Genomic DNA, 72089 nt, shown 5'->3' with positions numbered 1-72089 from the left:
ATATATTTATACGCGTATTATACGTACATAGTTTTATACTTTTACTATACTTAAACTTTACCTTTACTTTATTTTTACTTTACTTTAACTTTAATAATTCACTTTAATAATTCATACTTTAATAATTCACTTTAATAATTCATACTTTAATAATTCACTTTAATAATTCATACTTTAATAATTCACTTTAATAATTCAAAAATCTATTATAAATAGAATTCAATAGGTTTCATTATTTCATAAGAAACTTGAAAATATTTTTCTCTAAACTCTCTCAATCGATTTACATATATATATTTACTCCGTATTATTTCAAGATATTATTAGTATACATAAAATATTACGTCAGAGTGCTGTCCGAGTGATTTCGAAATTGTTTTTCGAGTGGGATTGGATTAAGGAAATTATGGGTTATAGCTATGAAGGTGATTGGGTATGGTTCATGGGTATGATCGTGAGATCAATATAGTGTTTATCATCTCCGTTGCGTCTACGTACCTTTCCTGCAATATTGAATCTCAATATTGATACGTGAGTACTCATAATTTAACTTTTACATACTAATAGTGTATCCCTGACTAGTGCTCGAGTATATAGGATTATGCATGTTTGTACGTTTGATATTGCCTTTAGTTAGGTTATGTTGAATCCTGAATTAGTTATATATGCGACTGAGATAAGGTATAAGATATGCATGTCGTTGGAAAGCTAGCGAAAAATTAAGAACTTTTCATTTAGATATCGAATGATTTCTGTCATAACCCGTCCTTAACCATAAGAACGCGTTAGATAACGTATGATTTCATTGCGAGGTATTGACCTCTATATGAGACATTTTTGAAAGAAAACTGCATATATTATACATTACAAACCATAACCATTATTTTTGTTACAAGCTTAAGACAACAAAAAGAAGATTAACGTTTAGCGATAATCTTCGACTTACAAACTTTACAAATGATGACAACAACACGGTTTCTAGCATATTTTACAGTACAACATCTTGGATATGCAGTTTTATTTTTGACACAAACATGCGTACGCAAGATCCTAGTTAGATCCAACATGATGCAGCGGAAGCTTTAGAAATCACCTGAGAATAGACATGTTTTAAAAAGGTCAACATAAAGTTGGTGAGATATAGGTTTAATGCCGGCAGCAATATATATATAGACCACAAGATTTCGTATATAAACAGTTTAATAAAAGTATTCTAAGTGGTTGAGCACTTGGTAACCATACTTAACATTTTCACGTCGCATATTCCCTTTAATATGAAATCTTACTACACCGTACCAAGTGTAGTCACAAAAACGAAGTACTGTGCAACCGTTGAATACTGGTCGTCCAGTCCGGTTGGGGTTGTCAGGCCCGATAGATCTATCAACAGGATTCGCGTTTACAATACCGCTGTAAATATTAGTTACCAAGCTACAGGGAAGTATGCCAGTGGTACAACTCAACGTAGAACATATTTTTCAGTTACTTGTGTCCATATCGTAAAACATAAAATACATGTATTCTCATCCCGAAATATTTAGAGTTTAAAAGTGGGACTATATACTCACTCTTGTCTTGATGATATATATATTTTGACTCGGTCTTCCGGTTGATATCACGAACCTATCCATATATAATATATCAATATGTTTTCATTTTAAAACAAACGTTATATATATATATACTTGTTATACTTTTAATATTTTGAATATTTCCTTAGTCCGTAGTTAGCATTTCGATGTTAGTAATTCAATTTTAATGGTTCATTTTTAGATGTTTAATATACCCGCAATAAACAAAACCCCCAACGAAATAAATAAAACCCCATCGTATATGTATTGGTCGAGATTAATCTTGACCCATGGTACCGGTGTTGTCAAATGACGTGTTGCGTACATAAAGTACCGGTGTTGTCAAATGACGTGTTGCGTACAATCATGGGATCTTATGATTAATCTTCTCGTGTTGTTTACGGGTGATCCTGAACCATATAAAATTGAATTATAAGTACATATATATAAAATATCATGTTAACTTAGAAGTATGTGATTTTATGTAAATTTTTCCAATGAATCCCGAAGTTGAAAATGTCTAGGATAGCCAATTTTGTTTCGGTCATAGTTTCTTCGTTACAAGTCCGTTTTCGTTGATTCAAATTGCCATCTTCTTGGATCGAGTTCTTCTTTAAGACTATGAACTGTAAATACCTTGGTTTGTATTCAAAATCATACGGCATAAGTGAAAGTTTAGTGAAACATATGAAGTTAAACATTTTGTTACAACAAAATCATTTAATGACCATTTTTCCAAAAATACTTATACTTTGAAAAACCAAGTTTTACCTTGTTAAATTAACATATAAATAAGTTATGTTACATGTCTTGAAGTATTTTAAAAGTTAAGTTAGAAGGATCTATTTAATTTGCAAACAAGTTTGAAAACATTCAAACTATGTTCTTGTTGTTAAACTTTTGTACCACAGAATAAAATAGCTATATATATATGAATCGAATAAGGTTATGAACATAGATTCTACCTCAAGTTCCTTGGATGAAGTTGCTGTAAGAGAGAAGTAAGAAGCTAGAATCACAAGGGTGATAGAAGTGGATGAAAGATTGGAAGTAAGTTGGTGTTCTTGGAGGGTTTTCTTGAAGTGTTTTTGTATGGTTTTCTTATGGTGTTTTAGTATGGTTTTTGAAGCTAGATCTTCTTGGAAACTTTACTGAATTGATTAAGGGTTTTAAGGCTTCAAAGTATGTGTATGTTTTGCTAGAGAATTTGAGATAAAATGAATCAAAATGATGGAGTACTCATACTCCTTAAAAACGTGGGAATGGGGGGACAAGGACAAAAATTTCAAGTTATGATTTCATGTATCTAGCCTTATTTGTGTCCAAGTTCAATTACCTAGCTCTAAGGGCAGTAACAAGAGTAGGTTTGGTGGTGATTTGATGTGTATTTACTATTAGTAAATACGTATAGAAGCTTGGTATGATACGAGTACAAATACTCTAGGTATACGTATAGAAATTTTGTGAAAAATGGAATGAGGATTCAAATATAGCTATCTTTTGTGAATACACTTATATGGTTTTATGTATTTAAGTCTTTAAAAGTGATTAAATACATTACTTATACGATATATGTATAAACATTATATGTCTTAAGTATTTATGTCAAATAACGTTACGTATAGTTATTGTTTTGAAAACTTAAGTTAGTAGTTTCAAAATATACTTATAACTTGTTGTTATTAATACAAAATGAGATATTAAAACATTTATTAATCATGTTAAATATGTATATATACCTATATATACACAAACGTATAAATATCATATATTGTATAGTTCGTGATATCATCGGTCAAACTAGACGGTCAAACGTTGTGTAAAACTCTTTTCGGAAATATAAATCTTAACAATTTGGATTGCTTAACATGTTGGCAAGGTTTAATTTATGTAAATATTAATCTTATAAGTATAGAATGATCGAAAAAGTGCGGGTCGTTACATTACCTCCCCGTTAAATAAATTTCGTCCCGAAATTTTAAAATTGTACCTATTTTGCGTCATCGAGAAACAAGTGCGGATACTTTCGTTTCATCTGATCCTCGCGTTCCCAAGTAAACTCGGGACCTCTTCTAGCATTCCAACGAACCTTAACAATCGGTATATTACTCTGTTTGAGCTGTTTAACTTCACGGTCCATGATTTCGATTGGTTCTTCGACGAATTGTAGTTTCTCGTCGACATGGATTTCTTCAAGAGGAATGGTGAGGTCTTCCTTTGCAAGACACTTCTTAAGGTTTGAGACGTGAAAGGTATTATGTACTCCGGCGAGTTGTTGTGGTAACTTGAGTCGATAAGCTACCGGTCCAATGCGTTCGATGATCTTAAACGGGCCTACGTATCTTGGGTTCAGTTTACCCCTTTTGCCGAAACGTATTACACCTTTCCAAGGTGACACCTTTAGCATAACCATGTCCCCGACCTGAAACTCTAATGGTTTCCTTCGGACATCGACGTAGCTCTTTTGGCGACTACGGGCTGTTTTCAATCTCTCCTTGATTTGCACTATCTTCTCCGTCGTTTCATGTATGATCTCGGGACCAGTTAAATGTCGATCTCCTACTTCATTCCAACAGACAGGAGATCTACACTTCCTTCCGTACAATGCTTCGAATGGCGCAGCTCCAATGCTCGCATGATAACTATTATTATACGAGAATTCTGCTAACGGTAGATATTTATCCCATCCGTTTCCAAAATCGATCACACATGCCCTGAGCATGTCTTCGAGAGTCTGAATCGTTCTTTCACTCTGTCCATCGGTTTGTGGATGATATGCGGTACTCATATCCAACCGAGTTCCTAGTGCCTCCTGTAGTGATTGCCAAAATTTTGAAGTAAATCTACTATCACGATCGGATATAATGGAAATAGGTATTCCATGCCTTGAAACTACTTCCTTTATATATAATCGTAATAATTTCTCCATTCTATCTGTTTCCTTTATAGGCAAGAAATGTGCAGATTTGGTAAGACGATCAACAATTACCCAAATGGTGTCGTATCCCCAGGCAGTCTTTGGTAACTTCGTGATGAAATCCATGGTAATACCGTCCCATTTCCATTCTGGAATTTCTGGTTGTTGAAGTAACCCTGACGGCTTCTGGTGTTCTGCTTTGACTTTGGAACAAGTTAAACATTCCCCAACATATGTTGCAACGTCTGTCTTCAAATTAGGCCACCAATAATGCGTCTTAAGATCTTGGTACATCTTTCCAACTCCAGGATGTATCGAATATCTTGTCTTATGTGCCTCGTTCAATATCAACTTCCTTAATCCACCCAACTTCGGTACCCAAATACGATTTGCAAAATATCGAATTCCATCTTCCCGCATAACGAGTTGCTTCTCATACTTCTTCATTATTTCATTTCCTATATTTTCTTTAGTAAGTGCTTCTCGTTGAACTTCTTTGATTTGTGAGTTGAGATTCATGCGAATTTTTATGTTCATCGCTCGTACTCGAATTGGTTCTCGTTCCTTTCTGCTTAGAGCATCGGCCACCACGTTCGCCTTCCCGGGATGATAACGAATTTCACAATCATAGTCGTTTATCAGCTCGACCCACCTACGTTGCCTCATGTTCAGCTGTTTTTGATCGAAAATATGTTGAAGGCTTTTATGATCAGTAAACACAGTGAATTTAACCCCATACAAGTAGTGTCTCCACATCTTCAATGCAAACACGACTGCTCCCAATTCTAGATCATGCGTCGTATAATTCCGCTCGTGAATCTTCAATTGTCGGGATGCAAATGCAATTACTTTCTTTCGTTGCATAAGAACACAACCAAAACCTTGTCGCGAAGCGTCACAATATATTTCAAAATCATCGTTCCCTTCTGGTAACGATAAAATAGGCGCCGTAGTTAACTTCTTTTTCAGTATTTGAAATGCGTTCTCCTGCTCCGAGGTCCATTCATATTTCTTCCCTTTTTGCGTTAACGCTGTCAACGGCTTAGCTATTCGGGAAAAATCTTGAATAAACCTTCTATAATAACCGGCTAAACCCAAAAATTGACGTATCTGCGTTGGTGTCTTAGGAGTCTCCCATTTTTCAATAGCTTCAGTTTTTGCTGGATCAACCTGAATTCCTTCGCTATTAACAACGTGACCAAGAAATTGCACTTCTTTCAACCAGAAAGCACACTTAGAAAATTTAGCATAAAGTTGTTCTTTTCTTAACAACTCCAGTATCAACCTTAAATGCTCTTCATGCTCTTGCTCACTCTTGGAATAGATAAGAATATCATCAATGAAAACGATAACAAACTTATCTAAATACGGACTACAAACTCGATTCATGAGGTCCATGAATACAGCTGGCGCATTCGTCAATCCAAACGGCATAACCAAAAATTCATAATGACCATAACGTGTCCGAAAAGCAGTTTTCGGAATGTCCTCTTCTTTGACGCGTAGTTGATGATAGCCCGATCTTAAGTCGATTTTTGAATAAACACATGATCCTTGCAATTGATCAAATAAGTCATCAATTCTCGGTAGTGGATACCGATTCTTGATAGTTAACTTATTTAATTCACGATAGTCTATACACATCCTAAAAGATCCATCTTTCTTTTTAACAAATAGAATCGGAGCTCCCCACGGTGAAGTACTCGGTCGTATGAATCCATGATCCAGTAATTCTTTTAACTGACTTTGAAGTTCTTTTAACTCGGACGGTGCAAGTCTATATGGAGCACGAGCCACTGGTGCAGCTCCTGGTACTAAATCTATTTGAAATTCTACCGATCTAAATGGAGGTAATCCCGGCAATTCTTCCGGAAAAACTTCAGGAAAATCTCTTGCCACAGGCACGTCGTTGATGCACTTTTCTTTCTTTTCGACTTTATTAACATGTGCTAAAATAGCGTAACATCCCTTTTCTAAACACTTCTTGGCTTTCAAACAGCTAATGAGTTTTAGCTTTGAATTACCCTTCTCTCCATAAATCATCACCGGTATTTTATCCTTACCAGGAATACGAATTGCCTTCTTGGCACAAACAACTTCCGCTCCTACTTTGGACATCCAGTCCATGCCGACTATTACATCAAAACCTCCTAATTCTACGGGTATTAAGTCGATTTTAAACGTTTCTCCGGCTAGATTTATTTCACAATCACGACAAATTTTATCGGCTTTAATTAGTTTACCATTAGCTAACTCAATCAAGTACTTAGCATCTAGAGGTAATGATGAACAATTCAATTTAGTGTAAAAATTTATACACACGTAACTTCTATCGGCGCCAGTATCAAATAAAATAGATGCTGATAAGTTATTAATGGTAAACGTACCCGTAACAAGCTCCGGGTCTTCTCGTGCCTCTCTAGCATTAATAACAAACGCTCTTCCACGTGCAGGTCCGCCATTCTGATTCGGGCACTGGCTCTTATAGTGACCTTGTTTTCCACACCCAAAACAATTAATGTTAGCCAAAGCAGTTCTATTTGCGTTGGTGGCAGGAGTCTTGGTACCATTTGTATTTGTAACGAGAGCCCTACAATCTTCAGCAAGATGACCCTTTCGATTACATTTGTTGCATACCACATTACAGTAGCCAGAGTGATGTTTGTGGCATCGGTTACATAAAGGATTTTGTCCTTTATAACCAAAGCTTAAACCACTACCCGCACCTTGCGTGTTTTCTTGTTTCTTAAAAGATTGTTGTTGGTTACCTCGATCATAATTTCCATTCCACTTTCTTTTGTTACCTGATACCTTCACATCAGTATTGGATACTTTCTTATCCATGATGACCTGATCCATTAGCTCGTTTGCCATGGTTATAGCTTCATGAATTGTCTTAGGTTTCGATGCTGTAACATTTGCCTTGACCTTTTTGGGCAAACCAGCTTTGTACATTTCAATCTTCCGTTCTTCGGTTGGAACCAATTCAGGACATAGCAAAACTAATTCCATGAATCGCTGGTTGTAGTTGGTGATTTCAGTACCAACCACCTTTAAACTTCGTAACTCATCTTCTAACTTAATAACCTCATTCCTTGGACAATACTCGGTGATTATCATTGCTTTGAATTCTTCCCATGGAGTATCATAAGCTACATCTCCTCCTACCGCCTTCACATAATTCTTCCACCATGTGAGTGCACTATCTTGTAAAGTGCACGATGCAAACTTGGTCATGTCTTTTTCATCACAACCGCTGATTTTGAACACCGTCTCCATCTTTTCTATCCATCGGGTTAAACCGATAGGTCCTTCCGTTCCACTGAATGATGAAGGTTTGCAAGCTTGAAACGTCTTGTAGGAGCATCCTACACGAGGATTTGGATTAACTGCAGTAGCTCTTGCAGCTTCGACCCATAGCATTCTATCGTTGACTCGCTGGTTGATGAAGTTCTCGACTTCTTGTTCCGTCATTCGGTTCAATCGCGCCATTTCCTAATGAAAGAAAATAATTATTCACATGGAATATTATAGATGTAGTGTGTATTTATAGTACATTATAGCTTGTTAATAATATGAACCAGGTATTATTATAAAAGCCTTTTCTTCTTATTAGCGTTTTATAATTATATCTAGGGTAGTACCTACCCGTTAATGTTCATACTTAATAGCTTAGTACAGAACCAATTACTACAATCTAAATAATACTTAACCATGGAAAATTATTGCATTTCATACTTCGCTATTTTACATATGCTTATCTTACATCGAACATTAAACAAACCACACTAATAATATTATACAAAACATTATTTGATTCCATGGTTTAATTTGGCAGCGCATCGTTTGGTCTATTTCCCAAAACATTTATGTCCAGGGAATCCCCCAACGCGAATCCTAGCTGTCTCCCTACGTTTTGGCTGAGGTGCCGAAGAACTAGATGCGGGGATAGCACTAATAGGAATAGCGGGGATAGGGGTGGTAGTGTTGAGTGGAATTGGTGCCACATCATTCTCATTAAACTCGGGATTTGGATTTTCTAATTCATTAGCCTTTCGTTTCTTTCCTAGTTCGAACTCTTCTTTTGTAATTTCCTGTATTTCTTCCTCGGGTTCACTTTCCTCCTCGGGTTCACTTTCCTCCTCGGGTTCACTTTCCTCTTCGGGTTCACTTTCCTCCTCGGGTTCACTTTCCGATATTTCAATAGTTGGTTCATCCGGAAATTGTGAGTCTTCCCCAAAAATACCACTTTCGTCATCGGATATGTTAATGACTGAAACACAATCTGAAGGTTCTGATTCGGAGTCGCTGAATGTGATAATAAGTTTCGAGCCCGACATCTAACACATAACAACTAACCCATTAGTACTTACATAATATTTACATATAAATTTTTAACCAACAGTGATAAGCAATGGTTTTTAAAATCAGACCCGGTCAAAGTCCAGACTTTACTAATGTATCCTAACGACTTCTCGGTTAGACACACTAATGCAAACCTGGTTCGCTAAGACCAACGCTCTGATACCACATGTCATAACCCGTCCTTAACCATAAGAACGCGTTAGATAACGTATGATTTCATTGCGAGGTATTGACCTCTATATGAGACATTTTTGAAAGAAAACTGCATATATTATACATTACAAACCATAACCATTATTTTTGTTACAAGCTTAAGACAATAAAAAGAAGATTAACGTTTAGCGATAATCTTCGACTTACAAACTTTACAAATGATGACAACAACACGGTTTCTAGCATATTTTACAGTACAACATCTTGGATATGCAGTTTTATTTTTGACACAAACATGCGTACGCAAGATCCTAGTTAGATCCAACATGATGCAGCGGAAGCTTTAGAAATCACCTGAGAATAGACATGTTTTAAAAAGGTCAACATAAAGTTGGTGAGATATAGGTTTAATGCCGGCAGCAATATATATATAGACCACAAGATTTCGTATATAAACAGTTTAATAAAAGTATTCTAAGTGGTTGAGCACTTGGTAACCATACTTAACATTTTCACGTCGCATATTCCCTTTAATATGAAATCTTACTACACCGTACCAAGTGTAGTCACAAAAACGAAGTACTGTGCAACCGTTGAATACTGGTCGTCCAGTCCGGTTGGGGTTGTCAGGCCCGATAGATCTATCAACAGGATTCGCGTTTACAATACCGCTGTAAATATTAGTTACCAAGCTACAGGGAAGTATGCCAGTGGTACAACTCAACGTAGAACATATTTTTCAGTTACTTGTGTCCATATCGTAAAACATAAAATACATGTATTCTCATCCCGAAATATTTAGAGTTTAAAAGTGGGACTATATACTCACTCTTGTCTTGATGATATATATATTTTGACTCGGTCTTCCGGTTGATATCACGAACCTATCCATATATAATATATCAATATGTTTTCATTTTAAAACAAACGTTATATATATATATACTTGTTATACTTTTAATATTTTGAATATTTCCTTAGTCCGTAGTTAGCATTTCGATGTTAGTAATTCAATTTTAATGGTTCATTTTTAGATGTTTAATATACCCGCAATAAACAAAACCCCCAACAAAATAAATAAAACCCCATCGTATATGTATTGGTCGAGATTAATCTTGACCCATGGTACCGGTGTTGTCAAATGACGTGTTGCGTACATAAAGTACCGGTGTTGTCAAATGACGTGTTGCGTACAATCATGGGATCTTATGATTAATCTTCTCGTGTTGTTTACGGGTGATCCTGAACCATATAAAATTGAATTATAAGTACATATATATAAAATATCATGTTAACTTAGAAGTATGTGATTTTATGTAAATTTTTCCAATGAATCCCGAAGTTGAAAATGTCTAGGATAGCCAATTTTGTTTCGGTCATAGTTTCTTCGTTACAAGTCCGTTTTCGTTGATTCAAATTGCCATCTTCTTGGATCGAGTTCTTCTTTAAGACTATGAACTGTAAATACCTTGGTTTGTATTCAAAATCATACGGCATAAGTGAAAGTTTAGTGAAACATATGAAGTTAAACATTTTGTTACAACAAAATCATTTAATGACCATTTTTCCAAAAATACTTATACTTTGAAAAACCAAGTTTTACCTTGTTAAATTAACATATAAATAAGCTATGTTACATGTCTTGAAGTATTTTAAAAGTTAAGTTAGAAGGATCTATTTAATTTGCAAACAAGTTTGAAAACATTCAAACTATGTTCTTGTTGTTAAACTTTTGTACCACAAAATAAAATAGCTATATATATATGAATCGAATAAGGTTATGAACATAGATTCTACCTCAAGTTCCTTGGATGAAGTTGCTGTAAGAGAGAAGTAAGAAGCTAGAATCACAAGGGTGATAGAAGTGGATGAAAGATTGGAAGTAAGTTGGTGTTCTTGGAGGGTTTTCTTGAAGTGTTTTTGTATGGTTTTCTTATGGTGTTTTAGTATGGTTTTTGAAGCTAGATCTTCTTGGAAACTTTACTGAATTGATTAAGGGTTTTAAGGCTTCAAAGTATGTGTGTGTTTTGCTAGAGAATTTGAGATAAAATGAATCAAAATGATGGAGTACTCATACTCCTTAAAAACGTGGGAATGGGGGGACAAGGACAAAAATTTCAAGTTATGATTTCATGTATCTAGCCTTATTTGTGTCCAAGTTCAATTACCTAGCTCTAAGGGCAGTAACAAGAGTAGGTTTGGTGGTGATTTGATGTGTATTTACTATTAGTAAATACGTATAGAAGCTTGGTATGATACGAGTACAAATACTCTAGGTATACGTATAGAAATTTTGTGAAAAATGGAATGAGGATTCAAATATAGCTATCTTTTGTGAATACACTTATATGGTTTTATGTATTTAAGTCTTTAAAAGTGATTAAATACATTACTTATACGATATATGTATAAACATTATATGTCTTAAGTATTTATGTCAAATAACGTTACGTATAGTTATTGTTTTGAAAACTTAAGTTAGTAGTTTCAAAATATACTTATAACTTGTTGTTATTAATACAAAATGAGATATTAAAACATTTATTAATCATGTTAAATATGTATATATACCTATATATACACAAACGTATAAATATCATATATTGTATAGTTCGTGATATCATCGGTCAAACTAGACGGTCAAACGTTGTGTAAAACTCTTTTCGGAAATATAAATCTTAACAATTTGGATTGCTTAACATGTTGGCAAGGTTTAATTTATGTAAATATTAATCTTATAAGTATAGAATGATCGAAAAAGTGCGGGTCGTTACAATTTCGATGAACAGATTTGAAGTTATAGTCCATCGAATTTTTGTATTATTATTAAAAATGATTATTATTATTATCGTTGTTATTATCGTCGTTCTAGTTTTATGTTATTATTATTATTATTATTATCTTTATCAATAAAAGGATTTATCATTAAAAATTGTTATTTTTTTATTATTACTATCGTTATTATCGTTAAAGTTATAATTAGTATTATTATTATTATCCAATTATTATTATTATTATTATTATTATTGGTATTATTATTATTATTATCATTATTAATATATATATCATTATTTAAAAATGGTTACTGTTATTGTTATTATTATTATTACTATATTATCATTAAGATAATTATTAGTATTATCATTAATAATGTTATAGTAACTATCATTATTAATATTAGTGTAATTAAAACAAATATCTGTAACACCTAATTATTTTAATTACTATTATTATCATTATTACGAACACGATATAAAAGACGGTTAAAAGCTATTAAACGAAACGATTAGGAAATAATGGGTAAGAGTATCATGATGAAATTAAAATATTATAAGATATTGATTTAGATAAAATTATCGTTCTTATTATTTTTATCATTACTATTATTATTAAAATTATCGCTAGTATTAAAACTATCATTTTAACAAAAATTATCATTTTAATAGAAATATCATTGTTACTATAAAATATCATTCATATTATTATTATTTTAAATAGAATTATTATTTTAAAGATAAAATTAAAAATTATCGTAAATATTAAAGTTATCATAATTAGAATTATCGTTTTATCATAATGTCATCTTAGTAATTATAAATATTGATATTTTTATAATAATAATTATTATTACAAAATAATACAACTTTTACTTACTATCATTATAGATATTATTTTATCAAATAAATATTTGATACAAACATATTTTACTACGTGTAATAACTTACTTTAATAATACATATCATATTATCTTTATAATATTAAATGAACCCTATAAATTTTATTACTTAATATATATAAAAGTATATTTTATTATATAAATATAATATAAAATTTTATTTATTAATAAATAAATTATATTATTTACTCTAATAAATCTTTTAAAAATATAAAACGACGATATTTAAACTATATATTAATCATGTATAGATTTTTGGAAATTATTTTGAGTCAAATTTACTTTTGTTGACTTTTGCATATTAGTCTCGAGCATTAGGATTGTGGTACACTATGACTTGACCTAATTTGTTAGACAAATATTGACCAACACATAAATATATATAATTAATTTAGGTTCGTGAATCCGAGACCAACCTTGCACTTGTTCAATGACGTTATATGTATTTTTACTACGAAATACAGTATGGTGAGTTTCATTTACCTTTTTACCCTTTATATTTTTGGGACTGAGAATACATGCGCTTTTATAAATGTTTGACGAAATAGACACAAGTAATTGAAACTACATTCTATGGTTGAATTATCGAAATTGAATATGCCCTTTTTTATTAAAGTCTGGTAATCTAAGAATTAGGGAACAGACACCCTAATTGACGCGAATCCTAAAGATAGATCTATTGGGCCTAACAAACCCCATCCAAAGTACTGGATGCTTTAGTACTTCGAAATTATATCATGTCCGAAGGAGGATCCCGGAATGATAGGGGATATTCTTATATGTATCTAGTTAATGTCGGTTACCAGGTGTTCACCATATGAATGATTATTTTTTGTCTCTATGCATGGGACGTATATTTATGAGAACTGGAAATGAAATTCTTGTGGTCTATTAAAATGATGGAAATAAATGATTATGATAAACTAATGAACTCACCAACCTTTTGGTTGACACTTTAAAGCATGTTTATTCTCAGGTGTTAAAGAAATCTTCCGCTGTGCATTTGCTCATTTTAAAGATATTACTTGGAGTCTTTCATAGCATATTTCGAAGAACGTTGCATTCGAGTCATTGAGTTCATCAAAGATTATTATTAAATCAATTTATAGTTGGATAGTGGATATTATGAAATGGTATGCATGCCTGTCAATTTTTGATGTAAAGAAAGATTGTCTTTTAAAAACGAATGCAATGTTTGTAAAATGTATCATATAGAGGTCAAATACCTCGCAATGTAATCAACTATTGTGAATCGTTTATAATGTATATGAACGGGTCCTTTCATTTTCGTTGTTGGTTTGGTAGCAAAACAATAATAATAGTATTCACAAGTGTGGTCTTGGGTCTAGTCGACAATGGTTGTTATAAGGTGGTGATCGGAATAGTAAGTAGTAGCAAGAAATCAAATAGTTCAAAGGTGATTAAGAAGTTGATGGTTGCCGGTGTTCTTTGAAGAAGGAGAAGGAAAACAGAGAGATTGGTTGTGGTCTCCCTTTTGACATCAAAGTAACTAATGTATATATAAAATATATTATGCATGTAATGGTGTGGAGGAATGCACATAAATAATTTCAAAGATCAATCAAAAATAGTATATTCAATTAATTATCCAAATTAAGTCAAAGATCAAACAAAAATAGTATTTTGATTGAATTCACGAATCCAATTGAGGATATAAATATATATATAATAATATTATTAATAATATAATAATAATCAAAGTAATATAAACGTGTAGAATTGTTTGCCGTCGTCTTTCACGGACTGAAATTTCATACTTCGTTGTTAATTAGTGGTGAATAAAATTCTTCGAAAAAATCCCATATTTTTAAATTAAATGTCTTTATTTATTTCGGTCATTATGGAATAAAATTCGATCCTTAACTATTAAACAAAAATTAACTCACTGTCCACTCCCCATCCTGGATAAAATATAAAAAAATTTTGAAATTAATTAACTAGCTCCTGAATATATTTTTAATAAGCCTAAAACTTATCTAACTCATTTTCGGATCGCCGTTTATTTTATAATCACATAAGTTCGAATTTAACTTGCTTAATAACTATCAAGATGACAAACAAGTGCTACAAGCGTTTATTAAATAAATTCTAAATCATATATATTTGTATACATTCAATATACTTTTCATATATATAGATTTATAGTAATAACCTATATTATTTTATTTACACAGGTGAATTAAATCATATAAGTTTCTATTTCAAATTAATATATATATTTAGATATATAAGTATTTATTTACAGATAGTGGTTCGTGAATCGTCGGGAATAGTCGAAGGTCAATTGAATATATGAAAACAGTTCAAAATTTTTGAGACTCCACCTAACAGACTTTGCTTATCGTGTCAAAGATATAATATCGTATCGAGAGTTTGATTTAAAATTAGTCGAAATTTTCCGGGTCGTGACATTGATCTATTCCAGTCATACTGCTTACGGAACTTGAGTGGGATTCCATATCGGAATTCGAGGGACTTGAACTAATGACGGATTCCATTTCGTACAATTGAATAAAGGATTTTTTTTTCGATATGAAATGATTTTCGGCTATTGGATGATATTCTAATTACACAGAATATCTATATATATAGTGTAAAAGATTTCGTAGATTACGGAGGAATTTACGAAATATGTCAGGCAAAGTTTACAGTAACAAATACGCTAAGATATGAATTAGCAGATACTCTAAGATATAAATTTTCTCTATACACTATTCATGCAATCAATGCAATAAGATGTGTCTAGACTAAGAATGATAAGTAGGTAATTTCCGACAAAAATGATAAGCAAAACTTTTGACATGCAGACACGGTCGAAGTCCAGACTCATTAATGCATCCTAACGACTTATCAGTTAGACACACTAATGCAGACCTGGTTCGCTAAGACCACCGCTATGATACCAACTGAAATGACCCGTTCATATACATTATAAACGATTCACAATAGTTGATTACATCGCGAGGTATTTGACCTCTATATGATACATTTTACAAACATTGCATTCGTTTTTAAAAGATAAACTTTCTTTACATCTAAAGTTGACGGTATGCATACCATTTCATAATACATCCAACTATAATTGACTTAATAATAATCTTGATGAACTCAATGACTCGAATGTAACGTCTTTCGAAATATGCCATGAAAGACTCCAAGTAATATCTTTAAAATGAGCTAATGCATAGCCGAAGATTTATTTAATACCTGAGAATAAACATGCTTTAAAGTGTCAACCAAAAGGTTGGTGAGTTCATTAGTTTATCATAATCCATCAATTCCATAATTTTAATAGACCACAGGATTTCATTTTTCATAAACAACCTTACACTCGCAAGTGTATAAAAATCCATTCGTATGATGAACACCTGGTAACCGACATTAACATAATGCATATAGAATATCCCCTGCATACTCGCAAGTATGCCATAAATATTGGCAATCACAATCACCATTTAAATCGAAGTACTAAAGCATTCCAAATTCCAGAATGGGGTTTGTTAGGCCCATAGATCTATCTTTAGGATTCTCGTCAATTAGGGGTCATTTCCCTAATTCTTAGGTTACCAGACTTGAAGGGGCAATATTCGGTATAGTAATCCAACCATAGAATGTAGTTTCAATTACTTGTGTCTATTTTGTAAAACAGTTATAAAAGCAGCGCATGTATTCTCTGTCCCAAAAATATATATTGCAAAAACATTTAAAAAAGGAGCAAATGAAACTCACAATACTGTATTTTGTAGTAAAAATACATATGACGTCATTGAACAAGTGCAAGGTTGGGCTTGGATTCACGAACCTATATTAATTATATATATTTATATGTTTGATCAATATATGTCTAACAATTTAGGTCAAGTCGTAGTGTATCACAATCCTAATGCTCGAGACTAAATATGCAAAAATCAACAAAAGTCATATTGACCAAAATGTCTTCCAAAATTTATACATGATTATTATATAGTTTAAATATAGTCGTTTTATATATTTAAATATTTTTAACAGATTTTATTAAAGTAAATAATATAGTTCTTTTATTAATAAATAAAATTTTATATTAAAATTTATATAATAAAAATATACTTTTATATATCTTAAGTAATAAAATTTATAAAGTTCATTTAATATCATAAAAATAATATGATAGGTATTATTAATGTAATTATATTATACGTAGTAAAATATCTTTGTATCACATATTTATTTGATAAAATAATATTGATAATAATAATAATAAGTAAAAGTTGTATTATTTTGTAATAATTATTATTATTCTACTAATAAAAATAACAATAATTATATTTTCTAAAAATGATAAAATGATAATTTTTATTAATAATAGTACTAAAATGATAATAATAATGATGTTTCATATTAACAATGATATTTTTATTAAAAATAATAATTTTAGTAAAAATGATAGTTTTAATATTAATAATACTTTTAATAATAATAATAGTAAAATAATGAAAACGATATTTTTTCTTTAAATCAATATCTTACAATATCTTAATTTCATCATGATACTCATACTCATTATTTCCTAATCGCTTCGTTTAATAGCTTTTAGTCGTCTTTTATATCGCGTTCATATTAATAATAATAATAATAGTAATCATAATAATTAGATGTTACTAATATTAGTTTTAATTATAATAATACTAATAATAATAATATTAATGATAATACTAATAACTAATAACTATTTGAATGATAATAATAATAATAATCTTAACGATAATAACGATAATAATAATAATAAAAATAACAATAATATCTTTTATTAATAACGACAATGATAATAATAATAATAATAATAATAATAATAATAATAATAATAATAATAATAATAATAATAATAATAATAATAATAATAATAATAATAATAATAATAAGATTATAACGACGATAATAACGACGATAATAATAATCATTTTTACAAAAATTCAATTGACTATAACTTCTAAACCGTTCATCGAAACCATTCGATATCTAAATGAAAAGTTCTCAATTTTTCGCTAGCTTTCCAAGGACATGCATATCATATAACTTATCTTAATAGCATATGTATTTAATTCAAGATTCGACATAACCTATCTAACGATAATAACGAACGTATAAGTATGCATAATCTTATATACTCGAGCATTAGTCAGGGATGTGATGACCCGGAAATTTTCGATCAAATTTAAACTTTAATCTTTATATGTTCCCGACACGATGAGCAAAAATATGTAATGTTGAGTCTCGAAAGTTTTGAAAACTATATTCATATAATCAATTACCCTTTGACCATGCCTAGCGATTCACGAACAATTGTATGTACATAAACATATGTGTGTTTATTAAATTGTGATATATTATATAAAACATCGAACAGATTAGTGGATATGATTATAAGCTATGAGATCTATTTTATGAACCTGGAAGTACTATCAAGGTATTGAATAGATAATACTTTACATGAATGTATTTGCTCGATGTAAGTTTATCGACGAGATTAAAAGATAATATCAAATGATTGAATTATCAGATACATTGAATTATGATTAAGAGTATCTGTTAGGAGGTCCACTTTGAATTAGGTAACCCTTATTATTAACCGTATTCGGAAAATGGTAAAGTGAGTTATAAGTAAAGACAAATGTGTCAATTAACGGGAACTAGCCAAATGTTAGTGGAGTTTTCTGTTCGACTTTCTATATAAACGTTAACTAGTTAACCTTCCTATTATTTAGAGTGAAAGTGAAACTTTGGGAATATAGTTATATTAATTAGAAAGTTTAAGGAAAACAAACTAAACGTTGACGCATAAGGAAATTATATTTTTTTAGTATAAACGTTATAGGATATAATATTATAAACGATCTTCAATTATACTTTGAAATATAATTAAAATCTAAATATTTTATTAAAGTATTTCAAACCTATATATTATAAATATATTTTAATTTAGTCAAAAGATGTTTTGGTTTAAGTTAATGTTATTAAATATACTTCGATAACTAACGAGGGTATGAATTATAAAAGTAAATGACCAAAACACTCAAAGGATTAAGTTACACTCTGAGTGGGTTAGTTTTTAATTAATTTAAATCTAGTTATTAATAATGGTACATGTCACAAAACGTTTAATTTAAAATAAAATATTTTGACAAACAACGAGACTTGGATTTATAGAAGGAAATGACCACAACGCTCAACTTTATAAGTTATATTTTTATGAAGGTAATTTATTGTTATGTAAGTCTAATTTTTGTAAAAGGTATACGTCACGTAATATAAAGGGCTAGTTTTCTAAACGTACGAAAGTGCGCCCGAAAAACGGAAAGTGGTACATGAGTCGTGAGACCACGACCGTGTCATTTTTGTAAAAATTATATTTTTACCATAAGCGTAAATATAATATAATATTTAATTAATTATAAAGATTTAATAATAAAAAAAGAACATTATATAAAACGTTTTTTTTTTGCCAACTTAAGAACTTCCCATTTACTTTAACCCCACCATATTCATTATTATAGTTATGAGCTGTGATCAATTTAAAAACGTTATGAGCCATGTATCAAGATATGAGCTGGAATCAATTTTGCCATAAATTACGGAGATTAAAGGGAAGAAATGTCGCAATAGTTGAGGTGTGGAGCCCAGAAAGTTCCTTTAAAGCTCGAACGCGTACTGATCCAATTCATTTAACTTTCTATTTCTCAATCTATCTATTCTATCAAATACTTCATAAATATTTATTTAACTATTATTATTATTAATATTATTATTATGTTAAGAGTAGTATTATTATTAATCACATTAATATTAGTAGTATTATTATTATTATTATACATAAAATATTACGACGAGGTCATGAGCAAGTCATTTCAAAATAAGTTTCTCGAGTAGGATAGGGCTAAGGAAAGTATGGGTTATAGCTAAGGAAATTATGGGTATGGATCATGGGTATGCTCGTGAAGTCAAACTAGTGTTTGTCATCTCCGTTGCGTCTACGTACCTTTCCTGCAATATTGAATCTCAATATTGATACGTGAGTACTCATAATTTAATTTTTACATACTAATAGTGTATCCCTGACTAGTGCTCGAGAAAATAGGATTATGCATGCTTGTACATTTGATATTGCCCTTAGATAGGTTATGTTGAATCTTAAAGGTTGTTATACTAGGGATGAAATAAGGTATAAGATATGTATGTCATTGGAAAGCTAGCGAAAAATTAAGAACTTTTCATTTAGATATCGAATGGATTCGATGAACGGTTAGAAAGTTATGAATTAAACAATTAATTTCGTAATTAAGATTGCTAATGATAATTAGTGAACTAATTTTCTGGGTAATAAAAAGTGGTTATTTGGATTCTACTCGTCGAGTAGATTAATTTTCATATAAAGCACGTCTCGTTTCGTTGAACGGTTGTCAAGTTATGGATAAAAGAAGTTTTGTAAATTTTGATGAAACGTCGATACGGAAACTGAAATTCTCGCTGATCTGCGTTGTTTCAGATTAAAACAAAAATACCGCTAAATTCTTTGCTGTAAGGTCTAACAAACGACTCTGGCCGTTTGTCAATTCGAGTCTCGACGATTTTTCTAAAAATCGTCAAAGTTGACTGTTTGGTCACATTTTAAAATTCTAAAAAGAACTGAAACTTTTTTATTAAAAATGTCAGTTTTGTATCAGTTGCCATGGTCGGCCTGATGTGTGTTTACTTTTGCCAAAAATCATGTTATATCTTTGTGGTAACGAGAATTTGAAGGCTTTGACCGTTTGTCAATCCGAGTTTCGAGGAATTTTCTAAAAATCTCCAAAGTAGGCTACTCGAACACTTTTGTAAATTTATTAAAGCTGAAAAATTAACTTTGAAACGCCGAAACCGCGTTGGCAACTACGAGTTGTCTAGGTTTAGTTTACTTCTGTAAAATTTATGTTTAATCTTTTTGGTAATGTGTAACTTTTATCTTTGGCCGTTTATCAATCGGAGTTCCGATAATTTTTCTAAAAATCGATGAAGTGGTCGTTTAGTCATGTTTGACCGAAAAATCATTTTTGTATAAGTTATTGTATTTTTTGCATGCGACCTCGTTTGTACTTTAACCTTTGACTTTTGACTTTAACATTTGACTTTTGATCTTGAACTTTGACTTTTCCCGTTAACTTTTCAGTTAATTTTTTTCGTGTTGACTTTCTCTAAATACTAAAATACTATTTTATGATTATGAAACCATTTGTGTTACGTTGTTTTACACGTCACCTTTTACTAGAATTTTAACTGAGCATGGGTAATATAACATGTTACTATACTGTTGAGTCAGACTCGAGCATTAGGATTGTGGTACACTATGACTTAACCTAATTTGTTAGACAAATATTGATCAACATAAATATATATATAATTAATATAGGTTCGTGAATCCGAGGCCAATCCTACACATATTCAATGATGATATATGTATTTTTACTACAAAATACAGTATGGTGAGTTTCATTTACCTTTTTACCCTTTATATTTTTGGGCTGAGAATACATGCGCAATTTTTATAACTGTTTTACGAAATAGACACAAGTAATTGAAACTACATTATATGGTTGAATGATCGAAATCGAATATGCCCCTTTTTATTAAGTCTGGTAATCTAAGAATTAGGGAACAGACACCCTAATTGACGCGAACTCTAAAGATAGATCTATCGGGCCCAACAAGCCCCATCCAAAGTACCGGATGCTTTAGTACTTCGAAAGTTATATCATGTCCGAAGGAGGATCCCGGAATGATGGGGATATTCTTATATGCATATTGTGAATGTCGGTTACCAGGTGTTCAATCCATATGAATGATATTTTTGTCTCTATGCATGGGACGTATGTTTATGAGAAATGGAAATATGAAATCTTGTGGTCTATTAAAATTATGAAATGATTATTTATGTTAAACTAATGAACTCACCAACCTTTTGGTTGACACTTTAAAGCATGTTTATTCTCAGGTGTTAAAGAAATCTTCCGCTGTGCATTTGCTCATTTTAAAGATATTACTTGGAGTCTTTCATAGCATATTTCGAAGAACGTTGCATTCGAGTCATTAAGTTCATCAAAGATTGTTATTAAATCAATTTATAGTTGGATAGTGGATATTATGAAATGGTATGCATGCCTGCCAATTTTCGATGTAAAGAAATATTGTCTTTTAAAAACGAATGCAATGTTTGTAAAATGTATCATATAGAGGTCAAATACCTCGCAATGTAATCAACTATTGTGAATCGTTTATAATGTATATGAACGGGTCCTTTCAGTTGGTATCAGAGCGGTGGTCTTAGCGAACCAGGCCTGCATTAGTGTGTCTAACAGATAAGTCGATAGGGTGCATTAGTGAGTCTGGACTTCGACCGTTTCTGCACGTCAATAGTTTTGCTTATCATTTTGTGTCAAAAATTAACTACTTATCATCCTCAGGAAATTACCTGCTTATCATTTTTAGTCTAAGACAAGTCTTGCTGCATTGATTGCATTAATAGTGTATAGAAAAAAAAAATTCATATCTTAGCGTATCTGCTAAATCATATCTTATCGTATCTATTACTGTAAACGTTGCCTGATATATCCCGTAAATTCCTCCGTAATTTACGAAATCTTTTGTTCTATATATATGGATATTCTATGTAATTAGAATACCATCCGATAACCGAAAATCATTTCATATCGGAAAAAAAAAAAATCCTTATTCAATCGTACGAAATGGAATTCATCATTAATTCAAGTTCCTCGGATTTCGAAATGGAATCCCACTCCAGCTCCGAAAGCAGTGTGACCGGAATAGATCAACCAATCAGTCATCACCTATTCTGGATGAATTGGGGATGGGTTCGTAGCCTCCTCAATCATTGGAGACAAGAAGAAGGTAATCCCTTCCATCCACCACATTGCCCTCTTGATGAAGAACCTGAAGCACTTACCGGCGAACCTGTTCGAAACACCATTTTCTCGCTCATTTCCATAGTATCTCGTCACGATTATATACTACACCAAATTCTAGATTATATCTATCCGCTCGTCCGAACTGCTGACCATCCCGGTGTGATAGAAGAAGTCAACGAGCTTCGTGCTCGGGTGGTGGCTTTGGAAAATACAGTGCGAAGGTTAAAACATCATCAGCAGCACCAGCAGCATAACCGGTACAGCCAGTAACATCCACATCGCAAGCCTCAAAACCATAAGCTCCAGCAGCATCACCGGCATCAACAGCACCACCATCAACAACAGGATCATTACCACCACCAACAATCACATCCGCATCACACACCTCAATATTCCAATCTGTATATCGGATATCAACGTCACACGCACCAAAGATACCAAGGAGTACCAACAACAACAAACGATGAAGTATTGATTCATAACTTCATCGGAGAAACATTCTGTGGTGATTATGTAATCTCTAAAGTTTTAGAGATTATCCATCTCAGCCTTAACCAAAAAACTAGATGAGTGGACAGAGATGATAGAAAGAAGAACCGAAACCCTAACAAGACTAGTGCGTAAGGTACAAGCTAGACTTGTTTTACCAACAGCATCAGCAGTACCAATAGCCTCACCAACACAGTCAATGCTGTCAACATTGTTAGAATCGTCAGCACCTCCAACCTCACAAGTCTAGCCAGTTTAAGAATCACTGTGGAAACCATTACGAATTAATAACGAGTATATTGTATCAACGAGTTATGAAGTATTAACTCAGTCTTTCCAAAGAATTTATATGTATATTATATATATATATATATATATATATATATATATATATATATATATATATATATATATATATATATAATTTTTAACCATAATAAATCTTTCTATACTAAGCTATTAGGTATGGAACTTAACTATCTGGTTAATTCATATTACTAATTTGCTTTGATGTACATTCTTCGTTAACAATTTAATCATTGCTAACTACAATCTCTGCTTCAACTCAATGAATTTTATTTCATAATAAACCAAGTGTATCATTCAATAACATGTTTGATTATACATTTTCATCTTCGATATACCCGAAATTTACGGGAAAACAATATTCGAATCTTGCGAAGTTAGCAAGAGTTCTATGAGCATCAGCATGATTCACTAAGGAAATACCTATAAATATTGAAGCACTGATTACATTAGTGAAATACTCCGCAAAGATTATGTAATCTCTAATGTTTTAGAGAAAATTCATTTCTAATCCAAGCCGAAAATCAAATGAGTTTAATGTGATTTTAAACTCATTAAATCTATATTACATCTGAAGGAAATATACTCACATATATTTCATAAAGACTGAAATGAAAATTCTTGTTCAAAATATTAATTGTGAAATTTTTTTTTAACGGGTAGGTAATACCCGAGGGATATTTAAATTCACAATTAATATGTTACATTCTTTGAATCTGATTCAGTGATCACCAACTGTATTCACTACTCTCTCAACAATATACATTCTTTTGTAAAAATCAAAATAACTATTCTCATCCAAATTTGATTATATATTCTAATTTTGACAAATCAAGATCCAAGTCAAGAGTTAACAGAAGACATCACTCTTAGAATTCCTACATCTATCAAAGCTATATTTTGACTTTAAAACTGTGATAGAACATCACTTTTAATCATAACACTCAGATGAATATGAAAATCATTCAGGAGTCAGGACAAATTCACCATTTGGATATTGACTATGACAATCTGCATTTAAAACCTTTCGAAATTCCTAAAGACACTTCAAATAATGAACAACCGAGATGATGATCCAACCACACATTACCTGAAGTTTTGTACCTGAAAAACTCTCGAAACCAAAGTTATAGTTTAACACGTACCGCGTCGAATTCTTTAGCATTTATTAGCAAAAACAACATTTCGATTCTTTTTCAAAGTAGCCAATTTTATCACAGCTTCAACAAGTCAACTTCGACTTTTCAGTCGAACCAGTCTTATTATAACCCCGATAGATACGTTTCCATTTCGCCATTGTTACTGGGAAACTTTTCATATTCCACCATATTACCACCAGCGTTTAATCATCTAAAAACACGATTCTTCTGAACCTACCTTGGATTGATAGCCAGTGATTCAGATATTATAGCATTAGATACAGAGGAAACATAAAAATGGTAGATGGTCTAAACGGTCAAAAGTTTGATGATAGAAGATAGTGAGTTGGTAAAGCTCAGAAAAAGAGAAGATTTGGAACTGGAAAACGGATTGAGCGAAGCATGAAAGAGGCTGTGGATAAATCACAAGGACTGAACCTGCTTTCAAAGGATCCAAATGATTCAGTGCCTGCTGAACTCGTTAGCAAACACGTTACTTCTTATTCTAAACCTTCACAGACAGATATTATTCATCATCATCTTATCTTAAATATTATAAGATATCTTCGTATCTCCCATTATACATATTCTCCATATTTCTGGAGATATTATCATAACTATTCTTATCTAAGATCATTTGTCTCTCCGTAATATTTGCAACATAAAAGAAACTGTGTTAGTTTCTAAATTATGAAAAATTCGAATATGAATGTTTTTGAAGTAGTGTTGGGAACTGATGCATGGATTAGTATAATATAATGACACTTGATCAACGTCATTATATTACAGTAATTCATGCTAAATTTCTAATGGACGTGATGACTCACAGAACATACCGTCATCATGTGTCATTTACACGACTCTTACATTCTACCTAATCTCTAAATATATCAAGAAAATATTTCTTGATGATTCGGTCTTTTCTAGGGTATTCTGGTAATTTGACAAATCAAGATTGTACCCTTTCAAATTCCTTCTTAGAATATTAACAATGTTCATTCCGAAATCCATAGTTGGGAATTCCGGACCATTACAAGAGTTATTTAATCGCAAGAAGAAGAAACGAAAGGACAAAGCTCCGAAATAGAAATTTGGGGTATAAACCGCAGCAAATAGAAGAGAGCATTAACTATGTATGACGATGACTATAGAAGACAGAAGCAAGGACATCGAAATATAAAGGAGAGTGTAAAATCTAACAACAACCAGGAAATTACAACCCGTATATATCGATGCATATAACAACGTAAAGACACGGGAGAACTAAAAACACTATAAACCCTAGGGTATAGTAAAAGTAAATAGATTCTTCTGGTGGCAGATTAAAAAGAAGAATGACGGATATGAACGTTAAGAGGATATCAAGGATCAGGATGGGATGGAGCATATTAACGAATGTTTTAAAGTATGAATTGAGGAAGAAAGAATAGAGAGTATGAGTCGTAAGGAAATGAAGAAGGCGGATTTATAGGGAAATATCCGACAGAACAATCGAAGCAGATTATCGCGTTCAACCAAAGAAGATCTAAATCTCCTTAATTACCGAAGAATCAAATCTTATTATGAAGATTTCTTCTAAATTCCTTAAATTCCGGAAAGCAATCTTGAACACGCCGCCGGTTAAGTCAAACCTACATTTATTCATTTTTCACTCTTTTGCGATAGCTTCACTTATACTCTTCGCATAATCAAATTGGGTTATCTATATTACTCAATGATGATAAAACTCTATGTATCAGTTTACATTCGTCATAATAACATTCTTACTGTTAGCCATGACGACCTCTATCAAATTTTGGGACGAAATTTCTTTTAACGGGTAGGTACTGTGATGACCCGGAAATTTCCGATCAAATTTAAACTTTAATCTTTATATGTTCCCGACACGATGAGCAAAAATATGTAATGTTGAGTCTCGAAAGTTTTGAAAACTATATTCATATAATCAATTACCCTTTGACCATGCCTAGCGATTCACGAACAATTGTATGTACATAAACATATGTGTGTTTATTAAATTGTGATATATTATATAAAACATCGAACAGATTAGTGGATATGATTATAAGCTATGAGATCTATTTTATGAACCTGGAAGTACTATCAAGGTATTGAATAGATAATACTTTACATGAATGTATTTGCTCGATGTAAGTTTATCGACGAGATTAAAAGATAATATCAAATTATTGAATTATCAGATACATTGAATTATGATTAAGAGTATCTGTTAGGAGGTCCACTTTGAATTAGGTAACCCTTATTATTAACCGTATTCGGAAAATGGTAAAGTGAGTTATAAGTAAAGACAAATGTGTCAATTAACGGGAACTAGCCAAATGTTAGTGGAGTTTTCTGTTCGACTTTCTATATAAACGTTAACTAGTTAACCTTCCTATTATTTAGAGTGAAAGTGAAACTTTGGGAATATAGTTATATTAATTAGAAAGTTTAAGGAAAACAAACTAAACGTTGACGCATAAGGAAATTATATTTTTTTTAGTATAAACGTTATAGGATATAATATTATAAACGATCTTCAATTATACTTTGAAATATAATTAAAATCTAAATATTTTATTAAAGTATTTCAAACCTATATATTATAAATATATTTTAATTTAGTCAAAAGATGTTTTGGTTTAAGTTAATGTTATTAAATATACTTCGATAACTAACGAGGGTATGAATTATAAAAGTAAATGACCAAAACACTCAAAGGATTAAGTTACACTCTGAGTGGGTTAGTTTTTAATTAATTTAAATCTAGTTATTAATAATGGTACATGTCACAAAACGTTTAATTTAAAATAAAATATTTTGACAAACAACGAGACTTGGATTTATAGAAGGAAATGACCACAACGCTCAACTTTATAAGTTATATTTTTATAAAGGTAATTTATTGTTATGTAAGTCTAATTTTTGTAAAAGGTATACGTCACGTAATATAAAGGGCTAGTTTTCTAAACGTACGAAAGTGCGCCCGAAAAACGGAAAGTGGTACATGAGTCGTGAGACCACGACCGTGTCATTTTTGTAAAAATTATATTTTTACCATAAGCGTAAATATAATATAATATTTAATTAATTATAAAGATTTAATAATAAAAAAAAAGAACATTATATAAAACGTTTTTTTTTGCCAACTTAAGAACTTCCCATTTACTTTAACCCCACCATATTCATTATTATAGTTATGAGCTGTGATCAATTTAAAAACGTTATGAGCCATGTATCAAGATATGAGCTGGAATCAATTTTGCCATAAATTACGGAGATTAAAGGGAAGAAATGTCGCAATAGTTGAGGTGTGGAGCCCAGAAAGTTCCTTTAAAGCTCGAACGCGTACTGATCCAATTCATTTAACTTTCTATTTCTCAATCTATCTATTCTATCAAATACTTCGTAAATATTTATTTAACTATTATTATTATTAATATTATTATTATGTTAAGAGTAGTATTATTATTAATCACATTAATATTAGTAGTATTATTATTATTATACATAAAATATTACGACGAGGTCATGAGCAAGTCATTTCAAAATAAGTTTCTCGAGTAGGATAGGGCTAAGGAAAGTATGGGTTATAGCTAAGGAAATTATGGGTATGGATCATGGGTATGCTCGTGAAGTCAAACTAGTGTTTGTCATCTCCGTTGCGTCTACGTACCTTTCCTGCAATATTGAATCTCAATATTGATACGTGAGTACTCATAATTTAATTTTTACATACTAATAGTGTATCCCTGACTAGTGCTCGAGAAAATAGGATTATGCATGCTTGTACATTTGATATTGCCCTTAGATAGGTTATGTTGAATCTTAAAGGTTGTTATACTAGGGATGAAATAAGGTATAAGATATGCATGTCATTGGAAAGCTAGCGAAAAATTAAGAACTTTTCATTTAGATATCGAATGGATTCGATGAACGGTTAGAAAGTTATGAATTAAACAATTAATTTCGTAATTAAGATTGCTAATGATAATTAGTGAACTAATTTTCTGGGTAATAAAAAGTGGTTATTTGGATTCTACTCGTTGAGTAGATTAATTTTCATATAAAGCACGTCTCGTTTCGTTGAACGGTTGTCAAGTTATGGATAAAAGAAGTTTTGTAAATTTTGATGAAACGTCGATACGGAAACTGAAATTCTCGCTGATCTGCGTTGTTTCAGATTAAAACAAAAATACCGCTAAATTCTTTGCTGTAAGGTCTAACAAACGACTCTGGCCGTTTGTCAATTCGAGTCTCGACGATTTTTCTAAAAATCGTCAAAGTTGACTGTTTGGTCACATTTTAAAATTCTAAAAAGAACTGAAACTTTTTTATTAAAAATGTCAGTTTTGTATCAGTTGCCATGGTCGGCCTGATGTGTGTTTACTTTTGCCAAAAATCATGTTATATCTTTGTGGTAACGAGAATTTGAAGGCTTTGACCGTTTGTCAATCCGAGTTTCGAGGAATTTTCTAAAAATCTCCAAAGTAGGCTACTCGAACACTTTTGTAAATTTATTAAAGCTGAAAAATTAACTTTGAAACGCCGAAACCGCGTTGGCAACTACGAGTTGTCTAGGTTTAGTTTACTTCTGTAAAATTTATGTTTAATCTTTTTGGTAATGTGTAACTTTTATCTTTGGCCGTTTATCAATCGGAGTTCCGATAATTTTTCTAAAAATCGATGAAGTGGTCGTTTAGTCATGTTTGACCGAAAAATCATTTTTGTATAAGTTATTGTATTTTTTGCATGCGACCTCGTTTGTACTTTAACTTTTGACTTTTGACTTTAACATTTGACTTTTGATCTTGAACTTTGACTTTTCCCGTTAACTTTTCAGTTAATTTTTTTCGTGTTGACTTTCTCTAAATACTAAAATACTATTTTATGATTATGAAACCATTTGTGTTACGTTGTTTTACACGTCACCTTTTACTAGAATTTTAACTGAGCATGGGTAATATAACATGTTACTATACTGTTGAGTCAGACTCGAGCATTAGGATTGTGGTACACTATGACTTAACCTAATTTGTTAGACAAATATTGATCAACATAAATATATATATAATTAATATAGGTTCGTGAATCCGAGGCCAATCCTACACATATTCAATGATGATATATGTATTTTTACTACAAAATACAGTATGGTGAGTTTCATTTACCTTTTTACCCTTTATATTTTTGGGCTGAGAATACATGCGCAATTTTTATAACTGTTTTACGAAATAGACACAAGTAATTGAAACTACATTATATGGTTGAATGATCGAAATCGAATATGCTCCTTTTTATTAAGTCTGGTAATCTAAGAATTAGGGAACAGACACCCTAATTGACGCGAACTCTAAAGATAGATCTATCGGGCCCAACAAGCCCCATCCAAAGTACCGGATGCTTTAGTACTTCGAAAGTTATATCATGTCCGAAGGAGGATCCCGGAATGATGGGGATATTCTTATATGCATATTGTGAATGTCGGTTACCAGGTGTTCAATCCATATGAATGATATTTTTGTCTCTATGCATGGGACGTATGTTTATGAGAAATGGAAATATGAAATCTTGTGGTCTATTAAAATTATGAAATGATTATTTATGTTAAACTAATGAACTCATCAACCTTTTGGTTGACACTTTAAAGCATGTTTATTCTCAGGTGTTAAAGAAATCTTCCGTTGTGCATTTGCTCATTTTAAAGATATTACTTGGAGTCTTTCATAGCATATTTCGAAGAACGTTGCATTCGAGTCATTAAGTTCATCAAAGATTGTTATTAAATCAATTTATAGTTGGATAGTGGATATTATGAAATGGTATGCATGCCTGTCAATTTTCGATGTAAAGAAATATTGTCTTTTAAAAACGAATGCAATGTTTGTAAAATGTATCATATAGAGGTCAAATACCTCGCAATGTAATCAACTATTGTGAATCGTTTATAATGTATATGAATGGGTCCTTTCAAGGGATACACTAATAATATATAAAAGTTAAGTTATGAGGGCTCACGTATCAATATTGAGATTCAATATTGCAGGAAAAGTACGTAGACGCAACGGGGATGATAAACACTAGTTTGACTCACGAGCAATACTCCCGAACCATACCCATAACCTCCATAGCTATAACCCATAATTTTCTTAGCTCTAACCCGCTCGAAAAACAATTTCGAAATCACTCGGACAGCACTCCGTCGTAATATTTTATGTATACTAATAATATCTTGAAATAATACGGAGTAAATATATATATGTAAATCGATTGAGAGAGTTTAGAGAAAAAATATTTTCAAGTGTCTATGAAATAATGAAACCTATTGAATTCTATTTATAATAAATTTTTGAATTATTAAAGTGAATTATTAAAGTATGAATTATTAAAGTAAATTATTAAAGTATGAATTATTAAAGTGAATTATTAAAGTATGAATTATTAAAGTGAATTATTAAAGTATGAATTATTAAAGTGAATTATTAAAGTATGAATTATTAAAGTGAATTATTAAAGTTAAAGTAAAGTAAAAATAAAGTAAAGGTAAAGTTTAAGTATAGTAAAAGTATAAAACTATGTACGTATAATACGCGTATAAATATATATAATATTAATTTAAATCGTTATATATATTTAATAAAATAAAATATAAATATCGTTATCTTTATCATACTGGTTAAGTAATGAGTTGTCAAAAGTGGTTCTAGATATTTATAAAAATTATATACGTTTTAATAATAAAGTTCTTTTTAAACTGAAAACGTTTTTGTACGTTTGAAACTAAATCAAATAAATATGATAATTTTGTTTTCCAAAACTAAATATATTTAAGAATCATTTTGTTTAAAGGTTAAAATAAAGGAAATCGTTATATCATAAAACGTTTTAGAAAAGTAGAATCATATATATTCATAATAGGTTTCAAGTTTTTAAATTACAGTCTGTTAGTGAAGCATGGGATAAAGTCCAAAGGTTAAATAAACGTATGAAATCATCTTAATGAAAAATGTCGAGTTACTTAACTTGTTGTAAGTTATTTACACTTCACGTTCTTACTTATAAATCACTTTACCATTTTCCGAATGTTGTCAAAAAGAATAGATTTCTTAAATCACAATGGACCCGTAATCATATCACAATGTATCAGATAAATCAATCATTTGATATTATCTTCTAATTCCATCGATAAACATATTGAAACAAATACGTTCGTGTAAAGTATTATACGTTTAATACTTTATTAATATTCTCAAGTTATAATATATATATATATATATATATATATATATATATATATATATATACATATATATACATATCTATTTATATATAACGGTTCGTGAATCGTCGGAATTTGGTCGAGGTTATAATGAATGTATGAACACAGTTTAAAATTCTTGAGATTTAACTTAACAAACTTCTTTGCTTATCGTGTCGGAATAATATAAAGATAAAGTTTAAATTTGGTTGGAAATTTCCAAGTTGTCACATATGCGCGCCGCGCAAATGGCCAGGATCATGTACCTGGTGCCAGTCTCAAGTTCTGGAATGATTTTGCGCGTTAGCGCGCGCCGCGCATATTGTCAGGCAAGAAACTATTGTTGTTTTTTAAAAAAAAAACGTGTTTCTCGTGTTGCGTTTTGGGGTCGTTACATGTTGACTATGTGAGGTCATAACAAAATTTAGCCGATCACTTGATCAAAGGATTAGCAAGGGACTTAGAGCATAAGTGTGCTAGTGGTGTGGGATTGAAGTCCATCTAGCTCTTCCATAGTGAGATACCCAATTCTCTTCTAGTACAACGCTAGAAGCTTGAATTCAATATGGAAAGCCTACTATTTGAATATTGGAACACATGTAAATATGACCCCAAGGTATGTGTTCGGACCTACAAGATAAAGTGAGGTTAAACTATAACACTTCTTAATAGTTTTCTTGATAAATTTTATTCTGGAAGCAAGATTGAAGAAAACTACCTATGTGGACATGAAGTTTTGCAGCTTCAAGAAAGCGTGGACTTGGCTTTTGATATGTTCATGGGAGGATTGAGACACATGGCTTGTAAAGAATCGGGTCTAATTGTAGAAAGTACGAAATTGATGTGTATATTATCTTCCAGTTTTCAAATGATTTGATGGGTTCACACGTTACGGGCATCCTGATTTTCAAATACTTGATATGTGTAATATACTAGCTGGTAATTCAATTCATAGAACATTTCCATTGAAGCATTGGTTTGACTGTTTGTTTACATTTTATTAAATCAAGGATAACACTAATATGGGGGGATTTATCGGTGATTTTAGTATGATCCAATGAATCATTTTAGTGTATTAGATTTACTAGGTTGAAAGTGAAGCAGTCTCTAATACTCTAGAACGAATTTGGAGAGTGTAGGGTACACGTCTGTCAAAGAGTTAAAGAGCTAGCTTGAATTGGGTTGAAGTTTGTTGAAGAAACTAACTTAAATGGTTGTCCAGGTTTAAGGAGCGCTGCACCAGGATTTCTGGTGCGCCGCACCTAGTGATATGGTGTGTCGCTCTTGATATTTGAAAAGCGTCGCTCCTCATAATTAAAATGGGTCCATATATATCACGAAGCAAAAGGTGATTTTGGTAGTTCTAAGGAGCGCTGCTCCTGTGTGCTCGTACTGCAGAAAAGTGGCAACTTTTGCCCAAACGTTTTGCAACGTTTCACAAAGATTAGTTATTAATTCTGGACGTTTTGGGACTTGTTTAAAGGCTTTATTAGGGTCTTAATACACCCTTTAAAACAAGTGCATTGCCTAGAGTTGTGATTCTTGATCATAACTAATTTTGAAAGATTGCAACATTTCATTGCACCTTTTGACCAAATGCAAATACAAGGCCTCTTTCACTAAGGAAAGGTTCCAGAAATTTGACATTTCTAATATACTTTTAATCTTCCAGATTAGACTTTCATCAATTGCAAGGAACGATTTTTTTTTGGTCAAAAAAATTGTTCATACTAGTTATATTATAATAGTGATTTTGTGTAACCCGTTAACAAGTAGGTCAAAATACTTTATTAAAAAAGTGTTCACACGATTCTAGTATCAATTCGGTTCCAGATTCTCAACCCACTAATCCACCTTTCTAATAGAATCTATGGAAGATTTGCAGATGGTAAACAAATAATATTAATTGCAAACTCAACAAACAAAAGTTGTGTAACCGTTGACTTACAAGGTTGTGGTACAAGAAGAGATAAATAAGTCTTGCTGTAACATAAGAAAAAAATGGACTCTATATAAACAAAAACACAGCACAAGCGCTGTGAAGCCAAATGCACCTTCACATCAAGCCATGATCTCTTGAAAGGGCCACTTGATGCAGGTTACAAGCCCCAATTCTCACAGTACAAGTAATAATTGTAACGCGTCAAGCCAGAAAATAAAGCGAGTCAGCCCATGTTCTCCATGAAGGTTTCAGTTAAGGTGTTACCATTGATGATCTTTGTTGTCCCTATGATAATGTCATATGCCATTCCTTCCTACACGTAACAAGATAAACCCAGATTCAATATATATACTAATATAAATGTATATATATTATATAAAAATACATCGGCACAATAATCCAACTCATGAAGAATACCTGAGAGCTGAGAAAGCGGAGTGCAGAAATTTCGGCAAAAGTTACCCCTCCAACAAAGACGACTAGAACAAGAGAACGCCTCCCATCTTGAGGTCTGATTAACATTCAACGGTAGCTAAATACATGCTCAAATATTCTTATGTAATACAATTACTTGGTGTGAGTTATTTAATAAACAAGGATTAGGTGTTACAGAAAACATACTTGTCCATGCGTAAACCCCCTGGCAATATATCAAATGATGGACTGTTTGCAAACGCACTCTGAAGCATGGAGTAAATTTAGTCACATGGTTATTATAATGTCGTAAACAGGAGATGATGGAAAACAAAATAAGGGAACATACATATTCAAAGAGTTTCAACAACATAGAAAAGACAGACATGTTAAACTAGTACTAACCCTCTTCGACTCTGTATGTGTGCCAGGTAACAGCTTCAGTATTTCTTCAAGGGGACGCCTGATTAACCAAATAACAATGCATAGAGAGATAATTATTTTAAAAAAATAAATAAATAAAAGGAAAAAAAAAAAATGAAATGGGAGGTTAGACTGAAGTAAAGTTGTGCTACATTATCTGATGATTAGAAATCTGCCAATCAGATTTGCTACCACTTATAGTATCAGGTGGAAACTCCGATACATTTACTTATGCACGGGTCAATTTGGCCCGTGTTTAATTTCAGACATGTCAAATAAGGTGCCAAATCAAAGTCTTTGTTGACAGCATAAAATTTCATAGATCAATTTTATTTGAGGATATGTTATTAGAGATTTGTTCATAAATTCCAAAATTTTAAACTACGTATTTGAAGGGCAACCTACAACCTGGCCTAGTTCAATTCAGCACGTACTAAAAATCACATGCTTCAAACTGGACCCGTTTGACCTGTTACCAACCCGCCAGACATGATCAGAGCTAGGAAATTCAACTAGATGGGGCATAATTTTTGAAACTACATTGATCCCCTTAACATTTCCTTGAGGGGGCAGCTACCCCCCTCTACCTCCCTTGTAGATCCGCCTCGCCTGCTGATCTTACCACCTTTATCTTTAAATAAGAAATAAGAGGCAGATATTAAATTAAGCTCACCATCCAGATCGAATAGCATGTTGAATCAGGCGAATACTCAGAGGAGCATATCCAGAGAAAACATACGAAATATCTTTAGGACTGCCACAAAATAATATAGAAATAATAAAAATAAGCCAACAAATATCAACCGTAAAAAAACTAGAACACGAAGAACAAAATCATCAAAAAATATATCATCCTCACAAATATAACACTGTTTCTAGACATGATGACTTATAAAAGTGAGTAGTAATTAAAATTTGGTGGTGGTTGTATGAATACATTACTTGGTTGTGTCGGTATCCTCAACCACGAGTTGAAGAGCACGTTTGATCGTCAACCAGTTGTTTTTTCCCTCCTGAAAACAAAAACGGAACCGAACTCATTTTTTCTATTTATATTTGAAAAATAAAAAAACAATTAGAATAGGCTAACAGAAAGTGCAATATTAGGAACCTGCTTCCTGAACAACCCAGCTTTTTCCAAATTGTTAAGGGTAGCTATGTGCTCAAATCCATAACTGTGAAGAATCTCTCTCCTAAATCAGGATAGCAACAACCATAAAATAAGTTCATTGTTTCTTTACATATAAATAGTAACCGATAATAAAAATAATATAATATATTATCCTTACCTAAGATAGTCAAAGTTCCTTTTTGGTAACCCAGCATTGGTAACTGAAAGTAAGATAAGAAGACGGAGGACGCTAACGAGAGGCTCCTGTTTATGAATCATCTCTTCAATGTACTCAAAGCAACTGTAAACAAAAATCGATAAAAGCTCAGTAATTAAATTTTTCTACATCTGACAAAAGAAGTTATTCGAGCTTACATATCATAGCTTTCAGCCTCGATGATGGTGTGTTCCATGTCAAGTTTCCCAAGAAACGAAGGTTTTGAAGTGAGCGTAGATAAATGCTGAGCGAGATTTATGTGTCTCTAAATAACAACAAACGGCATTTCAAATTTAGAATATTTCTTATGAAGTGAAATGAGACGGAATACGTTGGAAAAGGCACATACAGTCATTTCTGGCAATGAGTTGAGCTTTTTGACAAAGTCCTTTAATTCAGAGACTGTTTGATTCTGTAATCAGACAGAAATTAATTTAATTGTCAAAATAAATGAATAATAATGACACCTATTAAATTACATTAAAACATTATCGAAACTTACAGTAGTTGTCATATCTGTGTAGTCCTGCTTCATGGATGTTGCTTTTTGACGTAGAACCTGCAATCATACTGTGTATGGCAACTAAGGGTGTGTTTGGTTGGGGTTTTAAAGGGTGGTGCATATATTACTAGAGTGGAGAAGAACGTGTTATCTAAATAATAAACGTGCACATACATGCATACACAAATACTTTTTTTTTTTTTTAATGAATGACATTAGTAAAGTAGTTATAATAGTTGAACCTGGACAACAACTTCAAAGTTAAGATCTCGGGTCTCCCTGAATAACTTGTCACTAGAAAAAAATATCAAAGTATCAAGAAAACATAATCACAATTGAACACATACATACAAAGTGATTCGTAAACACAAGATTTGAGTGCATACGTTGAATTAAGAGGAACCTTTGTTTTTTTCCCATCTTGTTGGTTTGCACCCATGATTGATGCATCTATCTCCACAGCACCATTATTGATGTGTAAAAACTGCAAAAAATTAGATATGATTTATATAGAACAGCAAGAAGATGCACCTTTCAATTGCACTTCTGAATGGGATGTACATGGTGCTTTATAATCAATTCAAAATGAGCCGAAAAACCATACTCAAATCATCAATTGTAACAGGGTTACAACAATTTAAAATAGACAGACATAAAACAGTTTGGGATTGATACATTATCACACTGGAAAACAATGTGAAGCCCCGATTTGTGAAAGGTCAAGTTTGGTGTAAGATATATTTTTATCATGGTACTTCAACAAGGACAATATATTATTGTCTTTACCTCGTCCATAAGCCCTTCATATGTCAATTGAGAACACATTGGAGTAACCATATCCAACTGCAATGAAACAACAATAATGCAGGTTTAATCACAAAGCTATAAAGAGTATTAATCAACACTACTAGATGACGTACCTCTCTGTCCAGAATAATAAGGGTATTTATCTCAGGTGCGCCCGTCTACAGTTTCAGGAAGAAGAGTAAGAGTGGTTTCTATTTACATATATTAGACAGCATATAATTATAATTATAATAATTATTATTAATATATTACTAGTTATTAATACTAGAAAGAGTGAGTCACCATTTAAATGTATCACTTGTATAAAACGGACTTACATCAGTTGAGTTGACAGGCTCTTCAGCTTGCATACGGTTAAGCATGTCAGCAACACGTACAGATGATTTCCCTTTTGCCCTAACATTAGGTATCAGACCATAAGAGAACTGCAGAATAAATCAAACTAAATTAATCTATATCTATAGCATCAATAAAAAGAGATGTTTATTGTATAAATAAGTAAACTAAACCTCAAGTTTGTGTATGGCTTTGGCAATATGCCAAAGAGAGGTTGAGTCACCATCAGTAAGACATTCCTGTTAAGAGAAAAACGAGGCACAGGGATTTAATAGAAACAGAGACAACACAGCTAAATATTCTAGATTTGTGGAATTTTAGTCTTAACATCTTGATAATGTAACGATACATACTTTAAAAGATAAGTCGAGTTCAAATGATATTATATCCTCATCCAGTGGAACAGCATATAACGGGAACTCCCCAATAGTTATTAAATTATGAACTTTTTCATCCTCGAGAATCTGCAAATCAAATATTGTTTGTGAATATCGAGTAATATCGTCATCCAATCATTTGCTAGAGTAGACAAACTTTGTATAATGTGTAAAGGTACAACTGTACAGGATAACTTACTTTCTCACATGCAACAGCCCGGCGGGGGACAAAATAGAGAAAATATTCTCTCTGAAGCCCTTTAGAGTTGTCGTTGTGAATATGTGAAGAAATATATTTCATCAAATCAAGCTGGGTTTGTACAAGGTACACCACTTTTGTACAGGTACTCTCGATTGGATCTGCATTAAGATGATGCAGTTCAGCCCCATGTTCCTGTTTGTGCATTTTAATTTGCATTGTCAGTCAGAGAACCCAATATATGGCACCGCATAGAAGTTCTAATATTGGGATTTATTGGGTAATTGGGAATTTTGTTATCATTATTGGTAACATGCAACGAAAATTACTTTTCTCCTATTGCTTTAGCAGAAGTTGTCAAATAGGTGCCTAGTATGTTTAAATTTGAACCCTATGAAACTGCTTAGCCGTGATCAGACCCTCAGGGTTCTATAACGGTGATTTACTTTCTTTATTCTGTTACAAGTTTGTTATTTTGTTGATCGGTGTCTCATAAAATATCCATATCCATGTAATTAAATTATGGTTCTTCATAGTTACTGTAAGATGCAAACACAGATGTGTTATGATATAATGTTGTACATTACACCTCTAATGATCTTGCTTCAGTGGTAAGTGCAAGTTCAAATTCTTGATCTATCTAGGGCAACTAACAAGCATAATCTAGTTCTAAATGAGATTGTGATAGGCAAACAGATATTTAACTTTGGCATTTTAGTCACACTAAACCTAAACTCGTACCAAACTACAATTGCAGCCCCAACTTTTATACATATTTACAGAGTCATGTTCTATATAGTTATTACAGAATTTATCAGCTGTTACAGAACTTCATATCTCATATTAATTCAAAAACCTAATGTGTCTAATTCTAATTACTCCTAACAAATATGAGATAATTAAAAGTTGCATACAATAAAGAAAAGTTACAGACTGACCTTAAGAACTGAAGTCTGAACAATTAACGACAGCGTACCGCCCAGCTTCGGATCGATTACCAGACATTTTTTCCCTCGAATCTATATATTAAAATAATCATATCAGTTACTCTGTACTTATTCAATTTAATTTTAATACTAGGAGCAATAAACAGTACCTAATACATGAAAATCACACAGTTATAATCAGGAAATCGAGCTTACATTTTTCAGAATTGTTATGAGCTCTTTCTGAGACTGATCTCTGTAAATCAAATCAAAAGTCATAATTTAAAAATAAAGATAACCTAAAATTAAAGCAGATGAACTGATACGTATTATAGGTATAGGTATGTAGATAAAAGCAACTGAAACTAATTAACTAACTAACCTTATAGGAGCGAAATTGATAGGTCCGTTTTGTAAATTGGGAATTTGAGCCATTAATTGTTGATCCTTTTACCTACGATCGTTTTTTTTTTTTTTTTTTTTTTTGTCTGTGTAATGACACTCGGATGGGATGGAATTACAAACGAAAATACGGATTTAGGGTTTTAAACTTATGTCATAGAAAATAGAAAATTTGGATATGAAAAGCATCGGATGAGTTAGATCTCGAACATTATACGCGTGATTTTGAGTTCTGAAATGTCTAAATTTTGTGTTAGCTTTATACGTGAGCTTATTTTCGGTTTCAACGAGGAAGGTTATAGTACTAGACATATGTTCTTTTCTTCCCAAAAAATCAGAAATTCAATTAATTAATTAAATTATATAAGTATGTAGATAAAAGCAACTGAAACTAACTAACTAACTAACTAACCTTATAGGAGCGAAATTGATAGGTCCGTTTTGTAAATTGGGAATTTGAGCCATTAATTATTGATCCTTTTACCTACGATCGTTTTTAATTTTTTTCTGTGTAATGACACTCGGATGGAATGGAATTACAAACGAAAATACGGATTTAGGGCTATTAAACTTATCTCAAAAATTTGGATATGAAAAGCATCGGATGAGTTAGATCTCGAACATTATACGCGTGATTTTGAGTTCTGGAATGTCTAAATTTTGTGTTAGCTTTATACGTGAGCTTATTTTCGGTTTCAACGAGGAAGGTTATGGTACTAGACATATTTTCTTTTCTTCCCAAAAAATCAGAAATTCAATTAATTAATTAAATTATATAAGTATGTAGATAAAAGCAACTGAAACTAACTAACTAACTAACTAACCTTATAGGAGCGAAATTGATAGGTCCGTTTTGTAAATTGGGAATCTGAGCCATTAATTATTGATCCTTTTACCTACGATCGTTTTTAATTTTTTTCTGTGTAATGACACTCGGATGGAATGGAATTACAAACGAAAATACGGATTTAGGGCTATTAAACTTATCTCAAAAATTTGGATATGAAAAGCATCGGATGAGTTAGATCTCGAACATTATACGCGTGATTTTGAGTTCTGGAATGTCTAAATTTTGTGTTAGCTTTATACGTGAGCTTATTTTCGGTTTCAACGAGGAAGGTTATGGTACTAGACATATTTTCTTTTCTTCCCAAAAAATCAGAAATTCAATTAATTAATTAAATTATATAAGTATGTAGATAAAAGCAACTGAAACTAACTAACTAACTAACTAACCTTATAGGAGCGAAATTGATAGGTCCGTTTTGTAAATTGGGAATTTGAGCCATTAATTATTGATCCTTTTACCTACGATCGTTTTTAATTTTTTTCTGTGTAATGACACTCGGATGGAATGGAATTACAAACGAAAATACGGATTTAGGGCTATTAAACTTATCTCAAAAATTTGGATATGAAAAGCATCGGATGAGTTAGATCTCGAACATTATACGCGTGATTTTGAGTTCTGGAATGTCTAAATTTTGTGTTAGCTTTATACGTGAGCTTATTTTCGGTTTCAACGAGGAAGGTTATGGTACTAGACATATTTTCTTTTCTTCCCAAAAAAAAAAAAAAAAAACCGAAATTTAATTAATTAATTAAACATATTATTGTATATTACTCCTCCATATTAATTAATAATAATGTGTTAAGCCGGATTTGTGGCTGACTAGTGATGTACTTTAGATACTTTTCGATTGTAGCAAACATTACATTACATATCTCTTTTATCTATAATAAGAAAAAAATTATGATGTTATTTTTTATTAAAAAACCTACGTGTCTAAATTCTAGCCTTTAGATGAAATCTTAACTTTCAATCCTAGCCATTTAAATGCATAAATAAAGACATCATTTAAGATTCTAATGACCTTAATTTGAATTGAATAATTACGTAGTTTTCATATAAATAAATTGATAAATTGACTTGGACTTCTTATAGGCAGTTACCAGTACAGTTTTCATATAATGAACGTACCTTCACATTTCTTCTTCACACATACAGTTTTCTCACACACACATGTTCATTATTTCGCACTTCAACAATTGTTCAACATCGATCGATTAATTCAATCGGGAAACAATAATTAGGGTTCGTCGATTCGTCAGGGTTTGCACTTGAACAATCGTGGCTTCCAAATCAGGAATCATAGATTCACTCTCACTGTAAGTACCTATTTCCCCTTTTGGAGATTTTAGACCCATATACTTTGATATTTGATTAATTCTTCTTGACTATTTTAAGGAAAATCTTAATACTTTTGTGTCTAGATATAGTCAACTAGAAAAAGTAATGAATTGAATTTTTTATATGTGACAATCTTGATGGCAATTTGGCCACATGTATAAATTTTAAGTTGTTTTAAAGTTTGTGGCTGTTGATGTGTCTTGACTGGAAATTGGTGCTATTTGGTGAGAATTTTGGTGTTGGTGGCATGACAAGTTTTTTTTAGGAGTTTAGGTCAGACAGTAGGCTGTTGTTAATGCCATGGGCTAATGGGTCGTTTGCAATTCCATTTATATGTATGCTTTTGTTTCTTGCACTTGCTTCATATGAATAAGAGAACTTTTTGGCTTGAATTGTTTTTTTTTTAGTTGTGTAGTTGATCGAAAGCAGGGGTTAAATTACTCTATGCTTTAGTTTGGTATTAAAAATGTGCTTCTTACTTCCGAGAAGAATACAGTGTTATAATTTTATGATTGATAATTGCATGACAAATGTTCAGAAACTTGCTATGCAACTTACTTATGTATAGACATTCTTTTGGGTGCTGCAGAATGCCAGAATGGACCAACAAACAAAAGTGTCACCAATCTCGACTCTGCAACCAGGAGACTGGCTCAAAACAATCGAAGCAGTGGTATATAGGCGTTGGATAGCCAAAAGACCAAATACTCAAAATCCAAATGGATACAGCTGCATTCTCCTCGACACATATGTAAGTAAAATTACATATGAAAATACTCAGGTTACCAAAATACAGTAAATATTAACTATGGCGTATTTGTACAACTTCGGTTAATAGGTTTAATGTTTTGTTAACAAGTCTAGAAATAAAATTGGTTTTTGTATGTTGTTTTATGATGCTTGTATATGCCAGGGAAATAATTTGAAAATTTGATCTAAGTTTATGTTAGATAAATCATCATTGTTTTATTTTACTTATACTTTATTAACATGCTGATATTCTCTTATAAGTTTATAACTGATTGTTTTTTAACGCTATTATATATGGCTAACATATACCATAAAAAAAGAGCTGTTATAAACAAACATGAAAATGAGTAGTATGGTTTTTTAATAAATTCGTCAACAAATTACAGGGAAACGCTATCCAAGACAACACCAACTACAAGGACAAAGACCATTTTGAAAGAATGTTGCAGCCAAGCATACAGAATTTCAAACTTCATATGCAAACCCGCAAAAAAATGGGACGAAACTATCTCAACTCAACGTCTCTGATATTCGAGTTGCAAACAGAATTCGAAAGCATACCAGCAAAAGGATACCTACAACACTACTTCGAATTCGAATCCTTCAACCAAGTGAAAGCCTACTCAATAACAGGTAACGCTATAACTATCTAGATACTGCACATCTCAGTAAAATAATTAGACAATATGACTTTTTGCGATCTTCCAAAAAATCCACAGTTGACTACCTTTTACATGCCTCCATATATGTTTAGCAGATATTACAAAAACATATTTCCCATTTGCAGTGTCTTTATTACCATAATGATAAATTATATAGCTACTTGCTCTTTTCCATTTGTTGCGGGACTTGATTAGCTTTGTTATGTCAGATAAGCAAAGAGGCATGTATTTCGAATCAATTTCCATTCTTAAAGATTAATGAGTTGTTATGTATGTTAATGTATTATTATGATTTTGATGAAACATGTTTTGATTAGTTCAAGCTCTGATTTTGCAAGAAGTTTTGTTAAGATCTTATTCCCTCATAATTCATTTCTTAAGCCTCATATTTAAATAAACATTATTTATGTATGTTTTCTGATGTTGCTTTTCTACATATGTTTCAGATACTTGATAATCCTAGATTGAAGATGGAGGTCAGTGCATTTTATTAAAATATTCTTTCTACCTCATAATTTTCATATGTTTTAGAAAAGAAATAAAATAACAAATTATTTTTTCTGATTCATTGTTTACACTGGAAGTAGAAAGAGCAATTTTATAGAACATATAATGACGTACTGCTCCTGGAAAATCAGTTCAGATCATGGGGGATGTTATTTCAACCTAAGGTACATAGCTCAAGCTGCTACATAAAATTTAATGCTTTTATATATTTGACAATAAAACTTAAATAGTTATCCAATTTTCAAATGTTGGTCGTTTTGGTGTCAAATTGGGTAATGGTTGGTTTATACATGCTTATTATGTTGTACTAAGTGTGTTGGCAAATTCTGGTGTCTTAAAAAGGATTTTTAGATGTATTTTCGTTAAGGATTGATTTTGACGCGTTTGTGTAATTTTGAGAATTTGACGTTACCATCACATTTAGAATCTGATTTCGGAACTGTGGGATGATGTTCGGTCACTCGGGTCTGCTGATGATCTGGTTCCAATTTATGCTCCATCTATGGATTTGTTTTCCGTTCTCTAGCAGTACTGGTAGCTTATTTTGTTTGTTTCCGTTCCCATCAGTATTTATGTGATTGTTGATCCGCGATTTAGTTTAATGTAATGAAGTGTTTTTTTGCTTAGAAAAATGACTTTTCCATATTGCTCTTTATTTTTCAATATTGCACATATGTCGACTCAAACAGGTTAGTGAAATGCGTTAGACCAATAGAGGTGCAAATTTGGTTAGCAAAACTATTTTTGATGTGGTGAGAATGAGGTTGTGTCAATTAAAAATCAATATAACAGTGCAGCCACAGTCATCAGCTTGTATATGGCAATTTGGGATGCTAAAGGTCAGCCCTAATCCTTCATTATCCCTTGCTCATTTGATTATTTACATTATAATATAACCTGCTATCTATGTATCAATAGTAGGTTAAAATATTATTAAGTATCTATGTATAAGTTGATTATGTTTAAAGTCATTTTGAGAGAAGACTCTTTTCATCCAGTCATAATTTTGACTTTTTATGGTCAAAATGCATTTTTTGGGCAGTGTTTGACTTTTGGGTTTTGGTACACTTTTACGCTACTTCAGGGTCTGTTTAATGTCATGCAAAATACCTCATTAGTTGATTTAAGTATTATGGGTCAAAGTTAATATTTTGACATTTATAATTTTAGTGATAATGTATCACTTATAGTAGCTTGGTGTCCTTAATTGCCCAAGTGCATTATGGTTGAAAGGTCACTCAAGGGTTAAAGAACATGATATGATTTTGTGCATGGGATGTACAGTACAATTTCATCTTTCTGATTGATTTAAGTTTTTTGAGTTGATCGAATGCTTACAATTAATGCTTCAAGATGAATTCTAGAGATGATGATCAGGATTTGGCTAAATATTCCCAGTAGGTTGCTTCATTTGTAAATTACTGTTTCTTTCTGGTGAATCATCTATTTCTTATTTGATGTTTTTTAGTGGTCAATGCAGGAACCAAACTCTGGAACTGAAAGTTCATCTTCTATACTAACATCAAGGCCTAAAGCAATGTGTGTGTCCCCAAGATAAGATAGATCCAGATGAAATCGGATACCGAGGTAAACAAGTTGTTCACTATCATCTCGGCTTAAGGTCCGCACCCTTTACTTTCTATACAAGTTGTCGTTTATGGTGTTATTAGTTGTACTTGACCATTTTTTCATATAATGGCAGATGAATAAGAGGTCTCAACAGTTAAAGCATCTTAAAAGAATCAGCATCAAACGAGTAAGCTTAGGCTGTGTTTCTAAGTTATTAATTGAAAGGAAGTGAAATGAAGGGGAAGGAAAATAAGAAGAAATGGTGTTCCCAAGTTTGTTAATTGAAAGGAAGTGAAATGGAGGGGAAGTGAAATGTAGTGCAATTTTCCTTTGATTGATTCCTTCCAAATTGAAAGGATTCTTCATCCCTCGCTTTCATTTCATTTTATTTCATTTACTTTCCTGTAAATTGAAACTTGGGAACACACCCTTAGTGTTGAGGGTCGAGGTATGGTCAAGTACTTATAGATCAAAGTTGAGGAGGCTTAGTTTTAAAGATGAGTGTATTTATAACTCCTACACTTGGCTCACCTATACATGTAAATTTAACATTTCATGTTGCATTTGAGGTCCTAACAGAGTGTAAGTTGTTTGCATGATTTTTCGCTAATTATATATATTTGACAGGGTGCTGTATAATTATAGATGGTTGGTTTATCTTGTGGATTAGCTTTATGATGATGTGATTCATATCAACTTCTATAGTGAGCATGCTGAAATCTGTGTAAGTAACATTTGACATTTGATATTGCATTCGAGTTCTGAACAGATTGTAAGTTGTTTACATTTGTCAAGTATCATACTCATTTACTTAGTGTGTATAATGTATCTGTTTTTTATATTTGTTGATTTATTATTCACATATATTTCACTGCTCCTCCCTCCGTCTCATATTAATAGTCTCGTTTTAACTATAGAAGTCCTTTTGTTTTTTAACTTTGACTTTAAATTATTATGTGTTATATAATACTTGATGAACGTTATACCACTTAAAATATATTCAAAAGTCAATCTATTGATATAAGTTTTATCAAATAATATTTAATACAAAAAATAATATTTAAAGTTAAAGTTAAAAAGAAAATACTTTAAAAATCAAAACATGACTATTAATATAGTACAGAGGAGTATTACTTATATCATTAGCATAAATAAGTTATTTAGAATATATTTTTAACATCTTGTATGATTAAATACCCGCGAATGCGCGGGCTATAAACTAGTATTATTATATATACTAATTAAGTTACAAATGTTATAATATATAAATATATATATAAATGGATAGTCAATTATTGATACACAAAAGTAATATTATTGTATTACCTAAACTTGTGATATTTTTGCTATAAATAGCCATGAATGCAAGCATTAAACTTGCACCATTTTCTCACACTTACAAAGTGTTTCTTTCTTTCTCTCCATTATCATCTTTGTTCTTACACTTCATTATTAGCATTCTTAATCAAGAATCAAACCACTAAAGGTAGTTATAAGCCTACTGAATTATAACATCAAGAATCAAACCACTAAAGGTAGTTATAAGCCTACTGAATTATAACACGTTATCAGCACGATAATCTTAATACTAATTATGGTTGGCTCTGCCACCTAAATGATATATGGTCGGTTATACCACCTGAATAATATATGGTCGACACTGTCGCCTAATTATCATTTATGTTACTAACATTTATATTTCTATTATCTAACATTTATATGGTCGACACTGTCACCTAATTATCATTTATGTTATATAACATTTATTTATGATTGCTTACATATGGTCGACACTGTCGCCTACTTATCATTTATGTTATATTAAATTTATGTTTAATGTTTATATACTTATGAATATAAATTGAATCTAATTTATCTTGTTGTTTGTTTTAATTTTTGATAATAGAAAATGTCGAATCTGGAAAAGCTTAAATTTACTCCTTTAGAATCAACGGGAAATAACTACATGCCATGGGTTATAAAAGTAAAAATGCATCTTAAATCAATGGGCATTCTTGAAACCATAAATGAAAACAACACTTGTTCTGAAAAAGAACAAGCAACGGCATGTTGCTTTATTCATCAACATATTGATGAATGTTTACAAAATAATTATGTAACTGTAGAAGATCCCCATGTTTTATGGGAAGGTCTCAAAAGCAGATTCAATAATCAAAGAGAAATTTTACTTCCAGCTGCTATGGATCAATGGAGAACATTAAGGTTCCAAGACTTTAAGAAAGTAAATGAATACAGCTCAGCTCTGTATAATACAGTCTCACAACTTAAATTCTGTGAACATGAAATAAGTGATGCAGACATGTTGGAGAAAACTTTCTCCACAATGAATGCTGCCAACATCACGGTGCAAAGAAATTTGAGAATGCTAAAGTTCAACACATATCCTGAACTTAATTCATATCTCTTGGTTGCAGAGCAAAATGATGAGCTATTAATGAAAAATCAGCAATCCCGTCCTACTGGTACACTTGCAATCCCTGAAGCAAATACTGCAAATAATTATAAACAGGGACAAGGACGCGGGCAAGGTCGTGGTTATAATAACCATCGCCATCATCATGCCAAAAGCCATAACTATGGTAGAAACCATCCTTATGGTAATGGGAATGGGCGTGGCCGTGGTCGTGGCCGTGGTGGTCAAAGAAATAATAATTCACGAAAATATAAATATCAACCACAAAACAAGCCCACTAAACAAGATGTTGAAGAAAATTCTTCTAAAAATTCTGAAGAATCTTGTTACAGATGTGGTAGAATGGGCCACTGGGCTAATACTTGCCGAACATCTAAACATCTTGTTAAGATGTATCAGGATTCGCTGAAAGGTAAAGAAAAGGAAGTAAATTTTGTGGATAATATTGATCCAACAGTCACTGAGCAACCATCTGATTTATATGAAGATTTCTTGAATTAAATTAATATGTTTCTTTTATAAATAAAACGATTTAACCTTTGTCATCATGTTTTCTCAAATGTTTCAGTTCTATATGTTTTGTCAAATGTTCTAGTTCTATATTTGATGTTTCAATTCTATGTATGTCAAATGTTTCAGTTTTATCTATTTGTGTGTAATAAACATTTTGTGTAACATTTATATACTTACTGTTTGTTTCTTATATATGAAGTTTAATATGAATTCTGCTGGAACACAACATCAATCAAGTAGTGGAGATCTCTGTATAGCAGATAGTGGTACTACACACACTATACTTAAATCTGAAAAATATTTCATTGATTTGAAACCAACGGAAGGAACTATACATACAATATCAGGTGCTGCTAACTTGATAGAAGGGATAGGAAAGGCAAAATTCATATTACCAAACGGTACAACATTTTTAATTAATAATGCCTTATTCTCTCCTAAGTCAAGCAGAAATTTATTGAGTTTTTCTGACATATACCTTAATGGATATGATTATCACTCAGTAACGGCAGAAAATGAGAAATATTTAAGTATCACTAACAAGAATCACGTGATTGAAAAACTGTCAAGACTTAATTCTGGATTACATTATACACATATAAATGTACCAGAAGCACATATGGTGATTAAAGAAAAGTATATTGATCCTGGTGTATTTAATTTATGGCATAACAGATTGGGCCATCCAAGATCAACAATGATGAAAAGAATTATTGAATGTACACATGGACATCCACTGAAGGATAGAAAAATCCTTCATGATACAATGGTTCCATGTATATCTTGCTCTCTTGAAAAATTGATAACTAGACCCTCACCACTTAAGGTTAAGAAAGAATCACCAATGTTTCTTGAAAGAATTCAAGGTGATATTTGTGGACCAATTCATCCACCATGTGGACCATTTAGATATTTCATGGTCCTAATAGACGCATCTAGTAGATGGTCTCATGTTTGTCTGTTATCAAGCCGTAATGTGGCATTTGCAAAATTTCTTGCCGAAATTATTAAATTGAGAGCACATTTTCCTGATTACATCATTAAAAAGGTGAGACTTGATAATGCTGGTGAGTTTACATCTCAAGCATTTAATGACTATTGCATGTCTATAGGAATTGTTGTTGAACATTCTGTTGCTCATGTGCATACACAAAATGGTTTAGCAGAGTCACTGATTAAACGTTTACAGTTAATCGCTAGACCATTGATAATGAGAACAAAACTCCCTGTATCTATATGGGGTCATGCAATTTTACATGCTGCTGCATTGATTCGCATCAGACCAAGTGCAAGTCATAAATATTCCCCCCTACAACTTGCTTTTGGTCAAGAGCCAAATATTTCCCACCTTAGAACATTTGGATGTGCAGTATATGTTCCAATTACGCCACCACAACGTACAAAAATGGGTCCTCAAAGAAGGTTGGGAATATATGTTGGATATGAAACATCTTCAATCATAAGGTATATTGAACCTATGACAGGTGATGTTTTTACAGCACGTTTTGCTGATTGTCATTTTAATGAAACATTGTTTCCTAGATTAGGGGGAGAAATAAAAAATAAAGAAAATGATGTTTCATGGTGTGAACCTCAATTAAAGTATCTTGATCCTCGCACAAAAGAATGCGAGATAGAAGTTCAAAAGATAATGCATATATAAGAACTTGCAAATCAATTGCCTGATGCATTCACAGATACAAAAAGGGTGACTAAATCATATATACCAGCAGTTAATACTCCAGCTCGAGTTGAGATTCCAAATCGAAAAACTGATAATGTAGTCACTCAAGAATCTATGCCACGTCTGAAACGTGGGAGACCAGTTGGTTTCAAAGATAAAAATCCTCGAAAAAGAAAATCAGCTGATAATAAGGTAAAAGAAAGTGTTCAAGAAGAACCACAAATCAGTACTCCTACTGCAGAGGAGATTGATGATGTCAATACAGAAATTGCAATCAATTATGCACATTCAAAAATATTATGGAACCGAAATGAAATGAAAAATCTTGATGAGAAATTTTCATTTAATGTTGCATATGACATCATGAATAATGATGATGATCCAGAACCAACATCTATGGTTGAATGTCAAAATAGACATGATTGGGCTCAATGGAAAGAAGCAATACGAGCTGAATTAGAATCACTCAATAAAAGAAAAGTTTTCGGATCCATCATTCTCACTCCTAAAGATGTGAAACCTGTAGGATACAGATGGATTTTTGTCCGAAAAAGAAATGAGAAAAATGAAGTTACAAGGTATAAAGCTAGACTTGTAGCTCAAGGTTTTTCTCAAAGACCGGGAATTGATTATGAAGAAACTTATTCCCCTGTTATGGATGCAATTACTTTTAGATACTTAATCAGCCTGGCAGTTTCTAAAAATTTAGAAATGCATCTCATGGATGTTGTGACTGCTTATCTATATGGATCACTTGATAGTGATATATATATGAAGATACCTGAAGGATTTAAGGTACCAGAAGCATCAAATGCAAAACCCAAAGAAATGTATTCGATTAAATTACAAAGATCTTTATATGGGTTAAAACAATCGGGACGTATGTGGTATAACCGATTAAGTGATTACTTGATAAGCAAAGGGTATACAAATAACCTTACTTGTCCTTGTGTTTTCATTAAGAAAACAACATCCGGATATGTGATCATAGCTGTTTATGTTGATGATCTTAACATCATAGGTACAAATAAAGAGATCCATGAAGCCATTCAACTTCTAAAGAAAGAATTTGAAATGAAAGATCTCGGAAAAACCAAGTATTGCCTTGGTTTACAAATTGAGCATATGCCTAATGGTTTACTTGTACATCAAACAACATATACTGAAAAGATTCTGAAACGTTTCAATATGTCCAAGGCAAAACCATTAAGTACTTCTATGGTTGTTAGATCACTCAATGTTGAAACTGATCCATTTCGTCCATGTGAAGATCATGAAGATATTCTTGGACCAGAAGTACCATATCTTAGTGCAATTGGAGCTCTTATGTATCTTACAAATTGTACAAGACCTGACATTTCTTTTGCAGTTAATTTGTTGGCAAGGTTCAGCTCTGCTCCTACCAAAATACACTGGAATGGGATCAAACACATATTTCGATACCTTCGAGGAACTACTGATTTAGGATTATTTTATTCTAACGAATAAAAACAAGATTTGGTTGGTTATGCTGATGCAGGTTATTTATCTGATCCACATAAAGCTAAATCTCAAACTGGATATGTATTCCTAAATGGAGGTACTGCAATATCATGGCGTTCTCAAAAACAAACACGTGTTGCTACATCATCAAATCATGCCGAAGTGATTGCATTACATGAAGCTACTCGGGAATGTTTTTGGTTGAGATCAATGACACAAATCATTACTGATTCTTGTGGACTAGAACGCGATAAAAGTCCAACAATTATCTATGAAGATAATGCAGCTTGCATAGCACAGATGAAAGAAGGGTATATCAAAAGTGACCGAACCAAACACATACCTCCTAGATTCTTCTCATACACTCAAAATCTCATTAAGGACAACGAGATTGAAATGAGACATGTTCAATCCAGCAAAAACTCTGCTGATCTTTTCACGAAAGCACTTCCAACTGCTATTTTCAGAACACACGTTCATAACATTGGTATGAGACATGTTCAAAAGATGTAACAACTGAAGCGATGTCTACTTGAGGGGGAGTCAACTCCATGCTGCACTCTTTTTCCCTTAGCTAAAGTTTTTTTCCCACTGGGTTTTCTTTAGCAAGGTTTTTAACGAGGCAGTAACTTACAGTTGATCTTCAACAAACAAAATTGATATCCAAGGGGGAGTGTTATAATATATAAATATATATATAAATGGATAGTCAATTATTGATACACAAAAGTAATATTATTGTATTACCTAAACTTGTGATATTTTTACTATAAATAGCCATGAATGCAAGCATTAAACTTGCACCATTTTCTCACACTTACAAAGTGTTTCTTTCTTTCTCTCCATTATCATCTTTGTTCTTACACTTCATTATTAGCATTCTTAATCAAGAATCAAACTACTAAAGGTAGTTATAAGCCTACTGAATTATAACATCAAGAATCAAACCACTAAAGGTAGTTATAAGCCTACTGAATTATAACAACAAATATGATCATTACATAATGTCAATTGTGAAGCTAAATTATTGTCAGTTTTACAACACAAAATATTAGAGACTTTCACAAACGTTTCCATTGCGTTGCGCCGACATAAGAGTTGCTACAATTATAATCAATATGAAATATACGGGTAACGATATCGGGCCTGTCAGCGGATGTCAAGAAAAGATACTGCTGAAAAATATCTTAAAGATTGAATTTGACCGCAACCGTCCTAAATCTTGTTAAAACGATGAAAGATCTGTTAAACGAACATTTAAAATGCGAAAAATATTAAAATAGAGACCAATTGATGATGATGATGATGATGATGATCATCATCATCATCATCATCATCATCATCATCATCATAATAATAATAATAATAATAATAATAATAATAATAATAATATAATAATAATAATAATAATAATAATAATAATAATAATAATAATAATAATAATAATATTGTTTGTTCTCTAAGGGGTTTCGAACGGTTAAGTCTATTCCTCCCAAGTGTCGTTTGGGGTTTTCTCAGGTTTTGAAAGGTGCTCTTGATAAGGTGATCTCTAAGCCTAATGACATTTCTAGTTGGGTCTCTTTGTTGGTGTTACCCCTTTGTACCCTTAAAACCTTTCGGCCACGGAGTAGTCGTGAGTCTAGGTCTTCGATAAAGCGTCGGCATCAGGAACATGATATTTCCCGTGCTATTTGCTCTTGGGGGACAGCGGGTGGAAGTTTACAACTTGTGAGGGAGTATTTGGCAGAGGATTCTCCTATGTTGTCAGTGGTTGATGATGAGGTCCTTGATTTGGAAGTGCGTAATATTAAGCAGTGTCGTAGGAAGATTTGTGATGGCCATTACACCGCTGCAGTTCGTGTTCTTTCTTCATCAGGCGTTGCTCCTTATAATGACGCCACATTGGCGGACTTGCTGTCTAAGCACCCTTCTTCTATAGCTCCATCCTTGCCTAATATGCCGGTTGATCACCCTCACCTCGTTACGACTTCTGCTGTTGTTTTGGGCCAGATTAAAAGTTTTCCTCGGGGCACATCATGTGGTAGGGATGGTTTACGTGCACAACACCTTATGGATTGCTTGAGTGGTGCTGCTGTGGCAGTCTCGGATGAGTTGGTTGGCTCTATTACCGGGGTCGTTAATCTCTTTCTAGCTGGAAGGTGCCCTATGGAATTAGGAGAGTATATAGCTAGTGCTCCCCTCACACCGCTTGTCAAGCCCGGCGGGGGTCTTCGTCCTATAGCTGTGGGTACTGTTTGGCGACGTCTTGTTTCGAAGGTTGGCGCTGCTATGGTTGGCCAGTCTTTGGGAAGTTACTTCGATGGTCTTCAATTTGGTGTTGGGGTTTCGTCAGGTGGCGAGGCTATTCTTCATACTGTGAATCGGTTGATTGAGGATCGTGGCTCTGATGTTGGCCTCTCTATGTTATTAGTTGATTTTCAAAATGCATTCAATCTAGTTGATCGTACGGTCATGTTACGTGAAGTTCGCCGCCTTTGTCCGAGCATTTCTCGGTGGGTTGAATTTTGCTACTCTAATCCAGCCAGATTGTATTATGGGAACCACACTTTATGGTCTTCTCAGGGGGTGCAACAGGGTGATCCCCTTGGTCCGCTGCTTTTTGCTTTGGTCTTACAACCCTTGGTTTCTAAAATCAGAGATAATTTTGAGGTTTGTCTTCAGGCGTGGTATTTGGATGATGGCACTATTATTGGGGACACTTTGGTGGTGGGGAAGGTTTTGCATTTGATTATGGAGGATGGGCCTCGTTTTGGGCTACATCTCAACGTTGAAAAAACTGAAATTTTCTGGCCTACAGAGGACCCTCGCAGCAGGCAAGTAGGTGTCTTTCCTCCTAATATTGCTCGACCTTTAAATGGTGTTAAGTTGCTTGGGGCCCCCGCAAGTTCCGATCCTGGTTTTTGTAGTGAACTGGTGATGCAAAGGGTGACCAAGTCCATTGCGCTTATGGATAAGGTTGCTAAGCTTGATGATCCTCAGTGTGAGTTGTTGTTGCTTAGGGCATGTACGAGAGTTTCTAAACTCTACTTTACCTTGCGTACTTGTCCTCCTAGTATATTTGAGGCGGCTCAACGAGCTTTCGATGGAGCCCTTCGATCTTCCTTGGAGCGTATTTTTCGCTAGCTTTCCAAGGACATGCATATCATATAACTTATCTTAATAGCATATGTATTTAATTCAAGATTCGACATAACCTATCTAACGACAATAACGAACGTATAAGTATGCATAATCTTATATACTCGAGCATTAGTCAGGGATACACTAATAATATATAAAAGTTAAGTTATGAGGGCTCACGTATCAATATTGAGATTCAATATTGCAGGAAAAGTACGTAGACGCAACGGGGATGATAAACACTAGTTTGACTCACGAGCAATACTCCCGAACCATACCCATAACCTCCATAGCTATAACCCATAATTTTCTTAGCTCTAACCCGCTCGAAAAACAATTTCGAAATCACTCGGACAGCACTCCGTCGTAATATTTTATGTATACTAATAATATCTTGAAATAATACGGAGTAAATATATATATGTAAATCGATTGAGAGAGTTTAGAGAAAAAATATTTTCAAGTGTCTATGAAATAATGAAACCTATTGAATTCTATTTATAATAAATTTTTGAATTATTAAAGTGAATTATTAAAGTATGAATTATTAAAGTAAATTATTAAAGTATGAATTATTAAAGTGAATTATTAAAGTATGAATTATTAAAGTGAATTATTAAAGTATGAATTATTAAAGTGAATTATTAAAGTATGAATTATTAAAGTGAATTATTAAAGTATGAATTATTAAAGTGAATTATTAAAGTTAAAGTAAAGTAAAAATAAAGTAAAGGTAAAGTTTAAGTATAGTAAAAGTATAAAACTATGTACGTATAATACGCGTATAAATATATATAATATTAATTTAAATCGTTATATATATTTAATAAAATAAAATATAAATATCGTTATCTTTATCATACTGGTTAAGTAATGAGTTGTCAAAAGTGGTTCTAGATATTTATAAAAATTATATACGTTTTAATAATAAAGTTCTTTTTAAACTGAAAACGTTTTTGTACGTTTGAAACTAAATCAAATAAATATGATAATTTTGTTTTCCAAAACTAAATATATTTAAGAATCATTTTGTTTAAAGGTTAAAATAAAGGAAATCGTTATATCATAAAACGTTTTAGAAAAGTAGAATCATATATATTCATAATAGGTTTCAAGTTTTTAAATTACAGTCTGTTAGTGAAGCATGGGATAAAGTCCAAAGGTTAAATAAACGTATGAAATCATCTTAATGAAAAATGTCGAGTTACTTAACTTGTTGTAAGTTATTTACACTTCACGTTCTTACTTATAAATCACTTTACCATTTTTCGAATGTTGTCAAAAAGAATAGATTTCTTAAATCACAATGGACCCGTAATCATATCACAATGTATCAGATAAATCAATCATTTGATATTATCTTCTAATTCCATTGATAAACATATTGAAACAAATACGTTCGTGTAAAGTATTATACGTTTAATACTTTATTAATATTCTCAAGTTATAATATATATATATATATATATATATATATATATATATATATATATATATATATATATATATATATATATATATATATATATATATATATACATACATATATATACATATCTATTTATATATAACGGTTCGTGAATCGTCGGAATTTGGTCGAGGTTATAATGAATGTATGAACACAGTTTAAAATTCTTGAGATTTAACTTAACAAACTTCTTTGCTTATCGTGTCGGAATAATATAAAGATAAAGTTTAAATTTGGTTGGAAATTTCCGAGTTGTCACATATGCGCGCCGCGCAAATGGCCAGGATCATGTACCTGGTGCCAGTCTCAAGTTCTGGAATGATTTTGCGCGTTAGCGCGCGCCGCGCATATTGTCAGGCAAGAAACTATTGTTGTTTTTTAAAAAAAAAAAACGTGTTTCTCGTGTTGCGTTTTGGGGTCGTTACATGTTGACTATGTGAGGTCATAACAAAATTTAGCCGATCACTTGATCAAAGGATTAGCAAGGGACTTAGAGCATAAGTGTGCTAGTGGTGTGGGATTGAAGTCCATCTAGCTCTTCCATAGTGAGATACCCAATTCTCTTCTAGTACAACGCTAGAAGCTTGAATTCAATATGGAAAGCCTACTATTTGAATATTGGAACACATGTAAATATGACCCCAAGGTATGTGTTCGGACCTACAAGATAAAGTGAGGTTAAACTATAACACTTCTTAATAGTTTTCTTGATAAATTTTATTCTGGAAGCAAGATTGAAGAAAACTACCTATGTGGACATGAAGTTTTGCAGCTTCAAGAAAGCGTGGACTTGGCTTTTGATATGTTCATGGGAGGATTGAGACACATGGCTTGTAAAGAATCGGGTCTAATTGTAGAAAGTACGAAATTGATGTGTATATTATCTTCCAGTTTTCAAATGATTTGATGGGTTCACACGTTACGGGCATCCTGATTTTCAAATACTTGATATGTGTAATATACTAGCTGGTAATTCAATTCATAGAACATTTCCATTGAAGCATTGGTTTGACTGTTTGTTTACATTTTATTAAATCAAGGATAACACTAATATGGGGGGATTTATCGGTGATTTTAGTATGATCCAATGAATCATTTTAGTGTATTAGATTTACTAGGTTGAAAGTGAAGCAGTCTCTAATACTCTAGAACGAATTTGGAGAGTGTAGGGTACACGTCTGTCAAAGAGTTAAAGAGCTAGCTTGAATTGGGTTGAAGTTTGTTGAAGAAACTAACTTAAATGGTTGTCCAGGTTTAAGGAGCGCTGCACCAGGATTTCTGGTGCGCCGCACCTAGTGATATGGTGTGTCGCTCTTGATATTTGAAAAGCGTCGCTCCTCATAATTAAAATGGGTCCATATATATCACGAAGCAAAAGGTGATTTTGGTAGTTCTAAGGAGCGCTGCTCCTGTGTGCTCGTACTGCAGAAAAGTGGCAACTTTTGCCCAAACGTTTTGCAACGTTTCACAAAGATTAGTTATTAATTCTGGACGTTTTGGGACTTGTTTAAAGGCTTTATTAGGGTCTTAATACACCCTTTAAAACAAGTGCATTGCCTAGAGTTGTGATTCTTGATCATAACTAATTTTGAAAGATTGCAACATTTCATTGCACCTTTTGACCAAATGCAAATACAAGGCCTCTTTCACTAAGGAAAGGTTCCAGAAATTTGACATTTCTAATATACTTTTAATCTTCCAGATTAGACTTTCATCAATTGCAAGGAACGATTTTTTTTTGGTCAAAAAAATTGTTCATACTAGTTATATTATAATAGTGATTTTGTGTAACCCGTTACCAAGTAGGTCAAAATACTTTATTAAAAAAGTGTTCACACGATTCTAGTATCAATTCGGTTCCAGATTCTCAACCCACTAATCCACCTTTCTAATAGAATCTATGGAAGATTTGCAGATGGTAAACAAATAATATTAATTGCAAACTCAACAAACAAAAGTTGTGTAACCGTTGACTTACAAGGTTGTGGTACAAGAAGAGATAAATAAGTCTTGCTGTAACATAAGAAAAAAATGGACTCTATATAAACAAAAACACAGCACAAGCGCTGTGAAGCCAAATGCACCTTCACATCAAGCCATGATCTCTTGAAAGGGCCACTTGATGCAGGTTACAAGCCCCAATTCTCACAGTACAAGTAATAATTGTAACGCGTCAAGCCAGAAAATAAAGCGAGTCAGCCCATGTTCTCCATGAAGGTTTCAGTTAAGGTGTTACCATTGATGATCTTTGTTGTCCCTATGATAATGTCATATGCCATTCCTTCCTACACGTAACAAGATAAACCCAGATTCAATATATATACTAATATAAATGTATATATATTATATAAAAATACATCGGCACAATAATCCAACTCATGAAGAATACCTGAGAGCTGAGAAAGCGGAGTGCAGAAATTTCGGCAAAAGTTACCCCTCCAACAAAGACGACTAGAACAAGAGAACGCCTCCCATCTTGAGGTCTGATTAACATTCAACGGTAGCTAAATACATGCTCAAATATTCTTATGTAATACAATTACTTGGTGTGAGTTATTTAATAAACAAGGATTAGGTGTTACAGAAAACATACTTGTCCATGCGTAAACCCCCTGGCAATATATCAAATGATGGACTGTTTGCAAACGCACTCTGAAGCATGGAGTAAATTTAGTCACATGGTTATTATAATGTCGTAAACAGGAGATGATGGAAAACAAAATAAGGGAACATACATATTCAAAGAGTTTCAACAACATAGAAAAGACAGACATGTTAAACTAGTACTAACCCTCTTCGACTCTGTATGTGTGCCAGGTAACAGCTTCAGTATTTCTTCAAGGGGACGCCTGATTAACCAAATAACAATGCATAGAGAGATAATTATTTTAAAAAAATAAATAAATAAAAGGAAAAAAAAAAATGAAATGGGAGGTTAGACTGAAGTAAAGTTGTGCTACATTATCTGATGATTAGAAATCTGCCAATCAGATTTGCTACCACTTATAGTATCAGGTGGAAACTCCGATACATTTACTTATGCACGGGTCAATTTGGCCCGTGTTTAATTTCAGACATGTCAAATAAGGTGCCAAATCAAAGTCTTTGTTGACAGCATAAAATTTCATAGATCAATTTTATTTGAGGATATGTTATTAGAGATTTGTTCATAAATTCCAAAATTTTAAACTACGTATTTGAAGGGCAACCTACAACCTGGCCTAGTTCAATTCAGCACGTACTAAAAATCACATGCTTCAAACTGGACCCGTTTGACCTGTTACCAACCCGCCAGACATGATCAGAGCTAGGAAATTCAACTAGATGGGGCATAATTTTTGAAACTACATTGATCCCCTTAACATTTCCTTGAGGGGGCAGCTACCCCCCTCTACCTCCCTTGTAGATCCGCCTCGCCTGCTGATCTTACCACCTTTATCTTTAAATAAGAAATAAGAGGCAGATATTAAATTAAGCTCACCATCCAGATCGAATAGCATGTTGAATCAGGCGAATACTCAGAGGAGCATATCCAGAGAAAACATACGAAATATCTTTAGGACTGCCACAAAATAATATAGAAATAATAAAAATAAGCCAACAAATATCAACCGTAAAAAAACTAGAACACGAAGAACAAAATCATCAAAAAATATATCATCCTCACAAATATAACACTGTTTCTAGACATGATGACTTATAAAAGTGAGTAGTAATTAAAATTTGGTGGTGGTTGTATGAATACATTACTTGGTTGTGTCGGTATCCTCAACCACGAGTTGAAGAGCACGTTTGATCGTCAACCAGTTGTTTTTTCCCTCCTGAAAACAAAAACGGAACCGAACTCATTTTTTCTATTTATATTTGAAAAATAAAAAAACAATTAGAATAGGCTAACAGAAAGTGCAATATTAGGAACCTGCTTCCTGAACAACCCAGCTTTTTCCAAATTGTTAAGGGTAGCTATGTGCTCAAATCCATAACTGTGAAGAATCTCTCTCCTAAATCAGGATAGCAACAACCATAAAATAAGTTCATTGTTTCTTTACATATAAATAGTAACCGATAATAAAAATAATATAATATATTATCCTTACCTAAGATAGTCAAAGTTCCTTTTTGGTAACCCAGCATTGGTAACTGAAAGTAAGATAAGAAGACGGAGGACGCTAACGAGAGGCTCCTGTTTATGAATCATCTCTTCAATGTACTCAAAGCAACTGTAAACAAAAATCGATAAAAGCTCAGTAATTAAATTTTTCTACATCTGACAAAAGAAGTTATTCGAGCTTACATATCATAGCTTTCAGCCTCGATGATGGTGTGTTCCATGTCAAGTTTCCCAAGAAACGAAGGTTTTGAAGTGAGCGTAGATAAATGCTGAGCGAGATTTATGTGTCTCTAAATAACAACAAACGGCATTTCAAATTTAGAATATTTCTTATGAAGTGAAATGAGACGGAATACGTTGGAAAAGGCACATACAGTCATTTCTGGCAATGAGTTGAGCTTTTTGACAAAGTCCTTTAATTCAGAGACTGTTTGATTCTGTAATCAAACAGAAATTAATTTAATTGTCAAAATAAATGAATAATAATGACACCTATTAAATTACATTAAAACATTATCGAAACTTACAGTAGTTGTCATATCTGTGTAGTCCTGCTTCATGGATGTTGCTTTTTGACGTAGAACCTGCAATCATACTGTGTATGGCAACTAAGGGTGTGTTTGGTTGGGGTTTTAAAGGGTGGTGCATATATTACTAGAGTGGAGAAGAACGTGTTATCTAAATAATAAACGTGCACATACATGCATACACAAATACTTTTTTTTTTTTTTAATGAATGACATTAGTAAAGTAGTTATAATAGTTGAACCTGGACAACAACTTCAAAGTTAAGATCTCGGGTCTCCCTGAATAACTTGTCACTAGAAAAAAATATCAAAGTATCAAGAAAACATAATCACAATTGAACACATACATACAAAGTGATTCGTAAACACAAGATTTGAGTGCATACGTTGAATTAAGAGGAACCTTTGTTTTTTTCCCATCTTGTTGGTTTGCACCCATGATTGATGCATCTATCTCCACAGCACCATTATTGATGTGTAAAAACTGCAAAAAATTAGATATGATTTATATAGAACAGCAAGAAGATGCACCTTTCAATTGCACTTCTGAATGGGATGTACATGGTGCTTTATAATCAATTCAAAATGAGCCGAAAAACCATACTCAAATCATCAATTGTAACAGGGTTACAACAATTTAAAATAGACAGACATAAAACAGTTTGGGATTGATACATTATCACACTGGAAAACAATGTGAAGCCCCGATTTGTGAAAGGTCAAGTTTGGTGTAAGATATATTTTTATCATGGTACTTCAACAAGGACAATATATTATTGTCTTTACCTCGTCCATAAGCCCTTCATATGTCAATTGAGAACACATTGGAGTAACCATATCCAACTGCAATGAAACAACAATAATGCAGGTTTAATCACAAAGCTATAAAGAGTATTAATCAACACTACTAGATGACGTACCTCTCTGTCCAGAATAATAAGGGTATTTATCTCAGGTGCGCCCGTCTACAGTTTCAGGAAGAAGAGTAAGAGTGGTTTCTATTTACATATATTAGACAGCATATAATTATAATTATAATAATTATTATTAATATATTACTAGTTATTAATACTAGAAAGAGTGAGTCACCATTTAAATGTATCACTTGTATAAAACGGACTTACATCAGTTGAGTTGACAGGCTCTTCAGCTTGCATACGGTTAAGCATGTCAGCAACACGTACAGATGATTTCCCTTTTGCCCTAACATTAGGTATCAGACCATAAGAGAACTGCAGAATAAATCAAACTAAATTAATCTATATCTATAGCATCAATAAAAAGAGATGTTTATTGTATAAATAAGTAAACTAAACCTCAAGTTTGTGTATGGCTTTGGCAATATGCCAAAGAGAGGTTGAGTCACCATCAGTAAGACATTCCTGTTAAGAGAAAAACGAGGCACAGGGATTTAATAGAAACAGAGACAACACAGCTAAATATTCTAGATTTGTGGAATTTTAGTCTTAACATCTTGATAATGTAACGATACATACTTTAAAAGATAAGTCGAGTTCAAATGATATTATATCCTCATCCAGTGGAACAGCATATAACGGGAACTCCCCAATAGTTATTAAATTATGAACTTTTTCATCCTCGAGAATCTGCAAATCAAATATTGTTTGTGAATATCGAGTAATATCGTCATCCAATCATTTGCTAGAGTAGACAAACTTTGTATAATGTGTAAAGGTACAACTGTACAGGATAACTTACTTTCTCACATGCAACAGCCCGGCGGGGGACAAAATAGAGAAAATATTCTCTCTGAAGCCCTTTAGAGTTGTCGTTGTGAATATGTGAAGAAATATATTTCATCAAATCAAGCTGGGTTTGTACAAGGTACACCACTTTTGTACAGGTACTCTCGATTGGATCTGCATTAAGATGATGCAGTTCAGCCCCATGTTCCTGTTTGTGCATTTTAATTTGCATTGTCAGTCAGAGAACCCAATATATGGCACCGCATAGAAGTTCTAATATTGGGATTTATTGGGTAATTGGGAATTTTGTTATCATTATTGGTAACATGCAACGAAAATTACTTTTCTCCTATTGCTTTAGCAGAAGTTGTCAAATAGGTGCCTAGTATGTTTAAATTTGAACCCTATGAAACTGCTTAGCCGTGATCAGACCCTCAGGGTTCTATAACGGTGATTTACTTTCTTTATTCTGTTACAAGTTTGTTATTTTGTTGATCGGTGTCTCATAAAATATCCATATCCATGTAATTAAATTATGGTTCTTCATAGTTACTGTAAGATGCAAACACAGATGTGTTATGATATAATGTTGTACATTACACCTCTAATGATCTTGCTTCAGTGGTAAGTGCAAGTTCAAATTCTTGATCTATCTAGGGCAACTAACAAGCATAATCTAGTTCTAAATGAGATTGTGATAGGCAAACAGATATTTAACTTTGGCATTTTAGTCACACTAAACCTAAACTCGTACCAAACTACAATTGCAGCCCCAACTTTTATACATATTTACAGAGTCATGTTCTATATAGTTATTACAGAATTTATCAGCTGTTACAGAACTTCATATCTCATATTAATTCAAAAACCTAATGTGTCTAATTCTAATTACTCCTAACAAATATGAGATAATTAAAAGTTGCATACAATAAAGAAAAGTTACAGACTGACCTTAAGAACTGAAGTCTGAACAATTAACGACAGCGTACCGCCCAGCTTCGGATCGATTACCAGACATTTTTTCCCTCGAATCTATATATTAAAATAATCATATCAGTTACTCTGTACTTATTCAATTTAATTTTAATACTAGGAGCAATAAACAGTACCTAATACATGAAAATCACACAGTTATAATCAGGAAATCGAGCTTACATTTTTCAGAATTGTTATGAGCTCTTTCTGAGACTGATCTCTGTAAATCAAATCAAAAGTCATAATTTAAAAATAAAGATAACCTAAAATTAAAGCAGATGAACTGATACGTATTATAGGTATGTAGATGAACTGAAACTAATTAACTAACTAACCTTACAGGAGCGAAATTGATAGGTCCGTTTTGTAAATTGGGAATTTGAGCCATTAATTGTTGATCCTTTTACCTACGATCGTTTTTTTTTTTTTTTTTTTTTGTCTGTGTAATGACACTCGGATGGAATGGAATTACAAACGAAAATACGGATTTAGGGTTTTAAAGAAAATAGAAAATTTGGATATGAAAAGCATCGGATGAGTTAGATCTCGAACATTATACGCGTGATTTTGAGTTCTGGAATGTCTAAATTTTGTGTTAGCTTTATACGTGAGCTTATTTTCGGTTTCAACGAGGAAGGTTATGGTACTAGACATATTTTCTTTTCTTCCCAAAAAATCAGAAATTCAATTAATTAATTAAATTATATAAGTATGTAGATAAAAGCAACTGAAACTAACTAACTAACTAACTAACCTTATAGGAGCGAAATTGATAGGTCCGTTTTGTAAATTGGGAATTTGAGCCATTAATTATTGATCCTTTTACCTACGATCGTTTTTAATTTTTTTCTGTGTAATGACACTCGGATGGAATGGAATTACAAACGAAAATACGGATTTAGGGCTATTAAACTTATCTCAAAAATTTGGATATGAAAAGCATCGGATGAGTTAGATCTCGAACATTATACGCGTGATTTTGAGTTCTGGAATGTCTAAATTTTGTGTTAGCTTTATACGTGAGCTTATTTTCGGTTTCAACGAGGAAGGTTATGGTACTAGACATATTTTCTTTTCTTCCCAAAAAATCAGAAATTCAATTAATTAATTAAATTATATAAGTATGTAGATAAAAGCAACTGAAACTAACTAACTAACTAACTAACCTTATAGGAGCGAAATTGATAGGTCCGTTTTGTAAATTGGGAATTTGAGCCATTAATTATTGATCCTTTTACCTACGATCGTTTTTAATTTTTTTCTGTGTAATGACACTCGGATGGAATGGAATTACAAACGAAAATACGGATTTAGGGCTATTAAACTTATCTCAAAAATTTGGATATGAAAAGCATCGGATGAGTTAGATCTCGAACATTATACGCGTGATTTTGAGTTCTGGAATGTCTAAATTTTGTGTTAGCTTTATACGTGAGCTTATTTTCGGTTTCAACGAGGAAGGTTATGGTACTAGACATATTTTCTTTTCTTCCCAAAAAAAAAAAAAAAACCGAAATTTAATTAATTAATTAAACATATTATTGTATATTACTCCTCCATATTAATTAATAATAATGTGTTAAGCCGGATTTGTGGCTGACTAGTGATGTACTTTAGATACTTTTCGATTGTAGCAAACATTACATTACATATCTCTTTTATCTATAATAAGAAAAAAATTATGATGTTATTTTTTATTAAAAAACCTACGTGTCTAAATTCTAGCCTTTAGATGAAATCTTAACTTTCAATCCTAGCCATTTAAATGCATAAATAAAGACATCATTTAAGATTCTAATGACCTTAATTTGAATTGAATAATTACGTAGTTTTCATATAAATAAATTGATAAATTGACTTGGACTTCTTATAGGCAGTTACCAGTACAGTTTTCATATAATGAACGTACCTTCACATTTCTTCTTCACACATACAGTTTTCTCACACACACATGTTCATTATTTCGCACTTCAACAATTGTTCAACATCGATCGATTAATTCAATCGGGAAACAATAATTAGGGTTCGTCGATTCGTCAGGGTTTGCACTTGAACAATCGTGGCTTCCAAATCAGGAATCATAGATTCACTCTCACTGTAAGTACCTATTTCCCCTTTTGGAGATTTTAGACCCATATACTTTGATATTTGATTAATTCTTCTTGACTATTTTAAGGAAAATCTTAATACTTTTGTGTCTAGATATAGTCAACTAGAAAAAGTAATGAATTGAATTTTTTATATGTGACAATCTTGATGGCAATTTGGCCACATGTATAAATTTTAAGTTGTTTTAAAGTTTGTGGCTGTTGATGTGTCTTGACTGGAAATTGGTGCTATTTGGTGAGAATTTTGGTGTTGGTGGCATGACAAGTTTTTTTTAGGAGTTTAGGTCAGACAGTAGGCTGTTGTTAATGCCATGGGCTAATGGGTCGTTTGCAATTCCATTTATATGTATGCTTTTGTTTCTTGCACTTGCTTCATATGAATAAGAGAACTTTTTGGCTTGAATTGTTTTTTTTTTAGTTGTGTAGTTGATCGAAAGCAGGGGTTAAATTACTCTATGCTTTAGTTTGGTATTAAAAATGTGCTTCTTACTTCCGAGAAGAATACAGTGTTATAATTTTATGATTGATAATTGCATGACAAATGTTCAGAAACTTGCTATGCAACTTACTTATGTATAGACATTCTTTTGGGTGCTGCAGAATGCCAGAATGGACCAACAAACAAAAGTGTCACCAATCTCGACTCTGCAACCAGGAGACTGGCTCAAAACAATCGAAGCAGTGGTATATAGGCGTTGGATAGCCAAAAGACCAAATACTCAAAATCCAAATGGATACAGCTGCATTCTCCTCGACACATATGTAAGTAAAATTACATATGAAAATACTCAGGTTACCAAAATACAGTAAATATTAACTATGGCGTATTTGTACAACTTCGGTTAATAGGTTTAATGTTTTGTTAACAAGTCTAGAAATAAAATTGGTTTTTGTATGTTGTTTTATGATGCTTGTATATGCCAGGGAAATAATTTGAAAATTTGATCTAAGTTTATGTTAGATAAATCATCATTGTTTTATTTTACTTATACTTTATTAACATGCTGATATTCTCTTATAAGTTTATAACTGATTGTTTTTTAACGCTATTATATATGGCTAACATATACCATAAAAAAAGAGCTGTTATAAACAAACATGAAAATGAGTAGTATGGTTTTTTAATAAATTCGTCAACAAATTACAGGGAAACGCTATCCAAGACAACACCAACTACAAGGACAAAGACCATTTTGAAAGAATGTTGCAGCCAAGCATACAGAATTTCAAACTTCATATGCAAACCCGCAAAAAAATGGGACGAAACTATCTCAACTCAACGTCTCTGATATTCGAGTTGCAAACAGAATTCGAAAGCATACCAGCAAAAGGATACCTACAACACTACTTCGAATTCGAATCCTTCAACCAAGTGAAAGCCTACTCAATAACAGGTAACGCTATAACTATCTAGATACTGCACATCTCAGTAAAATAATTAGACAATATGACTTTTTGCGATCTTCCAAAAAATCCACAGTTGACTACCTTTTACATGCCTCCATATATGTTTAGCAGATATTACAAAAACATATTTCCCATTTGCAGTGTCTTTATTACCATAATGATAAATTATATAGCTACTTGCTCTTTTCCATTTGTTGCGGGACTTGATTAGCTTTGTTATGTCAGATAAGCAAAGAGGCATGTATTTCGAATCAATTTCCATTCTTAAAGATTAATGAGTTGTTATGTATGTTAATGTATTATTATGATTTTGATGAAACATGTTTTGATTAGTTCAAGCTCTGATTTTGCAAGAAGTTTTGTTAAGATCTTATTCCCTCATAATTCATTTCTTAAGCCTCATATTTAAATAAACATTATTTATGTATGTTTTCTGATGTTGCTTTTCTACATATGTTTCAGATACTTGATAATCCTAGATTGAAGATGGAGGTCAGTGCATTTTATTAAAATATTCTTTCTACCTCATAATTTTCATATGTTTTAGAAAAGAAATAAAATAACAAATTATTTTTTCTGATTCATTGTTTACACTGGAAGTAGAAAGAGCAATTTTATAGAACATATAATGACGTACTGCTCCTGGAAAATCAGTTCAGATCATGGGGGATGTTATTTCAACCTAAGGTACATAGCTCAAGCTGCTACATAAAATTTAATGCTTTTATATATTTGACAATAAAACTTAAATAGTTATCCAATTTTCAAATGTTGGTCGTTTTGGTGTCAAATTGGGTAATGGTTGGTTTATACATGCTTATTATGTTGTACTAAGTGTGTTGGCAAATTCTGGTGTCTTAAAAAGGATTTTTAGATGTATTTTCGTTAAGGATTGATTTTGACGCGTTTGTGTAATTTTGAGAATTTGACGTTACCATCACATTTAGAATCTGATTTCGGAACTGTGGGATGATGTTCGGTCACTCGGGTCTGCTGATGATCTGGTTCCAATTTATGCTCCATCTATGGATTTGTTTTCCGTTCTCTAGCAGTACTGGTAGCTTATTTTGTTTGTTTCCGTTCCCATCAGTATTTATGTGATTGTTGATCCGCGATTTAGTTTAATGTAATGAAGTGTTTTTTTGCTTAGAAAAATGACTTTTCCATATTGCTCTTTATTTTTCAATATTGCACATATGTCGACTCAAACAGGTTAGTGAAATGCGTTAGACCAATAGAGGTGCAAATTTGGTTAGCAAAACTATTTTTGATGTGGTGAGAATGAGGTTGTGTCAATTAAAAATCAATATAACAGTGCAGCCACAGTCATCAGCTTGTATATGGCAATTTGGGATGCTAAAGGTCAGCCCTAATCCTTCATTATCCCTTGCTCATTTGATTATTTACATTATAATATAACCTGCTATCTATGTATCAATAGTAGGTTAAAATATTATTAAGTATCTATGTATAAGTTGATTATGTTTAAAGTCATTTTGAGAGAAGACTCTTTTCATCCAGTCATAATTTTGACTTTTTATGGTCAAAATGCATTTTTTGGGCAGTGTTTGACTTTTGGGTTTTGGTACACTTTTACGCTACTTCAGGGTCTGTTTAATGTCATGCAAAATACCTCATTAGTTGATTTAAGTATTATGGGTCAAAGTTAATATTTTGACATTTATAATTTTAGTGATAATGTATCACTTATAGTAGCTTGGTGTCCTTAATTGCCCAAGTGCATTATGGTTGAAAGGTCACTCAAGGGTTAAAGAACATGATATGATTTTGTGCATGGGATGTACAGTACAATTTCATCTTTCTGATTGATTTAAGTTTTTTGAGTTGATCGAATGCTTACAATTAATGCTTCAAGATGAATTCTAGAGATGATGATCAGGATTTGGCTAAATATTCCCAGTAGGTTGCTTCATTTGTAAATTACTGTTTCTTTCTGGTGAATCATCTATTTCTTATTTGATGTTTTTTAGTGGTCAATGCAGGAACCAAACTCTGGAACTGAAAGTTCATCTTCTATACTAACATCAAGGCCTAAAGCAATGTGTGTGTCCCCAAGATAAGATAGATCCAGATGAAATCGGATACCGAGGTAAACAAGTTGTTCACTATCATCTCGGCTTAAGGTCCGCACCCTTTACTTTCTATACAAGTTGTCGTTTATGGTGTTATTAGTTGTACTTGACCATTTTTTCATATAATGGCAGATGAATAAGAGGTCTCAACAGTTAAAGCATCTTAAAAGAATCAGCATCAAACGAGTAAGCTTAGGCTGTGTTTCTAAGTTATTAATTGAAAGGAAGTGAAATGAAGGGGAAGGAAAATAAGAAGAAATGGTGTTCCCAAGTTTGTTAATTGAAAGGAAGTGAAATGGAGGGGAAGTGAAATGTAGTGCAATTTTCCTTTGATTGATTCCTTCCAAATTGAAAGGATTCTTCATCCCTCGCTTTCATTTCATTTTATTTCATTTACTTTCCTGTAAATTGAAACTTGGGAACACACCCTTAGTGTTGAGGGTCGAGGTATGGTCAAGTACTTATAGATCAAAGTTGAGGAGGCTTAGTTTTAAAGATGAGTGTATTTATAACTCCTACACTTGGCTCACCTATACATGTAAATTTAACATTTCATGTTGCATTTGAGGTCCTAACAGAGTGTAAGTTGTTTGCATGATTTTTCGCTAATTATATATATTTGACAGGGTGCTGTATAATTATAGATGGTTGGTTTATCTTGTGGATTAGCTTTATGATGATGTGATTCATATCAACTTCTATAGTGAGCATGCTGAAATCTGTGTAAGTAACATTTGACATTTGATATTGCATTCGAGTTCTGAACAGATTGTAAGTTGTTTACATTTGTCAAGTATCATACTCATTTACTTAGTGTGTATAATGTATCTGTTTTTTATATTTGTTGATTTATTATTCACATATATTTCACTGCTCCTCCCTCCGTCTCATATTAATAGTCTCGTTTTAACTATAGAAGTCCTTTTGTTTTTTAACTTTGACTTTAAATTATTATGTGTTATATAATACTTGATGAACGTTATACCACTTAAAATATATTCAAAAGTCAATCTATTGATATAAGTTTTATCAAATAATATTTAATACAAAAAATAATATTTAAAGTCAAAGTTAAAAAGAAAATACTTTAAAAATCAAAACATGACTATTAATATAGTACAGAGGAGTATTACTTATATCATTAGCATAAATAAGTTATTTAGAATATATTTTTAACATCTTGTATGATTAAATACCCGCGAATGCGCGGGCTATAAACTAGTATTATTATATATACTAATTAAGTTACAAATGTTATAATATATAAATATATATATAAATGGATAGTCAATTATTGATACACAAAAGTAATATTATTGTATTACTTAAACTTGTGATATTTTTGCTATAAATAGCCATGAATGCAAGCATTAAACTTGCACCATTTTCTCACACTTACAAAGTGTTTCTTTCTTTCTCTCCATTATCATCTTTGTTCTTACACTTCATTATTAGCATTCTTAATCAAGAATCAAACCACTAAAGGTAGTTATAAGCCTACTGAATTATAACATCAAGAATCAAACCACTAAAGGTAGTTATAAGCCTACTGAATTATAACACGTTATCAGCACGATAATCTTAATACTAATTATGGTTGGCTCTGCCACCTAAATGATATATGGTCGGTTATACCACCTGAATAATATATGGTCGACACTGTCGCCTAATTATCATTTATGTTACTAACATTTATATTTCTATTATCTAACATTTATATGGTCGACACTGTCACCTAATTATCATTTATGTTATATAACATTTATTTATGATTGCTTACATATGGTCGACACTGTCGCCTACTTATCATTTATGTTATATTAAATTTATGTTTAATGTTTATATACTTATGAATATAAATTGAATCTAATTTATCTTGTTGTTTGTTTTAATTTTTGATAATAGAAAATGTCGAATCTGGAAAAGCTTAAATTTACTCCTTTAGAATCAACGGGAAATAACTACATGCCATGGGTTATAAAAGTAAAAATGCATCTTAAATCAATGGGCATTCTTGAAACCATAAATGAAAACAACACTTGTTCTGAAAAAGAACAAGCAACGGCATGTTGCTTTATTCATCAACATATTGATGAATGTTTACAAAATAATTATGTAACTGTAGAAGATCCCCATATTTTATGGGAAGGTCTCAAAAGCAGATTCAATAATCAAAGAGAAATTTTACTTCCAGCTGCTATGGATCAATGGAGAACATTAAGGTTCCAAGACTTTAAGAAAGTAAATGAATACAGCTCAGCTCTGTATAATACAGTCTCACAACTTAAATTCTGTGAACATGAAATAAGTGATGCAGACATGTTGGAGAAAACTTTCTCCACAATGAATGCTGCCAACATCACGGTGCAAAGAAATTTGAGAATGCTAAAGTTCAACACATATCCTGAACTTAATTCATATCTCTTGGTTGCAGAGCAAAATGATGAGCTATTAATGAAAAATCAGCAATCCCGTCCTACTGGTACACTTGCAATCCCTGAAGCAAATACTGCAAATAATTATAAACAGGGACAAGGACGCGGGCAAGGTCGTGGTTATAATAACCATCGCCATCATCATGCCAAAAGCCATAACTATGGTAGAAACCATCCTTATGGTAATGGGAATGGGCGTGGCCGTGGTCGTGGCCGTGGTGGTCAAAGAAATAATAATCCACGAAAATATAAATATCAACCACAAAACAAGCCCACTAAACAAGATGTTGAAGAAAATTCTTCTAAAAATTCTGAAGAATCTTGTTACAGATGTGGTAGAATGGGCCACTGGGCTAATACTTGCCGAACATCTAAACATCTTGTTAAGATGTATCAGGATTCGCTGAAAGGTAAAGAAAAGGAAGTAAATTTTGTGGATAATATTGATCCAACAGTCACTGAGCAACCATCTGATTTATATGAAGATTTCTTGAATTAAATTAATATGTTTCTTTTATAAATAAAACGATTTAACCTTTGTCATCATGTTTTCTCAAATGTTTCAGTTCTATATGTTTTGTCAAATGTTCTAGTTCTATATTTGATGTTTCAATTCTATGTATGTCAAATGTTTCAGTTTTATCTATTTGTGTGTAATAAACATTTTGTGTAACATTTATATACTTACTGTTTGTTTCTTATATATGAAGTTTAATATGAATTCTGCTGGAACACAACATCAATCAAGTAGTGGAGATCTCTGTATAGCAGATAGTGGTACTACACACACTATACTTAAATCTGAAAAATATTTCATTGATTTGAAACCAACGGAAGGAACTA

The 72089-nt window shown here is 32.2% G+C and overlaps 4 protein-coding genes across 30 annotated transcripts; 2 read left to right on the top strand and 2 right to left on the bottom strand.

Annotated features, from left to right (window-relative positions):
- Positions 1-33713: 33713 nt before the first annotated feature.
- LOC139873582 (vacuolar protein-sorting-associated protein 33 homolog) lies at positions 33714-39428 on the bottom strand. Its single transcript, XM_071861520.1, has 21 exons — positions 39298-39428; positions 39094-39174; positions 38156-38350; positions 37933-38043; positions 37753-37818; positions 37561-37668; positions 37357-37401; positions 37223-37279; positions 36823-36920; positions 36679-36730; positions 36437-36493; positions 36284-36346; positions 36093-36199; positions 35896-36018; positions 35718-35799; positions 35549-35619; positions 35280-35360; positions 34589-34646; positions 34391-34449; positions 34187-34280; positions 33714-34082 (listed from the first exon to the last, which is right to left on the bottom strand). Exons 1-21 carry the CDS (start codon positions 39358-39360, stop codon positions 33993-33995), a joined length of 1761 nt encoding a protein of 586 aa, XP_071717621.1. The 5' UTR covers positions 39361-39428; the 3' UTR covers positions 33714-33992.
- Positions 39429-41444: 2016 nt separating this feature from the next.
- LOC139886612 (uncharacterized) lies at positions 41445-45801 on the top strand. 14 transcript variants are annotated; one of them, XM_071870526.1, is made up of 7 exons: positions 41445-41652; positions 42264-42425; positions 42811-43057; positions 43533-43562; positions 43674-43757; positions 45074-45214; positions 45296-45801. In XM_071870526.1, the coding sequence occupies exons 2-4, from the start codon at positions 42273-42275 to the stop codon at positions 43538-43540; spliced, it is 408 nt and encodes a 135-aa protein (XP_071726627.1). In that variant the 5' UTR covers positions 41445-41652; positions 42264-42272; the 3' UTR covers positions 43541-43562; positions 43674-43757; positions 45074-45214; positions 45296-45801. The 14 variants fall into 14 exon arrangements, with proteins under 14 accessions (XP_071726627.1, XP_071726618.1, XP_071726626.1 ...); XM_071870517.1 differs by having other exon boundaries at positions 44283-45214; XM_071870525.1 differs by having other exon boundaries at positions 43674-44432; positions 45074-45180.
- Positions 45802-57800: 11999 nt separating this feature from the next.
- On the bottom strand, positions 57801-63513 carry LOC139873570 (vacuolar protein-sorting-associated protein 33 homolog). Its single transcript, XM_071861510.1, has 21 exons — positions 63384-63513; positions 63180-63260; positions 62242-62436; positions 62019-62129; positions 61839-61904; positions 61647-61754; positions 61443-61487; positions 61309-61365; positions 60909-61006; positions 60765-60816; positions 60523-60579; positions 60370-60432; positions 60179-60285; positions 59982-60104; positions 59804-59885; positions 59635-59705; positions 59366-59446; positions 58676-58733; positions 58478-58536; positions 58274-58367; positions 57801-58169 (listed from the first exon to the last, which is right to left on the bottom strand). The coding sequence occupies exons 1-21, from the start codon at positions 63444-63446 to the stop codon at positions 58080-58082; spliced, it is 1761 nt and encodes a 586-aa protein (XP_071717611.1). The 5' UTR covers positions 63447-63513; the 3' UTR covers positions 57801-58079.
- Positions 63514-65092: 1579 nt separating this feature from the next.
- On the top strand, positions 65093-69449 carry LOC139886610 (uncharacterized). Of its 14 annotated transcripts, none has more exons than XM_071870512.1 (7): positions 65093-65300; positions 65912-66073; positions 66459-66705; positions 67181-67210; positions 67322-67405; positions 68722-68862; positions 68944-69449. In XM_071870512.1, the coding sequence occupies exons 2-4, from the start codon at positions 65921-65923 to the stop codon at positions 67186-67188; spliced, it is 408 nt and encodes a 135-aa protein (XP_071726613.1). In that variant the 5' UTR covers positions 65093-65300; positions 65912-65920; the 3' UTR covers positions 67189-67210; positions 67322-67405; positions 68722-68862; positions 68944-69449. The 14 variants fall into 14 exon arrangements, with proteins under 14 accessions (XP_071726613.1, XP_071726603.1, XP_071726611.1 ...); XM_071870502.1 differs by having other exon boundaries at positions 67931-68862; XM_071870510.1 differs by having other exon boundaries at positions 67322-68080; positions 68722-68828.
- Positions 69450-72089: the final 2640 nt, after the last annotated feature.

This window comes from Rutidosis leptorrhynchoides, chromosome 1 (assembly GCF_046630445.1).
Source record: "Rutidosis leptorrhynchoides isolate AG116_Rl617_1_P2 chromosome 1, CSIRO_AGI_Rlap_v1, whole genome shotgun sequence".
NCBI lineage: Eukaryota > Viridiplantae > Streptophyta > Magnoliopsida > Asterales > Asteraceae > Rutidosis > Rutidosis leptorrhynchoides.
The sequence above is the reverse complement of the archived record's forward strand: the minus strand, read 5'-3'. Positions and strand labels throughout refer to the sequence as shown.

Excerpts from the sequence above, each read along its gene's own strand:
- LOC139873582 (XM_071861520.1), bottom strand. The coding sequence starts at position 39,360 with ATGACTTTTGATTTGATTTACAGAGATCAGTCTCAGAAAGAGCTCATA. Across the intron at positions 38,351-39,093 it reads TTCAGACTTCAGTTCTTAAG|GAACATGGGGCTGAACTGCA; the intron begins GTCAGTCTGTAA and ends ATGCACAAACAG. Across the intron at positions 36,731-36,822 it reads AAGGTTCCTCTTAATTCAAC|TGACAAGTTATTCAGGGAGA; the intron begins GTATGCACTCAA and ends ATTTTTTTCTAG.
- LOC139886612 (XM_071870526.1), top strand. The coding sequence starts at position 42,273 with ATGGACCAACAAACAAAAGTGTCACCAATCTCGACTCTGCAACCAGGA. Across the intron at positions 42,426-42,810 it reads GCATTCTCCTCGACACATAT|GGAAACGCTATCCAAGACAA; the intron begins GTAAGTAAAATT and ends AACAAATTACAG.
- LOC139873570 (XM_071861510.1), bottom strand. The coding sequence starts at position 63,446 with ATGACTTTTGATTTGATTTACAGAGATCAGTCTCAGAAAGAGCTCATA. Across the intron at positions 62,437-63,179 it reads TTCAGACTTCAGTTCTTAAG|GAACATGGGGCTGAACTGCA; the intron begins GTCAGTCTGTAA and ends ATGCACAAACAG. Across the intron at positions 59,706-59,803 it reads CTGGGTTGTTCAGGAAGCAG|GAGGGAAAAAACAACTGGTT; the intron begins GTTCCTAATATT and ends TTTTGTTTTCAG.
- LOC139886610 (XM_071870512.1), top strand. The coding sequence starts at position 65,921 with ATGGACCAACAAACAAAAGTGTCACCAATCTCGACTCTGCAACCAGGA. Across the intron at positions 66,074-66,458 it reads GCATTCTCCTCGACACATAT|GGAAACGCTATCCAAGACAA; the intron begins GTAAGTAAAATT and ends AACAAATTACAG.